The sequence below is a fragment of the Macadamia integrifolia genome, chromosome 8 (genome assembly GCF_013358625.1).
Source record: "Macadamia integrifolia cultivar HAES 741 chromosome 8, SCU_Mint_v3, whole genome shotgun sequence".
In the NCBI taxonomy this organism is placed as follows: Eukaryota; Viridiplantae; Streptophyta; class Magnoliopsida; order Proteales; family Proteaceae; genus Macadamia; species Macadamia integrifolia.
In genome coordinates this window covers 14,254,842-14,326,082 of record NC_056564.1, presented here as the reverse complement: position 1 = coordinate 14,326,082, position 71,241 = coordinate 14,254,842, and the positions used below count along the sequence as shown (strand labels likewise).

General features: G+C 36.8%; 6 protein-coding genes and 1 long non-coding RNA gene across 7 annotated transcripts; 2 read left to right on the top strand and 5 right to left on the bottom strand.

Annotated features, from left to right (window-relative positions):
* Positions 1–8,363: 8,363 nt before the first annotated feature.
* LOC122086736 (F-box protein CPR1-like) lies at positions 8,364–9,652 on the top strand. Its single transcript, XM_042655713.1, has 2 exons — positions 8,364–8,418; positions 8,523–9,652. The coding sequence occupies exons 1-2, from the start codon at positions 8,364–8,366 to the stop codon at positions 9,566–9,568; spliced, it is 1,101 nt and encodes a 366-aa protein (XP_042511647.1). The 3' UTR covers positions 9,569–9,652.
* Positions 9,653–11,039: 1,387 nt separating this feature from the next.
* LOC122085809 lies at positions 11,040–13,314 on the bottom strand. The gene is made up of 2 exons (XM_042654395.1): positions 13,102–13,314; positions 11,040–11,885 (listed from the first exon to the last, which is right to left on the bottom strand). The coding sequence occupies exons 1-2, from the start codon at positions 13,267–13,269 to the stop codon at positions 11,322–11,324; spliced, it is 732 nt and encodes a 243-aa protein (XP_042510329.1). The 5' UTR covers positions 13,270–13,314; the 3' UTR covers positions 11,040–11,321.
* A 3,865-nt stretch (positions 13,315–17,179) lies between these two features.
* LOC122085924 lies at positions 17,180–19,141 on the bottom strand. Its single transcript, XM_042654541.1, has 2 exons — positions 18,933–19,141; positions 17,180–18,183 (listed from the first exon to the last, which is right to left on the bottom strand). Exons 1-2 carry the CDS (start codon positions 19,101–19,103, stop codon positions 17,644–17,646), a joined length of 711 nt encoding a protein of 236 aa, XP_042510475.1. The 5' UTR covers positions 19,104–19,141; the 3' UTR covers positions 17,180–17,643.
* A 5,817-nt stretch (positions 19,142–24,958) lies between these two features.
* On the bottom strand, positions 24,959–26,414 carry LOC122085983. Its single transcript, XM_042654624.1, has 2 exons — positions 26,204–26,414; positions 24,959–25,768 (listed from the first exon to the last, which is right to left on the bottom strand). The coding sequence occupies exons 1-2, from the start codon at positions 26,366–26,368 to the stop codon at positions 25,220–25,222; spliced, it is 714 nt and encodes a 237-aa protein (XP_042510558.1). The 5' UTR covers positions 26,369–26,414; the 3' UTR covers positions 24,959–25,219.
* A 6,318-nt stretch (positions 26,415–32,732) lies between these two features.
* LOC122086921 lies at positions 32,733–39,393 on the top strand. Its single transcript, XR_006142557.1, has 3 exons — positions 32,733–32,905; positions 36,865–36,962; positions 39,007–39,393. It is a non-coding gene; the product is annotated as an uncharacterized LOC122086921 (long non-coding RNA).
* Positions 37,752–38,649, bottom strand: LOC122086920 (dehydration-responsive element-binding protein 2F-like). The gene has a single exon (XM_042655830.1). The coding sequence runs from the start codon at positions 38,614–38,616 to the stop codon at positions 37,756–37,758; it is 861 nt and encodes a 286-aa protein (XP_042511764.1). The 5' UTR covers positions 38,617–38,649; the 3' UTR covers positions 37,752–37,755.
* A 24,396-nt stretch (positions 39,394–63,789) lies between the features above and the next one.
* On the bottom strand, positions 63,790–66,062 carry LOC122087744 (pentatricopeptide repeat-containing protein At1g08070, chloroplastic-like). The gene has a single exon (XM_042656984.1). It carries the CDS (start codon positions 65,605–65,607, stop codon positions 64,051–64,053), a length of 1,557 nt encoding a protein of 518 aa, XP_042512918.1. The 5' UTR covers positions 65,608–66,062; the 3' UTR covers positions 63,790–64,050.
* Positions 66,063–71,241: the final 5,179 nt, after the last annotated feature.

The following is a 71,241-nucleotide window of genomic DNA, read 5'->3' as shown; positions in this document are numbered from 1 at the left end:
GAGTCAGCACTTTTATTTTCAGTCATTTACATTTCTGTTGAGAGCCGGTGGACGGCATTGTCTTTACTTTTCCGAGTACTCACGGTGGGCCTTCTCCAACAGCCCTATGGGCGTATCGCGGGAGGGAGTTCGCGGCTCGTACCCGGAGTATACGCGCACTGTGGTTGTAGTAGCACTTAAACCAAAGACTTAGTAATGTTGCTTAGGTGGATGTGAATTAAAATGTATAGCATGGCATGTAGTGCATATGATGTGTTGTGATGTGTGGCACTGCTGTGTGGTCCATCTTTCTACTTACTGAGCTAGTGAGCTCATTCCACTTGTACACCCCCTTTTTAGATGATTTTGTAGGTCATACATCTGAGGAGCATGGGGTGGGTCCCACAGTCGAGTTTCCTGAAGAGGACCGGTGGACCCCTGAGGAGTTTGAGCACGGCGTAGACTGCGCGTGTGAGAGCTGTGCTGCGGGACCGCAGTTCTGAGGCCGAGCTGAGCTCCACCCTGGAGGCCGTGCTGATCTCCACTTCTGAGGCCGAGCTGAGCTCTTCTTATGATGCCGAGCTGGGCACAACCCTTGATGCCGAGCTGAGCTCCAGCCTTGATACCGAGCCGAGCTGTGTACTCTGATGATTTTGATGATTTCCTGTATATACTTGATATTTGAATTTTATTCTTTTTGTGTATATATATCGTGCCTTCGGGCCCAAATGTATATAATTATTGTATCACCATTTGGGTATCAAGTATATGAGAGTTATTCACAGGTGAAACTTAGTCTTCCGCTGATCTGATGAACTTATGTTAGTGTGTGTATGCTGTGGTGGAATACAGTATCTGATGATCCTGGCAGGTTTGGGTTAACCGGTGTTAACTCGGTCACCGCTCCGGTTCAGGGTGAACGGGGTGTGACAATTCATGTGTAGATCTAGGTATGCCAAAAATAACCTAATAGCTTACGTTTTTGGGGTTGGACCCCCAAGTGGTTTTGTGGGACGGTTATCCCACTATATATAACAATAAAAAAATATTCTTCAATATTTAATAGAAGAGGATTATTGAGCTGATTCTTATAAATCATATCATACTATTGTATAAAAGCACGAAGTGGTAAATCTTTCACTTGATAATTTTGTCCATTCTTATTCATCCATCTTTTTTATTTTCTTAAATTGTTGGTACATTTTATATTATTTTATTTTTATAATACCTAAATACTATTTATCTCTCTTTCTCTCTCTCTCTCTCTCTCTCTCTCTCTCTCTCTCTTACTTTCACACGATTTTGCTCATTATCAACTTCCTTTTTTTTACTAAAACTCTTTCTTTCCCTCCCACTCAAACACGATTTTGCACATTATCCACTTTTTTTTTTGATATTAAAACTCTTTCTCTCCCCCCCCCCTCTCTCACAAGATTTTATTTATCCACTTTTCTTTTTTAATTAAAACTCTTTTTTTCATTTTCTTACGGAACTGAGGAGGTAAGATCTCTCTCTCTTACGCACACACACACACAAACACACATACACACATACACACATACACACACACACACACACACACCCACACCCACACACATATAAACACCGCTCTCAGTATATTGAACTTATGGATGGACTCAACCCACTTTTGGAATTGAAAAACTCATGTTTTTTTCATAGAATTGTGTTTCTTTCACAAGCACATTTCATTATATTATTTATTCAATTATCAATGATCCTGTAATAACCCTGCAATTATGAGGAACATTGATTCTAATTCTTTGGAAAAAACCCACAAATATGTTTGACACAAACTCATAACTAGAACAATTTCAACTTCAAAGAGTTTTCCACTTTCTGTTTATTTTTAGTGTTTAAAAAAAAGAGGATTCTAATCCTTCACTGGATTAAAATGAAATCAGTCTCTCAACAAGTAAAAGGATTTGATTTTTCTCAAAAAATATGAAAAAGAAAAAGAGATGGGTAATTTTGACTTGGCCAATCCAATCCCAAATTTTAAAACCAGGGTATAGCATCATGATTCATGTAGTAAAATACTAACAATCTTCAAATCTTCTATGTGCATGCTCTCTACACTAACAACTCAACTTAGATAAAGTTGAACAACATGGAGCTAAAATATACCTCTGGGTGCTTTCAAAAAAATTCCCCACTCAATAATTAGACTTACTAAGTCCATATAGCAACACAAGCTCACAAAGGAAAACAATAACAGTCTTCTCGATTAAAAGTAAAGACTGTTACTCAATCATTCCAATCCAAGTAGGGTTTACTATATGATAAATCATATATTTGGTATTGGTGATGTGGATTTTGGTATTTTGAAATTGTTTGTATGGTTAATAATTAAGATTTTCTTTTAAGTATTAAAAATAAAAACAATTCCCCACTCATATTAGAATTACTAAGGCTTTGGTATGATTTCTATTTGTATTTATTAACTATTTTTTAAAAATTATTTGTGACAATCAATTATGGACCACAAATAGTATTCGTTTGGTTACTATTTATAAAATAGACTATACAATGAGAAAATAGGTTTCAGTTTTTTCCTTCAACTTCGAGCTTCAAGCTAGAGAGATGATAGGATTTGGGGTTTTTTTATTAAAAAAGTATAAAACATACTGAAGTTACATATTTACTATTGATTTTGAGTAGTTTAGCACAAGTGCTCATTTAGGTAGTAAAAATCAACATAAATGATTTGTTGCCATAAATCACAAATAGCTTGAGAGCAATTTGTGATTTGTGATTTATTTTAATTTATTATAAATAGAAACAAGTGCTATAAATTATACCAAACACTTGTAAAAATAGAAATAAGTCAAATAAATACAAATAGAAATCAAACCAAAGAGAGGCTAGATAGTTCATATAACAACACAATCTCACAAAGGAAAATAGTAATAGTCTTTTTGATTAAAAGAAAAGACTGTTACTCAATCATTCCAATCCAAGTAAGACATAATTTCTCGATTTTGGGGAGGTGGGAAGTGTTAGGAGGTGATAGATATCATTCCATTTAGACTTATTTGAGCATTTACGATGCTTAGTTGTGGCCCAATGGATGCTTAACTGGCACAGGCCATTTATAGCTTGTTTAAAGTGTTCATGCATGCCCTTTCATTGGTCAATTGGTCTGGTGCTTCCAACGCCAAATCTACAGGTTTCTCTCGCCCAACTTGGGAAAAGAAACCTTGTTAGTCTGGCTCAAGAAACGCCCAGATTGTGCAAGGTGACAAAGAACGTGCTGCCCTCCCTTAACATGCACTGAATATGTTCCTGCATGCCTTCCTATTGGCCTATTGGTTTGGTGTTTCTTGCACCAGATCTGCTGGGTTCCCTCGCCCAATTTGGGAGAAATCAACCTTGCTATTCTGGTTCTAAAAATGCCCAGATTGTGCAGGATGCAAAAAAACCACGTCGTCCCCTCTTGACGTGCGTTGAATGTTCTCGCATGCCCTCCCATTAGCCCACTGATCTGATGTTTCCTTAAATAAAATCTTAACGCATTAATTTAGAATCACACATTAATCACATAACTTATACCTATAGTATAGGTATCAAGGGCAAAATGGCTTTTCTTTTATTCAAAATCAATTACAAAACCATCCAATCAGACCCGATGTACAATCTGTATTTGATTTAAAACCTTGACCCCCAAATATGTTTCAATAAATCAGTTCTCTTCCGTAACCGTTCACGTGTAGATTTAGGTATGCCAAAGATAATCTAATAGCTTAAATTTGTTGGGGTTGGACACCAAAGTGGTATTTTCGGGCTGGTTATCCCACTATATTTAACAATAGAAAAATATTTTTCAATATTTAATGTAAGAGGATTATTGAGCCGACTCTTACAAAAAAAAGAAAAAATGTTGAGCCATATGGTGAAGGACATAATTTCTCGATTTTTCGTTTGGGGTGGGGGGGTGTGGGGAGTGTTAGGATGTGATAGATATCATTCCATTTAGATTTATTCGATCGTTTATGACACTTAGTTGTAGCCCAGTGGATGCTCGACTATCACCGACCATTTATAGCTTGTTTAAAGTGTTTCTATATGCCCTCCTATTGGTCAGTTGGTAGAGTATTTCCAACTCAGATCTACAATTTTCTCTCGTCGAACTTGGGACAAAGAACCTTACTAGTCTGGCTTAGGAAACTCCCAGACTATGCAAGGTGCCAAAAGATTGTTCTGCTCTCTTTAACGTTCGCTGAATATGTTCCTGCATGCCCTCCTATTAGCCCATTGGTCTAGTGTTTCTTGCATTAGATCAGTAGGGTTCTCTCGTGCAACTTGGGAAAAATAACCTTGCCAGTCTAGCTTTGAAAATGCCTAGACTTTACAGGATGCGAGAAAACCAATTTGCCCCCCTTGCCTTGTGTTGAAATATTCTTGCATTTCTTCCCATTAGCTCACTGTTATGATGTTTCCTTAAAATCAAATCTTAACGCATAGAACTTAGAATCACACATTAATCACATAATCTTATACCTATTGTATAGATATCAAGGCAAAATGGTTTAAAAATATTTTTTTCTACTCAAAATCAATTACAAAACCATCCAATCAGACTCGACATATAATTTGTATCTTGATTTAAAACCCCAACTATATTCCAATAAATCAGCACTCTTTCGTAACTGTTCATGTGTAGAGCTAGGTATGCAAAGATAACCTAATAGCTTAAATTTTTGGGGTTGGAACCCCAAGTGGTATTTCCAGGATGGTTATCCCACTTATCCCACTATATTTAACAATAGAAAAATCTTCTTCAATATTTAATGGAAGAGGATTATTGAGTTGATTCTTACAAAAAAAAAAGAAGAAGATTATTTAGCCGATATAGTGATGGACATAATTTCTTTATTGTTTTTGGGAGGGAGGGAAGGGGGGTGGGGGGCGGGGGAGGTGGTGAGTGTTAGGAGTTGATAGATATCATTTTATTTAGACTTATTTGAGCATTTACGAGGCTTAGTTGTAGCCAAAGTGGATGCTTGACTGGCACCGACCATTTATAGCTTGTTTAAGATTAATTCGAAGATTAATTATAGCCTTATTATGAATCGATAATTGATCAATCGAAAATAAATGTTGTCATGACTACCTTATGAGACCCAATTGACTAAATGATGTAGAAACTGTGTGGGGCCATAAATCGGTTTAGGCCTTTCTGAAACCGGCTAAGACCTATCAATTGATACTAGGGTTTAAACCAGGAATCTGGATCCAGTTCTGCTTACAAATCCTAGAATTGGCCTATAGATCCCTAACCCTACTAATTAAGTTGGGATCCAAATCTATTAGAAATTGGATCGGCCTTGGTAGTTTCGGATTCAAATCCCTTGTTGACACCCATCCTCAACTATTTCTAACTTGGGAAAAAGAACTGCCAGTCTGGCTCAAAAAATGCTCAGACTATGCAGGGTGCAAAAAATCGTGTTGCCCCTCCTCCCCTTTAACGTGCTTTGAATATGTTCCTGCATCCCTCTCATTGGCTCATTGTTTGGTGTTTTTTGTGTCAGATCTGCAAGGTTCTCTCCCCCAACTTGGAAAAAAGAACATTGCTAGTTTGGCTCAGGAACACCTAGATTGTACAAGGTGCAAAAAATCGTGATGCCCCCTTAACGTACATTGAATATGTCCTTGCATGCCCTCCCATTGGCTCGTCCTCTGGTGTTTCTTGTGCTATACCTATAGGGTTCTCTCGCCCAACATGGAAAAAGGAATCTTGCCAGTCTGACTCAAGAAACGCCAGACTATGCAAAGTGCAAAACGAACGTGCTGCCCCCTTAACGTGCACTGGATATGTTCCCCATACCCTGCCATTGGCCAGTTAATTGGTTTGGTGTTTCTTGTGTCAAAGCTACATGGTTCTCTCGCCCAACTTGGGAAACGGATCTTGCCATTCTGGCTCAGGAAACGCCCAAACTGTACAAGGTGCAAAAAATCGTGATGCCCCCTTAACATGCACTAAATATGTTCCTGCATGCCCTCCCATTGGCTCGTTGTCTGATGTTTCTTGTTCTAGACCTATGGAGTTCTCTCGCCCAACTTGGAAAAAGGAACCTTGCCAGTCTGGCTCAGGAAACGCCAGACTGTGCATGGTGTAAAAAGACCTTGTTGCTCTTTTAACGTGAACTAGATATGTTCTCTATGCTCTCTCATTGGCCCGTTGGTCTGGTGTTTCTTGTGTCAGATCTACACGGTTCTCTCGCCCAACTTGGGCAATGGAACCTTACCAGTCTGGCGCAAGAAACGTCTAGATTGTGCGAGGTGCAAAAAGATCGTGCTACCCCACTTAATGTGCATTGAATATGTTTTCACATGCCCTCCCATTGGTCCACCGGTCTGATGTTTCTTTATAATCAAATCTTAACGCATAAAACATAGGATCACACATTAATCACATGATCCTATACCTTTAGTACAAGTATCAGGGGCAGATTGGTCTAAGCAAGTATTTTTTTTATTCAAAATCAATTACAAAACCAGCCAATCAGACCCGAGACCTGACCTATAATCTGTATATTAATTTAAATCCTTGACCCCCAAAATATATTCCAATAAATCAGCTTTCTTCAGTAACCGTCCCCTCTGCAATCTCTATATATTAGACGACCTGTTTTAATAAGATTCATTCTCTCTTTCTTTCCCATTCGCTTCTAAAACACCAAAAGTTTCTAATTTCCTTCCTTACTCCATTATCATTATACTCTTCACCTCCACTCTCCTTCAACCTCTCAGAAACGGTTGCCTTTCACCCCTGTTTTACTCTCCTTCAAGCAGCTTTGGCCAGGTTCCCTCTCTCTCTCTCTCTCTCTCTCTCTCTCTCTCTCTAAAGTATTGGTAGATGGTAGGAAAAGTGAATGATCATGTGTGTTTGAATGCTCTTTTTTTTTTCTTTTTTTGCTGGTGATTGTGGTCCTCCTCCTGCAATATAGTTTGTGATTTTGTGGAAGGTTGCTTAATTTAATTAACCCTCATATATGTTTGCTTTTTTTTTTAATTTTATTTTACTGTTCACAGGTGGGTATTTACTATTATGGGTCCCTGTTTCAAAAATTAAGGTTTCTTGATTATCAAATCTTCCTCCATTACTCTCTATCAGTAGTAGTTGAATTTGACTATTTTGTATAGTTAAATTTTAGTTTCAAGATAGTATTAGGATTAGGATTATGATTTGATCTCCCTTTAAATACTTGGCTGTACCCAAAGATTAATGATTGGATTTGGAAATTGGATATTCTTCTTTCATTCTCCTGTTCTGATCTTCTCTGTTTTTTGTGTTCTTAATGTTCTGTAAAAGCCATCTCTACCGACTGTGGAGATCTTGATCTATCTCCATATTGGTTCATCCTTATGGCCTGAGATACTGGTCGAAGGAAGTCCTACTATGGGCGATCCTAACCGTAGAAGATCATCATCTCCAGAGTCGTCTTCTGTAGTGAGATTCAAATAAGCAATTAGCAATTCCGTACTCCCTCTCTGGTTTTGACGAGAGGTAGAAGAAGGTGATATTTTATTGTTTTTACAATTAAGCCCTTTTCCCTAAATGCCCTAATTTTGGATTTTTTTGCTTCAGTTTAACCCATCTCTATTTTACTTTCCGGAATTGATTTTTTCTTTTGTCTTTTAGTTTAATTCGTGTTTTGTCTCCATTCAGATATTTGAGTCTACAAGGATTCTAAGTTGGCCCCGAAATTACAAGATTGCCACTGATTTTTTACGAAATTGAATTATTTGATCTTTGGTGACCCATAGTGATAAAATCTGGATTCGGCTTCTCTCCTTAGTGCCCATGGCCCAAATCTTGTCCATAGTTATTTGGGCGAGCGTCACGTGGTGAGGCCATGATCCAGCCGTTCTTGGTGCCTCGTTCTCTGAATCTCTGTCAGTGTCTCGTTCTCCGAACCTCTATAGTAACTTGTTTTTCGTGATTTTCTCAAATCGTTGGATCATCTCCTTACTCAAATAGGGGCGATGGGCGCTAAAGAAGAGGAGCCGGATCCTCCTCAAATCACTCTAAATTGTTTTTCCCATTTAGTGCTTAATGTTTAAGTTTATGTATTACTTTTTTCCAATATGTTTATGATTACATGTATTTCAATCTTTAGTTATGCTTAAATTTCTCATCTGAGTAAAACTTTTTCATAATACTTCCATAAAATTACTCCCACCCTGGATTGATAGCCTGTGTTTTCTTTTGAGTTTTTGGTTGTTTCTGCTTCTTTTTTTTTTGTTTTTGTTTCAGCTGTGTGCTGTTTTTGTTTTCACTCCTTTTTTGAGTAATTTGCAATAGAATTAATGTTCATAAAAATGTATATTCTTCAGAAATGCTGAGTTTGGATACTAAGTAAATGATTTTGCAGCAGGAAAACTCAAGACTTGACCATGAGGAAAAAAAGAGGGAAGGTGGAAACAAGAGCATCAGGCTCAACAGCATCCAAAGCTCTTATTTTGAAGAAGAATGAGATGCCCTATCTTCCTCCAGACGTGATATTCATTATCCTTGTTAGAATTCAGAAGGGTTTGCAAGTCATGGTACAAACTAATCCATGACCCTGTTTTCATCCAATCCCACCTTCAACATTCCATTCCTGGATTGATAGTAAATCGAACCCTTATTGATAGAAGGTGTATCTATGAAACATACTTCAAAGATATGAAAAACAAAGAGAGTACAAAAGAAGATTTGAAGTTTGGTACCAAAGGAGAGATCATTGGTAGCTGCAATGGTTTGGTATTCCTAAAAACTAAGAGAACCCACTTTTCTGTGGCAAATTTGATGACTAAAAAAGGGGTGAACCTTCCTTCAACTACTAGGAGTGGGTTAGATTTTTTGCAACTTTATTATGGGTTCACTTATGTTCCTGAAATTGGCATTTATAAGTTGGTGCACCTTCTGATGTATAAGAATACTTTGAAATGTGAGGTGCTGTCTTTGGGGGGTTCTGGTAGCAATGCATGGAGATGTATCAATGGATCTACAATTTCATTGACTGGTGAAGATGAAAAATGGCAATTTCATTCTTCGAAAGTGGTAGCGATAAATGGGTTCGTGCATTTTGTTGGTCTCAGACTTGTTCAATCTTCATCCGTATACATAGTTTCATTTGATGCAGGTGCAGAGGTCCTTAATCTGATCCGATCTCCAATTCATTATTTTTCAATGTGTGATCCTTTCCTAGAACTTGGAGGTGTGTTATCACTTGTTGAAGCTACTGATCATTCTGAAAACAATACATACAATGTATGGATTTTGAAGGATTGGTTGAAGGGGACATGGGTGAAGCAACATACATTCTCAGTAAGGAAACCATCTGTGGAGGGTACCCTACAATGGGTTAACAGATCTGATAGTGCTCAAGTCCTATGTAGCTTATCACATGGAGGAAGAAAAACCATAATCTTTCAAATCAAGTCATCTTCCGAAAGAGTTTCTCACATTGAATATGATCTTGAATTAAATCAAGAGAGTGAAATAAAATTTGATATTAGTAGCGGATGTCCCTCCGGGTTTTTTACTTATGTCAATAGCTTGATCTCTCCCAAGTTGCTATAAATGGGTGCTCTTAAGCCTTTGAAAACTGTATCCTTCTCTTCTTTTTATCCAATGATGGAATAGTTGATCCAGATTTGATAAAAATATTTTGTCTCTACTTTTTTTTTTTTTTTTTAATCTGATTTGGCATACACAACTGGTCAGTGTATACTTATCTTTCCAGAAATATTAATAGCATGGCCTACATATTACATATATGCATTGCAGTTATATCATATTCTTTTAATGTTTTATTCCTTATTTTTTATTTGCTCCATATCATGTCTAACTGTAGAAGTAGTTTTATTTTTTGGTTCCAAAACTGAATGGTATTCAGATGTTAGAAATAAGATGATTATGAGTCTTGACATGAGCACAAGGGAGCCACCTCCTCATCCCCTTCTTTTTTCCCTTCTTGTTTTTTCGTTTGCTGACTTGCTGTTAAGTATAAGGGGCTAAGGTTTGTTGAATAGTTCATTCAGATACACTTATCCTAAATACCCGAATATCTGCCACGTGGAATTTTTGTGGACTAGTTGATTGATATGTCAAGTTTCAGTCTAATTGGAGTCCGTCAATTGAGGAATAGTTTGCACTGGCATGCAAAGTTCGTTGAAAAAAAAATAAAAAATAGAAGGATGCATGCCAATATAGAGTATTTAATTGAATCAGGTCTTGAAATTTGACATATAACTTGATATTGACAATGATAAAAATTGGGTATTGGCTCAGCTTGTATGGACTATGGTATATTTAGTTGTACTTAATGGTTTGTATTGGGTGGACCAAATCAAAATGATTAAGGGCATTCGAATATAGGCATTAGTTATTTACCAAAAAAAAAAAAATATATATATAGGCAATAGTTTGGGATTGTAAGGGATATCTACTAAAACAAAACGGTATAAAAAGTGCGAATAAGAGCTCTCCAGGTGATGAAGCTATGCCTAAAAATATTCCTTTAAATCGGATCACTTTTGCCCAAGGAACCAAGGGCATCTATGATGTCATCATGTTCCAAGCTATAAGAGTAGAGAACCTACATGAGGGGCAAGCATTCCATTGGACAATATCCACACTACCCTTGGGCCTTCTGGGAATAAATTATAAGTCAACCCTAACTTCCACAAGGAGAAGGGAGGTGGAAGGGCTAGGATCCCAGATGTCATCTCTCAAAATGGAAGAAACCTTAGATGATCCTACCCAATGTTGTATTGTATCTTAACCCCATAACGGGCATAGAGAACACCCTTGAGATGCCAAGAGTCTAAATCCAAAGAAAATTGTCCTCCCCATCCTCAAACATATTAAGATAGAAGCCGAAAACATGTGTCTAGTTTGAAGGATTTTCCTCCAAAATAAGCAAGAATCATGAGAGTTTACCCGTCCATGACTCCATATAGAGTCATTTTTAAGAAGACAAGAACAAAATCAATCCACCCAGATACAGTTTTCCTTTGAGGTAATTTTCAAATTAGTTTCACACGAAGGCGAGTGGATTTCTAAGCAATGTAGCTTACTTTGGCCACAACATTTGCAAAGGTCATTGAAAAAAAAAAAATGACATGACAACCATAAGCAATGTCATGTGTCTCATATATGCAGCAATTAAGAGTACATGAATAAGTATTTAAGGTAGCAAAAAGGACACATGTGACCACCTGACCGTACGTGAAGCAGACCAATAAGAGTAAGTGATTCCAACACCAAACCCTAGATGGTGTTCGGTTGCCCTAACAGTAAAAGCCACCTTCTCAACCATGGTGCTCCTCCACTATGCCCTAACAGCCACCACCTCCTCCACTTTCTTCTTCACCGAAAACTTAGGCCCCCGCAGATACAAATGCACCGGTTCCTTATTGGTATCCAAGTGATTCAGAATTAAGACCATAACCACACATGATACAAACATAGGCATTGGCCCAAAACTCCAAAACAATAAAGCCATAGCTAAGTAGAGAAGCCTTAGTCCAATATGCCAGAAATTATTGCCCCTTAACACCAATCTCTGCACATACTTCACCGGCACATCCTTATTTGGCATGCTTATTAAGGAGTTTGCCTGCACGTAGTGCCTCAATGACTGAACAAATACACCAAAGGCCAGCAAGAAAGCAAAGATCATGCTTGTGTCTTTAATGGTAATGGTTGCCAGACTTGTGTTTCCCAGTATAAATGTGACATCGACGGCAACTTTGCCAGAGGAGCTGCTGGAGGGGCTTCCCACCCATACTCCTATGAAAGCACACAGTGAAAGGCACATGGTAGCTAAGTAGATTGAACTCACTGTGTTGTTCGATATCACTGATACTGCTATGCTTGCATTATTGGCGTTACCCTGCAAATTAGATATGATATATATACCTAGTTAAAGAAATGGGATCTTAAAAGATATTTTTGAAAATACAAGATCCTAGGAGGGTATTTGTGAACCCAAGAGGAATGTAAATTATTCTATTTCTTTGGCTGCCAGCAAGGGATGCAGCGACACTAAAACCTAAGAAGGTACGTATTTATAAACCTAAGAGGAGGGTGAATTATTCAATTTATTTGGCTGCCAGCAAGGGTTGCAACCTTCTACCAAAAAAAGCAAGGGTTGCAACCGCACTAAAAGGCAAGGAAGCTATTTGTGAACTCAAGGGGAAGGTGAATTATTCTATTTCATTGGCTGCCAGCAAGGGTTGCAACCCGATATTAGCCAAATTTTTTCCATTTTCTGCTACTAGAGCTTGTAGCCAAAGATCAGTATTTTTCAAACTACCCTTCAGGATTCTATTTCTTTGCCTGCAAGCCTAGGTAGCTGGAAAGTTCATGCAACCTGGGTAGCAGCAAAATTTCATTCAAAACAAAACAACTACATGTAGTGAATGGAAACTGATGGAATTAGTTTCCAATCTGCTAAAAAATACTTAATTTGGCTGCTGCCCGGGTTGTGGCCAAGTAACTACAAGCTGGCAACCAAAGAAATGGAATCTTGGAAGGGTATTTTTTAAAATACTAAAACCTAGTAGGGTATTTGTGAACTTGAGGGGAAGGTGAATAATTCCATTTTTTTTTTTTGGCTGCTAGCAAGAGTTGTACCCAAAATTTTTCCCTTTACTGCTACCTGGGCTCGCTGCCATAGATCAGTATTTTTCAAACTACCCTTCAAGATTATATTTCTTTGGCTGCGAGCCTAGGTAGCTGAAAAGCTGGGTAGCAACAAAGTTTCATTCAAAAGAAAACAACTATATGTAGTAAATGGATGAAATTTTGCTACTACCCGGGTTGCAAGAACTTTCCTGCTAATTGAACTCGCAGCCAAAGAATTTGAAAAATACTAATCTTTGGCTGCAAGCCTAGGTATCTGAAAAGTTCTTGCATAGCAGAAAAAATTCATTCAAAACCAAAAAACTACATGTGATGAAATTTTGCTGCTGTTTGGGTTGCAAGAACTTTCCTACTACCTGGGCTCGCTGCGAAAGAAATTGAGAAATTCATTTCCAGATGTTGGAGAATTTTTTTTATTTTTTTTCTTCAATAGACAATCAGAGAAGAGAGTAGTAGTAATTAACCTGCATCATTCTCTCAACCCAAGTCATCCAGTTGCGGTTATCATAGCCGATGGCTGTTGTTGAAGGATATTTTAGGACTCGGTAGAGAAGGTAGATATGGTAGGTGAACATGATAAAGAGCCCTGGAGGGACCAAGATCAGGTCTAGGTCTTGCATCTGAAACCCCATTATCTAGCTTCTCAATCCTCTTTGATCTCTTTGTTTGTCTTTGCTGCATTCAGAATTCAGGAGAGATGAGATTGATGATGGTTCAGTTGTTCATATATATCCAAGTTGAAAGGAGAATTCATTGGTTGTAGCTTACCTTCTTTGAGCTATTTTAATGAAGTATTGACTTCACAACTCTTTTAAGTCTTAGTCATTACCTAACTTGCTATAGAGTAGAGATGACCTAGATTTAATGGGTTGGTCATAGGTGTAATGGGTATAAAATAAAGGAAGTACTGTTGAGAAATTAATTGTAAAATAAATCCATGTAACCTCACGTCCCTTGGCAATCACACTCTTAACATGGTTTCAAAATATTATATATATATATATATATATATATATATTTCTGAGTGAGAAGGTTTTCCAAGCCTCCAGCTTTGCCTGTCACTAATAAGAGTTTTATTCCTCCAAGCTTCCTCCTCTATTGGAAGAATCATTGTCTTACCTCCTATTGATTCTTTTTGGAAGGAATCTCCAAGCTGTCAACTTCAAGATCCTCATAATCTATAAATTAGGTAAAGGTTCCTTGTGATACCCACTTAAAAAAAAGGACCTAATTAAGGATGGACCACATGGAGTGAGGAAAAAAATATAAACTCCTAAGATATAGTCAGCAGAAAGGCCATATATTCAATAAGTTGAGGGTGGGATCCATCTTGCTATTACCAAGTTTATAGTAGCAATTTTGGAAGAAGGATGTCTTGTGACCCCATAGGAAATACTCCTAATTATGGAGTATTTGGCACCTTAAACTAGTGAATAATGAAAAATTTTCATCCTTTCAGGTATCTCATTCAAGAAGATATGTAGATACAAATAGAATATTGCAATGCCACATTTCATATTCTGCTCTCCTAAATTGTAAGACCTTGAAATTGTGGTAAGTTAATTCTATCACCATTATTATTTGTTTAGTCTTCTTATGGCTCTTTGTTCTCATTAACCAGTTAGTACTTTTTACTAAGAAAAAAAAAAATTTGTTAGTACTCCACCTTTAGCGTAATAGGAATCTGCAAGAAGCAAAGGATGAATTAGAGTACACATTCAACAAACTTAGAGTTGTTAATATGTCTAAAATCTTTGGCGCCGAAATTGAATTTGTACTCATTAAATATATCCCAGCCAATTCACCAATGCTCAAGGGTCTAAACTCATAGAACTTATACATTGTCATTTCTTTCTGACATAAAGGGCGTTAAAATACCTACCCAAGCAGTTCAGAAGACCTTTTCCCTTGAAGTATTATCTTAACTCTCAAGACTAGGGACCCTAAACGACCATTTGAACTGAGTCTAATCATCTCGTAGATACAATCGTTTGATAGCCACAGAAAACTATCTTAACAAAGTGGTTGCCTTGGAAGTAAACATAAGGGAACTTATCTTGTAGTGCCAGAAGTACTCATTCTCTCAAAGTGTTTTCATCATTTCATCACCAACAACTATTATAGAGGACTTTAGAAACCACAACCCAAGATACCCTTAAATATAAGAAAACTACAAAAACCGTATCTAATGCAAGAGGCTTTCGTCACTGCGGGATCTTGGGAGGATCATAACGTACGTAATCTTACCCCTGCTTGGCAGAGAGACTGTTTTTGAAACATTAAAAACCTAATTTATATATTTTTTTAATGCGAAAGAGAGAAAAGGTAAAGGATAAGTTGTATTGAAAGATGGATTAAACTAGTTCAGATATTTTCTATTTTTGACATTTCAGTTTGGTTGTTGTTGGAGATTCAAAAATGAAAAGGAAATCCTTACTTCCATTCGTAACATGAATCAATTGAGAGGCTGGATTAAACTGTGCGCACAGTTCCTACTAGGAAGCAAAATAGACAGGTGGTAATAGCTAGATAGAGATGTTATTACTAGAGGTAGACCAAGATGCAAGTATGAAGTGTAAAACAAATCAATAAACTGAAAAACATTAAAAATAAAAATGAGTCTGGTGAATCTTCATATACGTGAACTTCCATGGTCCATGGATATGGCATCTATACGGATCAAGGACGTTCACATACATTCACTTAGATGAAGATTCACCGCTCAAGAAATTTAAAACATCTTGCCGCTCACTTAAGGCTTTTGACCCCAAGTTTTTTCTTTACATTTTTTTTGGGGTTTGGGGAGAAGGTAAGAAGTCTTTCATCTTTGTTTCTGCTGGTTGATTCTAACCAGAAGCGCCCTTTTTTTTTTTTTTTTTTGAAAGCTCCCTAAATATGATTTTTTTAATGTTATCTTTCTTTGTTAACCTATCAATCTCCAAACCTTTGATACCACCAATCAGATCCAATTCACAAACCCCCATCCTTTTAGAACACCTTTAAGTTAAAATTTAGTACAATCCTTTTTTTTTTTTTTTTTTAGGGGGAGTGGGAGGAGGTTTTATTTTATTTTTTTTTATGGATAATATCACTTTATTGTGAGGAACATGTCAGAAATAGAACGGTCCCATACGACTCTATCTGGAATCTCTTCATTTTGATAAACAATGGAAGGACGAATAGACCAAACCTGCATCAATCTGTAACTCCAGTATGCCATAATTTCATTTCTCTAACCCTATCCATATTGGACTTTGGCTTATCATCCCCACTGCGACTCCTTAATTTGATCTCTTCAACATTTTAGTGACATATTCACGTTGGAGCTTCATGTCAAGTAACTAGTTCATGATTAGGGCTTTATCTTTCGATGTTTTAGGGCTAGATTTTATAGTTTAGGGTTCCATGTTCATGATTTGAAGGTTTCACGACCATTTTCTGTAAAGTTCTTGCAAGAGAAAGAAGATTAATGTTTCACAATTTTAAGTTTAAGTTTTCATGATGGTGGCATGTGAACAACAAAGCATTTCTTTGATAAACTTGAACTATTAGATTCATCGTTAGTCAATATGCATTTAATACACATATTTTTGCAGTATCTAGATGTTTAATTGTCAAATTTATTTTTTAATTATAAACATCATTTAGGGAAAAACATGCATTTATTAAGGGATGCTGAATTAAATATGTATTTTTTTTTCATATTATTCATTTTGACAGTATTTTTTATTTAAAAAATAAATAAATATAAAATAAAACCTAAAATCCATTCCCGATTGAAAATTCGTACCTGGAGAAGGATGAAGGAATACTCCTTATATGCTTCTTTACCCTAATATTTATTTCAACTAATCATAAAGAGGGTCTTTTAAGTTCGTTTTGGCTAAGTACATATATGTTTCATGGTATATATATATATATATCCGTATTTTTACTGAGAGAGCAGTCGTATTAAACATGTACTATATCATTGCTATACACATTTTATTACGCCGAATTTCTGAAAAATATTATTTCCATCTTGTCTATTCAATTTCCATACGTATTCATTCCTGGATCATTGCCATTCCCAAACTTACTAACTATGGTTAGATCACTATAATTATACTTCATTTAGAGAAATATCAAAAAATAACTTAACACAAAATAAAATTAGAAACAAATAGGCAAATCACAAAATAAATATTGAAAAATTTGTAAAATTAGAAGCATGAGATAAAAATTTAAATCACTGAAATATTAATGCCTTCTGGTACATTCCAAAATTTTGTATGTGTATGATTATATATCAATAATTTTTTTTTACTAAAAACCAGATTTCCATTAAAAAGGAAAGAATACAGAAAATATTCCACGGACATTCCCATGCAATACAGTCAAAGCAAGTAAAGGACCCCACCTTAGACATTGGGGTTGAAATCATCTGCAATTCCAATCTCGTACAATTCCATGAAATACCACCTTCAGAGGGTGACACGTGTATTGATACCAATGCAATGGTCCAGATCTGGTACAACTAATAAAACCTTAAATCAGTGAAGAGTCATTTAAATCAGATCTAGACCATTGCATTGGTATCAATACACGTGTCAACCCCTGAAAGTGGTATTTTACGAAATTGTACGATATCAGAATTGTAGACGATTTCTTTCCTAGACATTGCCATCAGTGGGGTCCTCCACAACTATCTATGAAATCTTACCTAGGTCTAGACATTGTGTCTAAAGCGAGTTCCTTGACTATGTAACAAACAACACTCATGGGAAGGTAGTTGGGATCTAACGTAAGATCACACATGTGACATGGGTCCCATATATGTTACCATTAATGCATGGATAGGTATTTAAAGTAGCAAAAAGGACATATCACCACCCAACCCGCACGTGAAGCATACCAATATAATTAACAAGAGTAGGTGATCCCAACTCCAAATGCTACATAGTATTCTGTTGCCCCAACACTAGAGGCTGGCCACCTCCTCCCCACCGGCCACGGTGCTCCCCTAGCTATGCCCTAACAACCACCTCCTCCACCACCTTCTTCACCGGAAGCTTAACCACCGGCCCAAACTGATGCAGTGGTTCTCCATTGGAGTCCAAGAAAAACAGAAATATGACCATGACCACACATGATACAAACATAGGTATTGGCCCAAAACTCCAAAACAACAAAACCATAGCAAAGTAGAGTAGCCTCAGTCCAATATGCCAGAAATTATTTCCCATTAACATCAACCTCTGCACATAGTTCACTGGCACATCCGTATTTGGCATGCTTATTATGGAGTTTGCCTGCACATAGTACCTCACAGACTGAATGAATCCTCCAAAGGACAGCAAGAAAGCAAAGAACATGGTCATGTCTTTAAGGGAAATGGTGGCTGCGCTTGTGTTTCCCAGTATAAACACAATATTGTAAGCGCTGCTAGAGGAGCTTCCCACCCACAATCCTATGAAACCACACATTGAAAAGCAATTGAAAGCCACATAGGTTGAACCAGATTTGTTGTTTGATATCACTGATATTGCTGCGCCTGCATTACCTGTCTGCAAATTAGATAAAATACATACACCTATTAAGATCATAAGCCTTCGATATTGGAAAAAAAAATACTTTACTGCTACCTAGACTCGCAATCAAAGAAATGGAATAATTCACTTTCTATTTAAATTTTGTATTTTCCAAAATACCTTTCAAGATTCTGTTATTTTGGCCGCCAGCCCAGGTAACAGGAAATTTCCTGCAACCCGTAGTAGCATAATTTCATTCAAATGAAACTACTATATGCTGTAAGCCAACTGATGAAAATTTGCTACTACGTACCCTGGTTGCAAGCAGTCAAAGAAATAGAATCTTGAGAGTATTCTAGAAAAAATAAAAATTGGCTATTACTTGGGCTGCTCAACGGCTCAACCTGTTGGTAGTCAAAGAAATGGAATAATTCACTTCCACCTAGGGTTCATAAATACCCTCCTAGGTTTTAGTATTTTTCCAATATGCCTTTAAGATTCCATTTCTTCGGTTGGCACAGGTATTGTAGCTACTTGGTTGCAACCCGGGCAGCAACTAAATTTCATTCATGCTACATGGATTGCAAGAACTTCTCTGCTGCCTGGGCTTGAGACAAAGAAATAGAATACTGAAGGCTATTTTAGAAATTACAAAAACTTGAGGGTATTTGTGAATCCAAAGGAAAAATGAATTAATCAATTTCTTTGGCTACGAGGCCCATAGCCGCAAAAACTTTTCTTGAGTGGACAATCAGAGAAGTGAGAAGAGGGTAGTAGTAATTAACCTGCATCATTGTCTGTACCCAAGCCATCCAGTTGTGGTTCTCATAGCCGATGGCTGTTGTTGAAGGATGTCTTAGGACGCGGTAGAGGAGGTAGAGATGGTAGGTGAACAGGAAAAAGAGCCCTGCAGGGACCAAGATCAGGTCTAGGTCTTGCTTCAGCTGAAACTCCATTATTTACCTTCGATCTCAATACTCTTCCCTTTGGTTTGTCTCTGCTACATTCAGAATTCAGGAGAGATGGTTCAGTTGTTCAAATATATCCAAATTGAAAGGAGAATTCATTGGTCGTAGCTTATCTTCTTTGAGCTATATTAATGAAGTATTGACTTCAGAACTCTTTTTAAGTCTTAATCATTACCCAACTTGCTATAGAGTAGAGAAGACCTAGATTTACGTAATGGGTTGGTCATGGATGTAATGGGTATAAAATAAAGGAAGTGACGTTGAGAATTAGTAGTAAAATAAATCCATGTCACCTCACGTCCCTTGGTAGTCACTTTCCTTTAACATGGTTTCAAAATTATATTATTTTTAATTAAGTGAGAAGGTTTTCCAAGCCTCCATATGGCTTTGCCTCACTAAGAGTTTTATTTTTCTAAAACTTTGTCCTCCAAACTCCCTTCCCCTGTTGGAAGAATCATTGTCTCCCCTCCTATTGATTCTTCTTGGAAGGAATCCCCAATCTGTCAACTTCAAGATCCTCATCATCTCCAAATTAGGTAAAGGTTCCTTGTGATACCCACTTAAAAAAGGATCTAAGGATCGACCAGTCACATGGAGTTGGAAAAAATATATATACAACCATCATCCAACTTCTTAAGATAAATAGTCACCAGAAATACCATTGAGTGAGTCAAGGGTGGTGGCCCATCTTGCCAGTACCAAGTTTATAGCAGCAATGTAAGGAGTCTTCTAATAAATACGAACAAATATGAAAATAAATCAAGACAGATCCGCATAACACACAGAGATTTAACGAGGTTCACACACTGATGTGGTGTGCTACATCCTCGAGCGAAAAAGAAGAAGTTTCACTATGTAGAAGAGAAATTACACCCAAACAATGACGAGAAAACTCGCCTTAAAACTCTAGCTTGAAAAACCCCAAATTACAATTGCTTGCTCAACAATATGATAGTATATTATATACTTCTCCAAGTCGTAGGTCGAACCACCAGGTCGTGGTCAATCGGGTCGAACCATACCATTCTTGACTCTATTGACATATACAAAATTACAAAAGGATAAGGAGGATTTCTGCATTAATCTTTGGAGGGATAACTGGGTTGGAGAAAATTCCATTATGGATTTATGTGGTAAGGTGTTGAATCCTTTAATTAGCTCTTCTTTGAAAGTGCCTTCTTTTATTCATGACTTTAGGCTGGCTATTCCTGTTGTTAGCTCTGATATGCTTAAAGATGTTTTTTCTATTGCCCGTCTGATAAGGCTGCCTCAATTTGATTTGGAGGATAGGTGTATGTGGAGTGGATCTTCAACTGAGAATTTTTCTTCCTTTTCTGTATGGAATGAGATAAGGAGAAGGAACCCCAAAGTCCCATGGTTTTCTATGGTTTGGAATAGATATTTGCAGCCGAGACAATCCACTTTTGGATGGCGGCTTTTGCGTAGGAAGCTTCCAAGAGATGATATTGTATGTCAAAAGGGTGTGTCTCTTGTTTCAAAGTGCTTTTTATGTGGTTCTGAAGTTGAGACTTTAAATCATATTTTTACAAATTATAGCTTCTCTATGATTTTATGGAAACCTTTTATGGACTGTTTTGGCGTATCTTGGCCAAATATTGATGATATTATTCAGTTATCTCAGTGGTGGATTAAGAAGTGCAGAGTGATTCCAGTGCGTGAACCATGGTCAGTGGGCTTCATTATTATGGCTGATAACATCTGGAGGGAGAGGAATGAAAGGCATTATGAAGAAGTGTCAAAATCCTATCCAAAAATCTATGAGAAGATTAGAAGAGAGGTGCATGAGGCTTGTTATTCCTTAATCAGTGTGATCAAGAACACTGTGGATTTGATTTGTTGTCGCCGGTTGGGGTTAACAACTCTTCCAGGGAAGCCTTTGTCGATTTTAGAAGTTTATCGGTGTAAATGTGGCTTGGGATGGACAAAACTAAATGTGGATGGTTGTTCTTTGGGAAACCCAGGAAGATCAAGAATAGGAGGAGTTTTTCGAAATCATAGGGGCTCGGTGGTGGGTTCCTTTAAGAAGTTTTTAGGAGTTCACTTAAATTACTATGCTGAGTTCATTGCTCTTATCGAGGGAGTTTTTAAATCCAAAGAGTTACATATTGATGCTCTTTGGATTGCATCTGATTCAGCAACAGTGGTGGTAGCTATTCAATCCTAATCTATTCCTTGGTTCGTTTTTTAGGATTGGATGTCTGTGAAGGATTATCTACACTCTATAAGTTGGAAGATAACGCACTATTTTCGAGAACCTAATTGCGTAGCGGATTTTCTTGCAAAGGAGGCAGCAAAAACAAAATCTTCGGATGTTAATATCTCTTTCCCTTCGCATATTCAGTCAGAGATTGTTCATGATGTAGAATCGAGACCTAGGTTTCGGTTTATTTAATGTTTAATTTTTTTTCAATTTGTTCTCCCTTGTTGATGGCCATGCCGAAGGTGGGGGATTATAAATTTTATTTTTGAGATGTATTCTTTTCTCTTTCTTCAATAAAATTTCTAATCTTTAGCGAAAAAAATGAGGATTTCAGCATTAGAATATCCTGGACAATGCACAAAATAGAAAAGGGGGTGGGGAAGGATAGGGAGAAAAGCATATAATAAAAGTAAGACAGTCGGAGAAGTCATCGACATCGGATATGCCATGTTGCCGAGCTAAAGATAGGCCCAAACGAACTGCTAAGGCCTCACCCACCATCACTGGAGAAGGGCATTGTGATTGCCAAAGCAATCATTTTAAGGATCAAGAATAGGACAACCGATTCCAAGGGTCCTTGGCCAAGTACATGTTGCAACGTCCAAGAAGATGAGAAGGTGCCCCCAGAGGCAGGAGAGGGAGTTTCACCCGAATGGTTCAAATTCTCCATAGATCCGGAAGAGGCAAGAATAAGGGAAGAAACCTCAAAAGCTGATCTGATAACCGAGGCCATCAAAGATTGGAAGGGTGGGATAGTGTTCCAGAAGCATCATGCATTTTTCATCTTCCAAATTTCCCACAATATCATAGCATGGAATACAAAGAATCTTTGTTGCTCCATTTTGGAAGCCCCTGGAGGCTACCCCCACTTCAAGATCCAATCCGATAGGGATAAGTTGGGAAACACATCAATCGTTAAAGAGACCAGGGAGGAAACTGGCGAGGGGCACTCCAATGAGGCATGCTTAATAGATTCGACTTCAAGCCCACAACCACCAGAGATCTTAGAATCCACAATGCACCTTTGATTGCTTCAACTATTAAGGACTCTAGCAGCCCCAAGACAAGCCTTTCAAACTAAGGATATCACTCTTGTGGGGATTTTAGAATTCCAAATGATTTTCCATACCTCTTTAGGAGTAGCCAGGGCTATCGTTGTTGATTTGGGAAAACAAGGAGAAAGTTGAGCTCCCAATCTATGAGAATATTTGACTGAGAAAATTCCATTTGGAGTGGACCCCGAACACATTTTGTCTTGATCTCCATCAGAGCTAATAGGGATTTTCACAATACACTCAATCTCAAAGGGGAGAAAATAAGTCCTCAACATCGCCATATCTCACTTCTCCCGCGTATCAAGAAGCTCAGAGAATCTAAGGCACCGAAAATCTGACGACTGAGGGTGGTTGAGCCTAAACCCCTCCAGGGATGGAATCCAGGGGTCCTCCCAAATAGATTTGAGAATAAATGTAGATACAAATAGAATATTGCAGTGCCACATTTCATCTCCAGTGATGAATATATATCAAATTTTGTTCCCTTAATTTGCAAAACTTTGAAATTGTATCACCATTATTATTTTGTTTCGTCTCCCTATGGTTCTTTGTTCTCATTAACCTGTTCAGTACACCACCACCAAGGTAATAAGGAATTTATGGTATGTCCTATCATGGATTTGCAAGAAGCAAAAGATCAAAGAGTACCATTCAACAAAGTAAGAGTTGCTAACATGTCTAAATTCTTTGGCATGGAAATTGAATTGGTACTCAATAAATTTATCCTTGCCAACTAAACAACACTTGAGATTCAGAAACTTATAGATTGTCATTACTTTGTGACATATAGGGTGTTAGCGTACCCATCACTCTTCGAAATTAAGTGAGAGACTGGATTGAACTATGTGCATGTTTAATCCCCAAGTCTTCTCAGTCTTTGGATTTGCTAGCTTCATGCCCATCACTCTTCGCAATTTAGTCTACTAATTCATATAAAAAATTATTGCAAATCGTTTACGGAAGGTTGTTGATAGCCTTGTCTCTCCTCATGTGCCTTGATATCGTTTGGGGAATCCACCATAAGAATTGCTTGCCTTCCGCGGTTTTGAATGTTGATCTTCACAAAGCATATGATTCTTAGTAGACCTTTCCTCTATGATGTTATGAACCGGATGGGATTTCCAAATTTATTTTATGGTTGGGTGCAAGCTTGTTTGGATTATTCTATGTTCTCATTCTCATCAGCATCAGTCTGGCTGATTATTTCGCTGGTAAGAGAGGCATTAGACAAGGGGATCCCATGTCCCCTTTGCTCTTCACAATTGCTTTATGGCTTGGGGGCTTTTTTGGGTTTCTGGCTTACACTGGAATGTTTCTAAGTCTTCTATAGTTGCTTTCACATGTGATAGGCTTCCAGGAATCTTCTCCTCCTATTAGGTAACTTGGAGTCCCTTTGCTCTAGGGTAAATTGACTATAGCCGACTACTCTCCTCTTTTGAGTTATGCTCGGACTGTTCTGAGCCTGATAGGGCTTGCCTAGGTGAGATATGCCAACCCAACCTCCGTCCAGGCCGAGCTTGGGTTGAGCCTGGGTTTTCAAAAACCTGGCCCAACTTGGTGCTTTATTCGATAAACTACTCCACTCTATAACGCTGGTATGCCCTTTCACTTCTTTGATCCCTATCCATCTTGGACTTGGTGTATCATGCCCATTAGGACTCCTTAAATTGATATCTCTTCAACATTTTAGTGACAAGTCACTTCAGAGTTTCATATCAAGTATGTAATTTACTGTTGGGGTTCAATATTTCTATGTTCTAGGTTTGGTTTTATGGTTTAGGGTTTTAGGTTTGCGATTTGAGGTTTCACAACCATTTTCTATAAAATTCTTGGAGGAGAGGAAGATTAATGTTTCACAACTTTAGGTTATGTTTTTAGGTGGTTTGCTAACAAGAGAGTCTGCATGTGTGGTCTGTGTGCATGTGCACGTTGTTGAGGATGAATGTGCAATCACGAGGAAGAAACCAAACAAACAATCATGCAAAACACAAAGATTTAATGTGGTTCTGCGAGATTGTCTATATCCACCTGAGATGACATGAGATTTTCACTACACTTGAAAAACTCGCTACAGCACTTCCACCTCACAAAGTGATTCTACTCGCCCTTTTTTTTCTTTTTTTTTTTTTTTTTTTTTTTTTAACAAGAGTTTTTCCGTAGAAACTATAAAGGAAACTCAAAAATTATAATCTCCACACAATTACAATTTTACCCCATACATGTACGTAATGGACCCCAAATCCAACCCAATTACAGATACAAGCCTAATAATAATATGTGAACCATTATAGAATAAAAGACATACCCAACCCCACAACATGTGAATAACAAAGCATTTGTTTGATAAACTTGGACTGTTATATCACCATAATCCTGTCTCATTTTAGAGAAATATTAAAAACAACTATAAGCAAAAGGAAAAAAAAAATGCAAATCAAAAAATAAATATTTAGAAAAAAGTAAAAATAAAAGTGGACGCATAAGATAAAAAAGAAATTTTCAAATTATTGGAATATTAATGCCTTCTGGTACACATTTTTCCAAAATTCTGCACATACATGATTTAATATCAACTTGACTATGTAACAAAAAGCTAGGTCTCTTTGGCGGGCAGCTAGGCAATTGAGTTCTAGCATAAACCATACCAATAAGATCACATACATGATTTAACATCCACTCAGTACCATGTCGTGCATGGAAGGACATTGCCACAAGGAAGTCTTGGGTTTAAGCCTCCTAGTTCACATCTCCCTTTCCTGATCATAGAATAGGACTGATTAAAAAAAAAAATACCTCCAAACGCCACTTTCTCCAGCACCGGTTCACCCCTATACCCTAACAGCCACCTCCTCCACCTTCTTCTTCTTCACCGGATAATTAGTCCCCTGCAGAAACAAATGCAATGGTTCCGCATTCGAGTCCAAGAAATACAGAAATATGACCATAACCAAGCACGATACAAACATTGGTATGGGCCCGAAACTCCAAAACAACAAAGCCATAGCTAAGTAGAGCAACCTCAATCCAACCTGCCAGAAATTATTGCCCCTTAACACCAACCTCTGCACATAGAGCACTGGTAAATCCTTACTTGACATGCTTACTAAGGAGTTTGCCTGCACATAGTACCTCACAGACTGCATAAATGCCCCAAAGCCCATCAAGAAAGCAAAGAGCATGCTTATGTCTTTAAGGGAAATGGTGGCTGAACTTGTGTTTCCCAGTATATACACAGGATTGACGACACTGCTTGTTGAGGTTCCCACCCATATTCCTATGAAACCGCATAGTGAAAGGCACATAGAACCCAAGTAGATTGAACTTGATGTGTTGTTTGATATCACTGATATTGCTATGCTTATATAACTCGAGTCACCCTGCAAATTAGATATGGTACATATATTCAAAACTGAAAATAGTACTTTTTTGCTATCCGGGCTCGTAGCTTAAGAAATTGAATGATTCATTTCCCTTCCGAGTTCACAAATACCCTTTTAGGTTTTAGTATTTTTCAAAATAAGGTTTAAGATTCTATTTCTTTGGCGGCAAACCCACGTAACAGGAAAGTTCCTGCAACATGGGTAGTGGCAAAAAATCATTCAAAACAATGGATTGGCAAAATTTTGCAGTTACCCAGGCTCGCAGCCAAAAAAATAGAATCTTGTTAAATCTAAGAGGGTATTTGTGAATCCAAAGGGGAAATGAATATTTCAATTTCTTTAGCTACGAGCTTGGGTAGTAGCAAATTTTTTTCCTGAATTCACAATAAGAGAAGGGAAGAGTGAAGATAGAAGAGAGTACTAGTAACTAACCATCACTCTCTCGACCCAAGACATCCAGATGTGGTTCTCATAGCCGATGGATGTTGTTGAAGGATGTTTTAGGACTCGGTAGAGGAGGTAGAGATGGTAGGTGAACATGAGAAAGAGCCCTGCAGGGACCAAGATCAGGTCCAAGTTTTGCTTCAGAAACTCCATTAATTACCTTCTCAATACTCCTCTATCCTTGGTTGTCTCAGCTGCATTCAAAATTCCACAGAGATGAGATTGATGATGGTTTAGTTGTTCATATATATCAAGTTCAAAGGAGGATCCATTATTGGTTGGAGCTTATCTTCTTTGGGCTATTTTAAGGAAGTATTGACTTCAGAACTCTTAAGTTTTTTATCATAAGCCAACTTGCTATGGAGTAATGGGTTGGTCATGGGTGTTGTGGGTATTAAAATAAAGGAAGTGATGTTGAGAATTAGTGGTAAAATAAATTCATGTAACCTCACGTCCCTTGGCAATCACTCTCTCTTAACATGGTTCCAAAATTATATTATTTTTTTCTAAGTGAGAAGGTTCTTCAAGCCTCTAGCTTTGCGTATGAGATGACCATGAAATTAGGTTCTTGACAAGATAAATTGCAAAACTATCACTAGAATTTCCTGTCATCAATACAACCCACACAATTGGCATCGGTGAACACCTATAGAGTAAGAGATAGAGACCACTCAATTAGAAGACCATAAGTCTTTGTGTGCCATAAGTAGTGTAAAATGTGTTTGACAAGAGCTCAATGATTGTCATACTGAAGGGCTCCAAAATGGAATAATACTTGGTAGAATCAGATTACAGTGGACCCCTCGTAATGAACAATTTTGTAGTGGTAGCAATGGTAGTGAGAATGGGTTTTCTATCTATCATCCTTGTCTTATGTAGTAGATCAGTAATATTGCGATGTTAAGAGAGGATGAGGCCATCTTTGTGGGGTACAATCTGAATGCCCAAGAAGAAGCTCAAAAAGGACCCAAATCTTTGATGGAGAATTCAGTCCCTAACCATGTGATGAGTGAAGAGACATGTCCAAGGAAATTGCCTATAACAAGGATATCATCCACATAAGCAAGGATATATGGTTTAACTTCACCTTAGGTATAGATATAAAGATAAAAAAGAATCTATTTTGGAGGCACAATAATCACTCTGAATGAGAGATCAAGACAACCAATGGAACCATGCATGGTACCAAAGTTATGAATTAATTAGAATCATAAAAACCCAATCCAAAAACCAATCCAGCCAATTTAATAGGCATGTGCAATTAATAAGTTAAGAGCAAAATTGGGTTGAAATAAGATGAGAGAAAAAGTGAAGAAGTTGAATAGAAGAAAGTACAGATATAGTTTTATATATAAGTGTCCAAGGAATATATATATATATATATATATATATTTATTTATTTATAGAAGTCAAGATTGGCACATTCTAAACATATAGATAGCTATGGGTATTGGGTAGGTCTCCTTTCTTATTGAATATCAACACTAATAAAAAATTTTAAAATCAACAAATAAGTTCTTGAGCCATATGGCAGAGGTTTGATCAGAATTGCAAGGAGGGGGATAAGATGTTAAGGGAAGAAGAGCCTTTATATATCTAAGGGTTCAGTTGTTCTTAATTGGTGGGGTAGTTCAAATTCGTTATTTAAATTCCAATTCTGGTAAGGAAGTTTATATTGGTTTTGAGAGGAAAAAGCCAAAGAGTAAGGTTGCATTCTAGTTGGGAGCAGTTAGGAAAGATGGTGATAGCTTTGATACGATTAGAGGATTCTGAGGGAGATGCATGTTGTTTCTAATTCTTGGGAACTTGAGGAATGAGATAGGACAACTGGTGAAGGTGTTATTTTCGGTGGGTCTTACTTTGGAGTGGAATGAGGGTGCACTGACTTGTTGTAGTTAGGGAACCACCACTACGGTTGTAAGTTTTGCCTTGATGGTCCAAATCAGCCATGGCCCTCCTTGAGCTTGAAGGGCCCAGGCTAAGAAATCTTAGCCTGGGGATGGGGTTAGGGTTGAGTTGGGTATGGATTTAGGCCTACGTCTAATCCGACATTGATTTTAACCTTAATTTATATAACATAATTTAGGGTTGTCATCCTATCATTTTATTGAGAATAATAAAATTTAGATCATTGATTCACATGGCATAATGGCTAAGTGTCCTAAACATTTATTATTATGTTGTATTTTATAATTTTGGTTGTATATTGATTTTTTTTTTTAGTGCATAGGACACAAATGGAAAAAAATGTCAATAAAGATCAGTCAGGATCAGCCAGACCCAAAAAACATTAGGGTCAACTAGGGATGTCAAAAAAGCCTGGCCAATCCGAACCCGTTTTGAGCCCGAACAGGGCCTAGGTTGAGATTTCAGCCCATAGAGTGGGCTAGGGTTGAGAATCTTAGGCCCAAGCCGGGTTGGGCTGGCCTTGGGTCTCAACCCAGCCCAACCCGACCTAACCCAACCTTGTATATTAAGTACATAAAAATATAAATATGTTAATAATTATAACTATAATTATAGAAAAATATTTGCAAAAAGTCTTTCGTTTTCCACAATCTATATATATACGAAAACATTGGTCTTTAGCCTTTGCAATGCATAAGATCAAGCAACCGAGTAACCAATAGTACTAGGCTAGGTTGGATTGGACTAAACAAACACGGTTGGACCTGAGTTGAGCTAAGCTGGGTTTGAGTTAAGAGGCCTTAGCGTTGGGCTGAGGTTTTAAGAAACTCAGCCCAACCTGGCCCATTGACACCCCTAGGGCCAACTCAGCTCAATGGAGGTCAATAAGGGAGGGATTAGATTAGCATGCTACCAACATGATTGGATTGGATCTCATTTGAGTTTTAGCCTTTTACGGACCTAAGGTGGCTGAGATTTTAAGAAATACAGCTTAACCCAACCCAACCCAACCCAACCCAACTCTGTTTCAACCTTAGAACCAAGTGTCCCCAATCAAAAACATCATCTGACCCAAGGGAGAAGTCCATTAGGGGTAACCATTGCAGATTCTTTTTTGTGGGGAGTCCAAGAATGTGGAGATCTCTACTGAGAATGAGAATGGTTCTAAAACTTGGATCGGATCAGTTAGTATCAGCTGAATCATATTGGTATCAGCTTTGATCTACCCTCGATCTCTTATCACTCAATCTCAATACACATGTATAGTCCAAGGGTAAAGACTAATAAAAAAATTGATCGAAGCCAATTCGGTTCGATTTTGGATTGAAATGAGCCGTGACCTAACCAAGGCGGATCTTGTTTTAAAGACTTTCCACATTGGCACGGTTTTGATATTTAGTTGTGAAATAGGTTCAACTTTCTATCACAAAGGTAAGGAAACAGTAGGTCCTCTTCTATTTTTATATTGGGAAAAGGTTGGGTATGTCGCCGATATCAAGTATGCTAGCACCCATTGTGTCTATTTCTCTCTTCCATTTTTCTGAAATGACCCCCATCTCCTTCCTAAATGATACTTCTTCATATGTTCCTATTGGTGCTATCCGCTAGCATACTTGATATCGGCGGCATACCTATCCCTCTCCCTTTTATATTTTATCATTTTTGGGTTAAAAAAAAGGTGGGTGGTGACCTCTTTGGTATCATTTTTATTTTTTATTTTTATCTATTTAATAAAAATCATTAATAAAATTATTTTTTATCAAAACACAAAAATGGTTTGGTAACTACTTAACAAAAATAGTTCTTTTATGAGAAATAGTTTGGTATCTCTAAGTGTAAAATGATTTTTGAAGAAATGGGTGAAGAGATGTTCCTTTCTCCCATCTTCCTCTACTTTGGACTGAAGAAGAGGGGGTAAGAAACTTGGATTTCTAATTATAAAATAAATGATTATTTTACCCCTCTATATTGGGGCTTCAAGTACATACTCATTAAAGTTCAGCGTAAAAATAACTAAAAATCAATTTTGGCTAAGACACATAAATGACTCTTAATTTTTTTTTGATTTTTTTGTTTTACCAAATTTTTTTTTTAAATAGACACAACTTCCACAAATGATACGAAATGCAACAAAAATTGTTTAAAAAAAAAAAAATGATGCCAAAGAGGGTCGCGTACCTTCGTTTATGCGTTTCTAAACTTTTGTCTTTTTCTGGTGGAGCTTTGTTGTACAACTGCCAGCTCATGGCACGTTATCCACTTTCGCGCATTTTTTTGGTTTTTAAATTCATCGAACAACAGATTTTCTACTTGACCTTTTTTAACTTTTCAAATTGTCTATAATATTAATTATTGAAAATTCAATTTTGCTCTTATATATTAAAAATTATAACTACAAAATTAAGGAAAAAGAACGTTGCATGCTTGCATGTTTCTACGACTTGAGGTAGATGGGTGCGATAAAATCATGCTTCCCCCGCCTAGATGTTTTTGCACACCCTCTCGTTGGCTTACACTAGTATGTTTTTCTCCCACAAAATTATTATAAATTTGAAGGTAAAGTCTAAGCAAAGTGGAGCCTGGATCAGGTCCTCGTACGAGAACCTGATCTTGGGGTTCTCGTATGTCATTTCTGTTGACACATGTAATCCACTAAAGATTACTACCGAGATTACCTACAAAGCTGTTACCACTCTCTATCTCTCTCTTCCTACTTAAATGCCTCCTACCTCTTTACTCGACTTAAATGTTATACATTATTTCTCTTTATATATATAAAAATAAACTATTTTCTATTTTTTATTTCTTATTTTAATTAATTGATTCCATCAATATTTATAAAAACGCTCTCTCTCTCTCTCTCTCTCTCTCTTGATGTGATACAAATCAATATTGATTCAATAAGATATTGATTCGATCCAATTTGATATCGATCAATTGGATCGGTACTAAAACCCTATAGGGATTTGTGAACCCTAGGATGGTGGGTGAACCGTCCTCTATGGATGAGTAAAAATTTCTTCTTTTTTGATTTTTTTTTTATTTGATTGTTTTGTATTGGTATGGTGGAGACTAGTTTTGAGTGAGTTTTAAAATAAAATATTAATGAAAATTAAGAGAGAGAGAGAGAGAGAGAGAGAGAGAGAGAGAGAGAGAATAAACTTAAAAAAAAAAAAGAAATAGAGATAAGACGGTGGAAAAAAGTCTCTTAATTTTTATTGGTTTGGATTAATATTAGCTATTTTGTAGGATTAAATAAAGCTATTTTTTTGGATTAATAATAACCGAATGTTAAATTATAATTAAAACAAGAAATGAAAAAAAAAATTATTTGATAAACAATGAGGAGAGAGAGGGAGTGTGGAAAAAGAGAATAAGAGAGAAAATAGGAAGATATAGATAGTCAGTCAATAAATTAGGAGAGATAATAAATGAATTACACATGTCTAACTCTTAGTTGTACGAGAATCGAAACCCAAGTTCTCGTACAAGGACTTGATCTGGACTCGGCAAACTATTGGGCTGCTAAACTTGTGTCACTCACTCTCCCCCACCTCATGGAAAAGATACCCATGCACATAAGTGTCTTGTATTGGTTGGAGCCACTAGCTCCAAAAAAGATAGTGAGGTGTCCAACCTCTACCCAAGTATGGATTAGGGGGAGGGCTTCCACAAGCTACGTCAATGAGGGGTTGAAAAATAGTATCATCCATATGGGAGTTTACATGGGGCCTCATGGTCGAAAAATGAGAGAAATTGTCAATTGGGTTCTGCATTTTGAAAAATATAGGACATTAATAGGAAAAAAGATCCTAGCGATGGTAGAGTAGGGATTCTTTCTATGCTATCTCACATAATGAGTAGTAGACAATCTCTCCTTAATCATGGGGATACATTAGCAACTCTTTGTCTCTCTCTCCTCATGCATGAAATGACCTCATTGCTCTTCTATGTACGAAACTATTTTGTCACAATTCATTGGTATGCTCCATATACTTCTTGTTTGGAGAACCCTCTCCCTTCCAAATAAGAAAGGAATTAAGAAAAAAAGAGAGTAGGGATCACTACAAGCTCTGTGGCCCTTATACTAATGTTGGGGCCAATAACAACGTGCATAGGGGCATCAATAGGGATGAAATTTTCACATTTTATAGTGGATACCTAATAAGTGTAGGGGTAGCTAGGTCTTTTCACACTCAACTATATTTGAGCGTAGAGAACACCAAATAGGCCTGGTTCTTTCTAACAAAAAATTAAAGGACAATGTTATATATATATATATATATATATATTTATATATATGAATGTAGAAGTTGTGTTCAAACACAAGGGCAGGTGAAATGATTGCTCTTTTGCAATAAAAGATGGAAATGCTCACCCTGTTAATTCTTCTAGGTGCATTCCCATTAGCCCCCTCGCGGGTGCAACCCTTACACTCCTCGATGGAAAATTTTCTCCCAAAAATTAATAAGAAAACGTGTTCACAAAAAATAAATTGAATGTGGGAGGACAATTTTGGCAATTCGAGGGAGTGGATAACCCCACGTGAGCTGGCAAGGATTTTATCAAACTTGAATTGCGCGTCAGAATTAAAAAGAGAATAAAAAGTAGGAACCGCTTCTCTCTCTCTTTCTCTCTCTCTCTCTCTCTCTCTCTAGACTGAACGACAGCCGCGGAGGTAGGGAAGCCAGGCCTCGACTCTACAAACGAACGGACGAATCTTCCGCCATTTTAATGGAGGAGTTCGACTTGATCATGGATCCCTTAATCGACATATAAGAGGTCATTTCTATCTCTCAGCTCCTTCCATATTCAAGTGTGTTTTTTCTTCTTGGCAATGTCATCGGTTTATTACGACTTCGAAGATTGGGCTTTTCTTTTCTTTGGCACGAAATTTTCAGAATCATTTTGGGAGAATTGTTTCTCCATCTGAGAATTAATTGATTTGGGTCTTCTTGTGGTTGTAATGTTATGCTTTGCATCTGTACTTTGATGGTAGAGAAACTTCTCTTAACTAGGTAATAGAGAAAACCTTACTGAGTTTATGTGGTTTTTCTTTTTAATCATACCATGGGTTCTTGAATTCCGAGTGCAGCTTCTAAGAATTTCGGTCTTTAGTAATTGAACTTCAAAAACTAAGAAATTTGCATGCTTGAATGGTTGAATTGAAATGGTTTGTGATTTTCTTCATGCATATTATATTTAATTGATTTTATTAGATGAGGAAATGCTACAGGGTAGGCATTCCAAAATTGGAAAAATAAACAATCTAACATGCACGTCCTCATAATGTGAGAAGATATATTGTCTTTGGTATTAAAATGTTGTGAGCAAAGGATAAATCCTGTTACTTTGCTTTAATTTCTAATCATGGATCTTGCTAACAATTAACGACCAAAAAGAAAAAAGGAGTGATGCAGAGATTGTCACTGATGTTTGTTTACTTAAATCAACATTTCTTTTGTATTGTTTCCTTATAGCCTTCTGATTTTATTCTCCAAAGTTTGAACTCCTTATATGGTTGTTTATAAAACTGAACAAGGTTGATTTAGGAGCTCCATCCCGTGGATATGTGGTCTAATCTAAAATTACTTAGTTCCAAATTGATTGACTGGCATTATAGTGCTACTTTCTCCTATTCCTTATGAAGAAACCTACTTATTTGCTCCCCCCTCAGTCAAGGTATAATTTGGTGTCCACTGGGAACAGGATTCTTGAATCTCTATCAATGTTCAGGGTATCCCAAAGATTTTCTACTTAAATATTTCCCTAAATCTTAAGAAAGTTTCGAATTAGTTATGTTCTTTTCTATCATTTTTTTATTTATACTAATGAAATTTGTGTTAGTTAATTATGATTACTCTATTTAAGCAAGAGTGGAACTTGGATTCTGAGGGATATACGTCATACTATGGGGGATAATGGGGGTTGATGGTTGTCAATTTTCAGGTTAATGGTTGGATTGGACACTGAGAAAAACATGGAATGATCTCTGGTGTGGAGACTAGCCTCACTTAAGTTTTCTGAATTTTAGAGACTCACTCACTCTTAAGGATATTTTAATTTCTCTTATGATTTTCACTATTATTTAAGGAATTTGTACCTCCAACTATCCTTGAATCCAGACATTTGAGGTGGAAGAAACAGTCTTTTCGAGTTTGTTTTCCAAGTTTGGTTCTTGAACCATATGACTCTTTCTTCCATACATCCTTTTAAACTTGTTCTTATTTCTTTCGTTTCCTCATGTTTTTTCTCATAAAACCACACAGGGAATTTTTTTTTCCTTGTATAGAATAATAAGGCTCATATCTTCTTTTTCCACGACGCTCCCTCTTACCCTTTTTTTTTTCTAAGAGCAATCCAATGAGAGGCTTCTGCTACTGTAGGGTCTAGGAGGGGCAAATGTACTCAGCCTTACCCCTTGCTTCACAGGAGAGGGTGTTTCCAAGTTTCAAACCTGTGATTCTGTACCTCATTTATGTTTGCTTGTACTCTGGCCTTGTTCTAGGCCTCTACTCTATTTTATTATTATTTATTTTTATTTTATTATTTATTTATTTATTTATTTATTTATTTTATAGAGTTGGTGAACAAGGTTGGTGTTACATTGCTTTGTTTCTTTTCTTTATCTTTTCCCCTTTTCTCTCTTCTTCCTTCTATTTCATTCTTTGGCGGATCCATGTAGCCGACCCCATTGAGTTGGGAAAAGGCTGAGTTGTTGTTGTTCTGTTGTTGAAAACAATGTTGTAATACAAAAAATGACAGCGGATAATACTCATGCAGAGGGGCTGATCACAATGATTTGATGAAGAACCCAATACATAAAACCCACTGACTTCATAGAGGGCATCAGCCCCATAGTATAATCTTGGCTAAACCACCCCTGTTTTACCAAATTGTCAGCCACCGCATTTGCACTTGCTGGCTTCCATTGAAACTGAATATGCATTTGAGACATAAGATGCCCATGTGAGTATAATGCCAGGTCATAGATTCTATGTCAAGTCCTCCATCCTGCATAACATTTCCTGATTTTTTCCTATATAATAGCATCTGTGAAGCCCTTCCTAAGTAGCATGTCCAGCCCTGTTTTCAGATCCAACAACTCTGCTCTACTAGAGCCCCCTTCACCGATTGGTCCGGAAAAGCCCCAACCACTAAACCGTGCATTCATGTTCAGTCTGGCCGTACATTCTGGTGGGTCTGCCAGACATTCTGGTGGGTCTGCCAGAAATTACTGGCCTTTTTCCGCATCCATTGAGAAAATTAAGGACCTAATCTCTAAATATTTCCCTGCAGGTGTGTTTAGGCTCTTTATCCTTGGATTTTTGTATATTCCTTTCTTTAAAAATAGGCCCACAAAATGAGGAAAAGGAGGAAAGTTGAATCATTGATCTTGGAAACAAATAGCAAACTGTTGCTAATGATTTATTTGTACATAGTTATAACTCTCTCTTTCTCTCTCGCACACATGCAATCATGCATGCTCGTGCTCAATAGAAAAATATGAGATGAACAAGGCCTATCTCACTGGGTAATACATATCGAGTCATGATGTTATATGATTTCATTACATCAGGGTTAAAATAGGTGTACACAACACAAGGGCTAGCTAGTACATGAACATGAAGGGGAAAATCTAAACCACAAGAGAAAAACTTCCAATAAGTACTCTTTTGAAGCAAGGGAATCTGTTACCATTTTGGCTTTTGCATAGGCATGAGAAATTTGGAAGTCAGTGAAGCACGTGTACCAGAATAGTGAATTTCATGAAGAGCCAACCATATATTCGCTAAAGCTTGAAAGTAATTCTATCATGGTCTTTGAATCTCCTTCGAGTCCATGGCCTTTGTCTAGAAAACTTTCCATCTTAGGCTGCTGTGGTGTATGCTACTTTGATGGAGCATCTCTCCAATGGATTGGCTTTGTCTGCATGATTTTCTTGTTTGACTTTGGGCTAATGTTACCTTTGGTGGCCTTTCTAGATCTTGAATTGATGCATTGCATTGACCTTGAAGTAAGTTGAGTGATGTGGTTTATATATTATTATTCCCTCTGTTCTGCAAAGACCATTCTGCTTCCCATTTTTGGCTGTCCCAAATTCCTTCTTGTCCATCTCACAAATTAAGTAATGAGTTTTAAAATTTTTTTTTTTCTATTTTTCCCCCTTGCGTTGGTTACCACATTCATTTATTACCAAACTTCAGGATTGAGATGAGGGGTTTTTAATACTTTAACCACTTCTTGAACTTTGGGATCTTTCAAACGGGATGATCAGTGTGCGTTGTGGAAATGTGGGACTATCGTTTAATTGTACTTTTGCTGTTCTGAAAGGGGAATGGATAGAAGCATCTTCCTTCACATTTTTCTAAAGCATAAATGAAGTCTGTAAATGACACTTGGAAGCTGTGACATAAAAAAGGGTTAGGCATCACCTCACTTTCAAAAGGTGAGTTTCTACGTGCCAAAAGCTGCCAATGTTGTCAATTTTCTTGAAGAAAAATATAAAGTTTATGGGCTCCCATTGTTGTTGAGATCCAACTGAAAAACACGTGGTAGTTAAACATAGGGAGCCAGGAAGGAGAGTATACCTTATCTGGTACATCGCTTGGAGTAGTTTAATGGTGTGGTTCTAGATATTTGTTTGGACTCCTTGATTCAGTATTTTGGCTGTTCTTACATTTATACCAACAATCTGCAGGCATAAAATTATTCTATCATATAATATTTATATTTTTCAGATGTGGCATGGTTAAAAAGAAAAGGATGAAGAAGACAGCTCTATGAATGAGAGAAGGCTGAAGTTGCTCCTCTTACTTCCTTGGGGCCACTCACACGGGTATGTTTAGTGTCCTTCATTGCTTTTAGTGAAACCTGGTATGACCTGGTCTATGCAGTTGTGGGGTCGGTATGGGCCCGCGGGACTAGTCAGGCCGAAGGCCTGGATACTTGTCGTTAGCAAAAAAAAAAGAGTTCAACTATAGTAGAATGAATCTATACAGGCTAAGAAGAGAAGTGATTACTTAAAGGTGTTGTGTCCCCTTGGCCCCCCAGTTGTGTGTTGTTTGTCAGGGCCCTTCACTATTTCTAACTATCCATTAGTTTGTTGCCTTATACTTTTGATCAGATGGTTAGGATTGCTCAACCAAGAAATAGCTCCAATATGAGAGGTGGCTTAACATGATTAAACCTGTATAAAATAGTTGAGACTTAGAGAGATGGCATATAGGAGCATGGAATCCTAAAAGCCAACAAATATATTATCTCTAAGACTAGTACAAATAAACTCTTGGTTTTCTTAAGATGAGATTATGTCTTCTACAGATCACTACACATTTGCCAGACTAAATAAGACTGATTTGAGAGCTGCTAAATTTAGCTTACTTACTTTCATTTCTACTGGAATTATACTTCAGTAGATCTAGATCCTACTATTAAAAAAAAAAAATCCCTACTCTGCCAAAATTGGCTGACCCTTTTCAGTAGTCCCATATTGTCAGCTCTTCATGCTCATCATCACCCTGAAGGCCACTGGATACTACTCCCTGATAATATTCTAGTTGATGCATATCAACCAGAATGTACCAGTCAAAAGTCTGGTTGCCTGTATTCATCTGGAGGTAGAGATTCTACTAGTCCCAAATAGTAGGGAATGTCAGCTCTTCATTCACAGCATCATCCTGAAGGCCATTGGATTCTACTCCCTGATGATACTCTAGTCCATGCATATCAACTAGACTGTCCCAGTTGAAAGTCTGGTCGCCAAGAGCTGCGAGCCCATAATCATCTGGAGGGGAAGATTCCATCACTGGAAAGCTTCTGGTGGCTTCGCTGTCATCTGATGTGCTCTGTACTTTCAGTACACCTAACTGCTGAAGAAATTCATTGAGATCTATCTGAGGTTTTTCTTCACGTTCCTCTTGGACTTTCGCTACTGAAAACGTCTCTTCTTTGTTGATTACTGAATCTTCCATGTGGATATTATCATCTGTGATCTGAAATGCAGATTTCAAATCAAAGGAGGACGAGCAAGATGAAGATGACCATGATGGTGAAGATTGATTGTGAGCCGTATTTTTCTTGAACTCCTGGATCCTTTGATGAATGTCATGAACACTGGGCTGGGCATTCAAATTTAGCATTCGGTATGAAGGAAACATGGAAATGAAGTTCTTGGAAGGAAACCATTTGAACTTCTGGGATTTGCTCGGAGGAGTGGAATTTGGTTGAAGATGTGGTAGATTGACGTAAGCATCAGGCCCATACAACTTCCTTGCAGCTTCATCATAGGCCATGGCAGCTTCTTCTGCAGTAGCAAAAGAACCCAACCAGAGTCTGGTTCTCTTCTTGGGTTCTCTGATCTCTGCAACCCATTTGCCCCAAGTTCTTTGCCGAACTCCACGATACTCGCAGGTCGCATTCTGAGGGCCTCCCTTGCCTCTTGTAGGTCCTTTCTTCCATGGTTTTGATGGAGTTTTCCTGTAAGAATCCATGTTGGTTTGGCTGAGAAAGCTTAGATGGGAGAGTGTTGGTAGGGAGAGAGAACTGAGAGTGCAAGGGATGAGACTGAGGGTGTGTGGGATTTGTAGCGAGTGAGACTGTGAAGAGTGCAGTTTGGCTTAAATGTTGTCACGTTTGGAGAAAATTTTCAAGCCCATGAGACCGTTGGTGATCCTTTACTACTTAGTAAACTTATATTTTAAGATTAAACTAAAAACCAAAATTCTCTGCAAGATAGTTCTAAGCATGTCTACTATAATTTAGCCATTGATTATAATTCTAAGTAAACGCTTTTGGCCATGCTTTAGCTTCTATTATTATATTTGTATATATTTATGTATTGATAGATTTGTTAACAGGAAAAGAATATTTTTCATGTGCAGAGTCATGGATGCTGTCTCAATCATGTCCAACATTAGCATGGCCAATCTGGTATGACCAATGGGTCAACCCAGACAACTGAATTGATGGAATAGAGGATAACTCAGGTCATTGGTTCAACTGGCTCCATCAGAAGACATCTATTTTGGCTGGTTCAGCCTGGTTTGATGTAGTTGGTTCCCCCAACAGGTTTGAACTATGTTTATGTATCCAAGCATGTGTGAATTGGGATTGGCCTTGGCCTCAGATGATTCTGGTCCAAACCTGCCGAACCAGCCAATTCGGTCCCAATTTTTTATATCCTAATTGAAGTGAGCCTATAGGAAGGAATGTAAGCAGAATATCAGATTAGAAATATTGTTGGATTAATGGCTGGGCCATTTGGCTAACCACTGGGCATGAACCATCCTGATTCCTAATCTGTTTATAAGAATATGATATTACCAAGTCAATTAGTATTAAAAAGAAAGTGAGACCAGCAGAATTCATTTGTGATAAATATTCCTAGGATTCCTTGCATTCTAGAGAGAGAGAGAGAGAATTTAAATCCGTGAAGCCATCAATGTTGAAAGAGGGACTGTGGTGAGTTGAATATATACAAAGGTGGTGTTGGAGCCTCTAATGAGACCACCTCACAAATATTTTTCATTTTCACGAGTCTAAATTCACATGTTTTCCTGCCAATCACGACCTGATTCTTGAGAGAGCTCTCACCTTTATCCCATGCTCTCTCTCTCTCTCTCTCTCTCTCTCTCTCTCTCTCAGGCACGTCTACCAAGTTAACACAGAGGCACGTTGCAGATGGAGTGGTAGAGACATATATGCAAACATGTCTTACCATATCTATTAATTGCTCTCCCAGATTCACTTCTATTTTCTTAATCAAAGAAAAAAAAAAGGTTTTGAACTCTAATATGTCTAATCATTAATTATTTTATAATTATTATAAGAAAGCAGATCTCTACTCTCTTAAAATAAGGGAGTCTAAAGGACTAAAAGCCCAAGCTAGCCCTCTAATCATGTCCTATAATAACAGTTTATCATCCTCAATTTTCCAAACCAAAAAAAACGAAAAATCATCCTCAAAATTTAATATATTTTGGTTTTCCCTGCTCACACAAATCCTTCTTTACCAGAGTTCATTACAGTCCAGTCTCTCTATTAAGTAAGATCTTGACTTCCCTATGATACCCTCATTTGAATCTTGTATCTTGCTCTGAAACTGCAAATCTAACATTATATAGCGGTTGAATTTGATGAGAGAGAGAGAGAGAGAGAGAGAGAGAGAAATCTACCTTGGATATCCACAGCCAAACAGCAAAACTATTCATATTTTAGTAAACAACCTCATAAATATTGTGCCTTCTTTGTAATAATTTCTTGGGAGAGGATTTCCTAAAAGGCTAATGGGATTGCATGGAAGCACTAACAGGGGTGAAATTTTAGTCTTTCTTGATGACAAGGCGGTCATTTCCCCTCCTCTATGACTAGGTGCAGGGCTACATTGCCTTTCTGGTTTTTTTTCCCCTAATTTCTTATATGGATTTACTAGCTACGGTTTTAGGTATTAGTATTGAATTGACCATCTATTGGTATCGACCATAATTGATATCTAACTGGTATGAATTGGATGATACGACATATACATCAATTAAAAAAAAAAAAAAACTGATATTTTGATCTCATATTGTTTCAATATGTATCAGTATCGGTATCTATATAGCTAACGACGATACCAATGCCGATATATGAACTAAATCCTTGTTATCATCAATGTGATCATGTTGAATTTTGTTATTATTCTTAGATTTTCATACTTGAAAACCTTATACTGCATTTAGTTGAAAGTAAAGTGAAGGAAAATGAATAAAACGGCAAACTTCTGTAATAATCACCAACAGTAATTTTGCGGCTTAGTGGAAACACCTAACTAAATGTAGTATTGAATTTATGAAAAATGTTTTGCTATGACTATAACATTTCTTTCGCATATATTGAAGATTTAGCAAGTTTTTTTTTTTTTGGCTAACGACGGTTATCCAGGCCTTTGGCTTGACTAGTCCCGCGGGTCTATATTGACCCCACAATAGCATGGACCGGGTCATACCGGGGTTGAATGAGAACTATTCAACTTTCACTGAAAGCAGTGAAGAGCACTAAACACCCCATGTGAGTGGCCCAAGGTGTGCCCAGTGGGAGTCAAACTTAGGACGTCTTAATTTACGGCTCATACCAAGTTTGTTGCTCACCAACCACGCTACCCCTTGGGTTAAGATTTAGCAAGTTATTTGGTAAATAGATGTTAGATTTATTTTGATGATATATCATTAGTCAAAATATGGTGGTCAATCTCAAGTGTCATGATCCTCATGTAATATCCTTCCCCCATTTGATGTTCAATGATTTATGTTGAGTGAACTTCTCAGTTTTTGTAAACTTTTTTAAACCATTATTATGATAAATGAATATGATAGATTGATGTCTATATCATACCCATAGTTAGCAAATTCGGATTCGGTCAAAAAAGCGGTCAAAAAATCTTATTGGGGTTTTTTTTTTTTTTTAATTGTTGTTACTTTTTTATTTTTTTGTTTTTTTTTTTAAATAATATTTAAATGGACCGAATAATTCGGTTTAATTCGGATTCGATCCGAATTATTCGCGATTTATATTCATTTTGGAAAAATTCGTGAATTTTAAAGAATTTTATTTTTAATTCGGATTCGGTCCAAATTTTTGATAAAATTCGGAAAAAATCGGTTCGGCCGAATAATTCGCGAATTATTCGGCCGAATTGATAACTATGATCATACCTATAGATATATGGCAATGTGAACAACTTATCCATCAAGTTTGGGTCTAATCAAAGTGTTGTGTGAGAATAGATTCTTGCTGTGGGCCTGCAGAAATTTTATTTCCTTAAATTTTCTTTACTTTCTCACCAAATGTTTGGATTTGAATATGAAATATAATAGGACCTAGGAATATATTTAATGACTACAATTAGATTTTTAGTTAGTTACATAATAATTAATTGGCAAATTACCATTGTCACAAAGGTTGGTTATTTTTTCAAATGACATACAACATCTCTTTGCTACACAAATAGATGATATGTCTATTCTAGCAGTAGATAGGACATGGTCTAGATTAGCCATGCGTCAAATTTCAAAGTCTAACTCAATCAAATATCTCTTTTTATGTTGACACACTTTCCTTGTATATCCATGTATCTGTGCTAGTACTCTATACATTACTGTACACTCTCCTAACTCGTAGTGAGAATAAACGGTTTAGATTAGAAGAGCATAAAAAAGGGCAGCTCAAATTTTTTAAGGGTGCATCTTATTACCACCAAAATAGTGAAATAAAAAGTTGTAACTTCTTCAATTGCCCCTTATCTTATTTTCAAGGATTTTTAATTTAAGGGTAAAAAAGATTCAAAATAATTTGAAACTCACTTATTATTAAAAGTTGCACATTTATTAAGTAGACATATGTATTGATAGGCTTTAAGCTTCTTGGAAAAAAAAATGTATCCACATAAAGGGTAAAAAAATAAGATCACGAATTTTTTTACCAACCTTGATTAAAGCAATTTTTTTTAAATTAAGTTCACTGGCCTTCAGACCCTAAGGGAGTCATGATAATAATCCTAACTTGAAAAAATATGATAATAATGAACATAGCAAATATTTCTACAATCCTCACCTCTTGTGATTTTCAATTAAACTAATATTGTATTAATATTATATTTTTTATATTTTATTTTATTTTTTATCCTAATTCTAAATTTGGACAAGTCAAGGAAAGAGGACGACCTTCTTTCACTTCTCTTCTATTTCTGTATAAGTCAAAGATGTTCTAGATGCAATATAATTATACTGAGATCTTCCACTATCTTAACATTGTTATTTTTTGAAAAAAAATTCTCTAATTATGGTTCTAGAATTCTAGAGGATGCTTGTATCTACATCATTTATTCTATTTACTTTCTTAATATATTTTTCCTACTCAGCTTTAACTAATTAAATTGACATTTTGTAGTTAACACGTCAAAATAGTTATATTAGCATATAATCCCAATAAGTTCATGAACCTATTATTGACTTTATATTTTTGGATAAATTAGTATTTTAGTAATGATTTCCATTATATCAAACAAGATTAACATTTCCTTAAGAGTAGTTTAAATAATCATTATTAAAAGCCTCATATCCACTTATGATTTTAACTAGAAATTTATCTCCTAATCTTACATAGAAAAATTAAAATATCATATCAAGTTAGGGCTGAAATTTGGTTGACAAGTAGAGATGCTTACATGGAAAATTTTAACCCGAATGGAGTTTTCTAGGTGACAAATGGATGTATAAACCACAAAGGATGCATGAATATACATGAGATGAGAATATGCAATTATGCGGGAGGATATATGATTGAATTTGAGACTGAAGTTTGATGTCTAGCAGATAAAAACTTGAACCTTGTCTACTTGTCAGACACTTCTATTTTTCTCTCCTAGATGAATTAGATTATCTTTTCAATTAACTAGTCAAAATGTTTATATTAACATGTTGAGTTCATGAACCTGTTATTGACCTTTTGTATTTTGATAAATTAGTGCCTTAATAATAATTTCCATTATGTCAAACTGGCTCTTTTCAAGTAACAAGTCAAAATGTTTATATTAAAATGTTGAGTTCATGAACCTGTTATTGACCTTTTGTATTTTGATAAATTAGTATTGTAATAATAATTTCCATTATGTCAAACTGGATTAGCATTTATTGAGTGGTTTTAAATAATCATTGTGAAAAGATTCACATTCATTTATGGTTCTAACAAAAAATATATTTTCTAATCTTATATTGAAAAGTTAAAATTCCATGTCAAGGGTTGAAATTTGGTTACATGTACACGTGCTTACATGGCAAGTTCTAATCCAAATGGGGTATGCCATGTGACAAAAGGGTGTATAGACTACAAATGGGTGCATGAAAATACATGAGGAGGATTGGGATTAAGTGGGTGGACATATGGTTAAATTTGGATGAAGTTTGACATGTAGTCAGAACTTTCCTGACAATTTTATTTTTTCTCTCACGGATGAATTGAATTCTCTTCCTAGTACATCACATGGTTCTATGTATCGGTATTAGATCGGTCGTATCGACCATTTTGCATCGATAATCGCTGATATTGATATCGATATCTAACTGATTGATCTGCATCAAGTATCAATATTGGACAAAAGGTAAATCATAAAAAACGTCTATATTTTGTGAAAAGTATGTGTAAAATTGATCGATATGGATTGGTATAAGACTGGACAGATATCAAGACTAATACCAATAACTAAATCCTTTGTACCCAATCAATGCTCACTTTGAATTATTCTATCTTAATTTGTGCAGAAGTTTCTAACCAATTTTTCACCAATTCATGATGGACTTATGACATTTTGTTTCAAGGCCATTTTATTTTGATAGAATTAATTTATGTTATGATAAGATAGAAAATGAAGGCTGAACCCAGAAGTATTTTCAGGGATTAACAAAAGCTGCTCAACTAGGGTGGAAGTTGACAAAAGTTTGAATAGGTACTTAGGAGTTGATGAGCTTGCTTCATGAGAGATTTGAAGGCGTATGGCCATGGAATTCTCTACCGATATTTTTGACTATCTCTTATGTCAAGTCTGATTAAGAATGCAGTTTGGTATGTTAAAATATTTGTCCTCTAACCATTTATTCAAGTTCATGAACCTATTATTAACTTTTTGCTTTTTGGATAAATTAGTATTTTATTTATGATTTTCATTATCTTAAACAATATTAGTGTTTCCTAAATAGTTTTAACATATCATAGTTAGAATCTTCACGTTTACTTTATACATAAGAAGAGGATCCGGCATGATAAAACGGGTGCATGAATAGATATAAGAGGAGGATATTGTAAAAACGCAACCTTAAAATAATGCAGAAGATAATGGAAAAACAAGAACAACCAATGCACACAAGTTTATGAGGTTTGATAAGATTACCTACGTCCTCGGTGATATAAGATACTACTTCACTATTAACGGAGAATAGGGTTATAACGTCCATCCTCGCACCTCTCAATATTACCTACATTACATAGAAAAAAACCCTCGCTACAAATACATAGCGAAAAACCCTAATCCGGAAAATACAAAACTATCCTCAAATAAAAAATTTGAGCGGGGGATTGCACCCCCGTACATCCTCGCTATGCAGGCAATCCCCACGACCTACTAATCGGCTAGTGAGACCACCATCCTTCCTGTCAAGATGCCTGAATCAGTACTCCCTAAATAAAACTATGACGAAATATAAGACATCGTACATCAACAAATATATGGTCGAATTTGAGGATGAAGTTTAGTCGATCGGACCTTACACATTGTCCATTTCTTTGATAATTCTATTTGTTATCTCTAGGATGAATTGAATTCTCCTTTCAAAAGTACACCATCACTGCCTACGTTGAATTATCCTATCTTGATTCAAGGAGTTTTTCAGGAAACTTATCACCAATTCATGAATTTATGACATTTTATGTCAAAATAATTTATTTTGATGGAAATGGGTTACATGATGACATGATAGAAAATGGAGGCTGAAGTTTAGAGAATCTTCCAGGAGTTGACAAAAGCTGCTTAGCGAAGACGGAAAATTAAAGAAGTTTAGATAGACACGCAAGAGACGATGAGCTTGCTTCCTGAGCCAGTTGAAGGCATATGGCTATGGAATTTTCTACCTATTTTTTTGAAGATCTCTAGTTTTAGTGATGTAAGTTTTCTTGTTAAGTCTGATCAGAATGCAGTTCAGTAGGTTAAAGGTTTGGCTCTAAAGCCATACTAAAGAAGTCCAATTTTTTGGTTTATTGAGACATTGTAATCATAATTTTCTCTTCTAAGGCTTTGTTTTTCTATTCTTTCATAATAAAAATAAAAAATTCAACATATAGCCCAATCCATGCCATTACTAAAATATCTAATAGTGGGAATTACCCTAACTGAAAGACAAGGATAAATGTATTATATTGTGTGATATGTCTCTATTGATATTCAATAATTGTATTTCGTAATGTAAATCTAGTTTAATGTAGATTCAGGTTACCGGCTACTCATACATGATAGCAAAGATAGAAAAGAATATTTTGTCCATAGGTAAGAGATAGGTAAGAGGTCTCTGGGAACAATCATCCTTACTTAAGAAGCAACAGACATTGCCCCTCCTCGAGTAAGGCTTCAGTAAAGAATAGAAACAAGGAAAGGGAAAGAGAAAATGGAACATCGACTAAAGGTGGGTTCGCTTTCAACACCTTTGAGGTCTTTGGTCTAGGCTTGATTGCAAGAGTTTAGGTGAAAAACGAAGGAAAGAATACAAAGACTAGAGCCACATCTAGAAAGCACAAAATTGAAAGAAAATATTAATCTACTGAGTAAAGCTAAAAAGGAAAAGGAAAAAAAAAAATGAAAGATAAGCTTGATACTTTGTGTGATTATGTCTTGATTATGCCCTCTTTTTTCCACAAAAGTTCTTTTCATAATTTTTTTGTGAGATCTTACTCTTTTAATTGTTCTCAACTGCAAGGATCCAGTGGGACAATTATTGGATTTCCACCTCTTTCATTAGTTGTAACTGTCTTAACCACTTAACCCACGTGTTTGTAATTTCCCTTGGAACTAAACCAGGTTAATATGAATTATGTTGACCGACAATCAAGTCAAAATCAATCAAGCTGACCAAAAAGTCAGAATTGATCAAGCTAACAGAAAATTTGAAATTGGTTAAATTGACCAAATATTAGTCAATTCTTAATACAAGCTCATCATTGTTGATCAAGCTGATCAAAAAGTTGGAATTGATCAAGCTGACCGAAAATTCGAAATTGGTTAAATTGACCAAATATTAGTCCATTCTTAATATAAGCTCTTCATTATCAATCAAGCTGACCAAAAAGTTGGAATCGATCAAGCTAACCAAATATCAATCAATTCTTAATACAAGATCATCATTATTAGTCAAACTGACCGAAATCTTCCCTAGAATCGACTCACATTTGTATATATTGATCTATCTTATTGACCAATCTCATTGACCAACTCAGCTCTCATACTTGAATCGTTTGCTTTAATATAGGTTCCTTATCATCGGTCATATAAACCGAAATAAAGTGTAAAAAGCTATTCAGTTAGCACAGCTACAACCCACACCCACTTCTGCATCTCTCTCTCTCTCTCTACACTAATTCCTCCACCAGCACCCCCAAATGCTCCCCCTTCTCTCTCTACTTCTGTCTCATTTTCCCTCTTTCCCCATTTGATCCGATTGCAATTATCATATGTACAAGCAGAAAACCTACTGTTGCTTTGGCTGCCTGTGTGCAACACAAGACTGAGGCAGAGGCTGAAACAGGGACAAAGACAAAGATAGAGACACAAACAAAGTCATGCTTGTACCACTAAAATCATCAAGCCACAAGAAGTCTCTACTCAATCCTGTGACAAGCCTTTTTGTTCTGCTCTATTTTCTCTGTCTCTTTAGCTTTCCCATGCCCAACCATGCCTGCAAGCACAGCGATCAGCTTGCTCTGCTATCTTTCTCCCAGAACCTTTCAATTAGTCTTAATTGGTCTCCTGCTCCTCCTCCTCCTCCTCCTCGAATTGCTGTCTTTCGAATGGTGTTTATTGCGATGGCAATGGTTCGGTCACCAATTTATACGATTGGGTCTCTATGCTGTCCTCCTCCCACAATCTATCAGCTCCTCTGAATTGGTCTTCTTTTTCTTCCTCGGATTGCTGTCCTTGGGATGGTGATTATTGCATTGACAATGGTTGGGTCACCAAACTATGCGATCAGCTCTCTCTCCTGTCCTCCTCCCACAACCTGTCAACTCCTCTGAATGGGACTTCTTCCTCCTCCTCCTTGGATTGCTGTCTTGGGGATGGGGTTTATTGCGATGGCAACGGTTGGGTCACCAATCTATCGCTTCCTTCCAGAGGACTCGAGGTACCCTTTCTCCCTCCCTTGCTAACCTCATCCAACCGTTATACCTTAATCTCTCTCATAATTTCTGAAAGATCGAACACCAAGAAACACGAATAATAAAGAGACAATAGATCTGTACGACACAGAGATTTAATGAGGTTCACACACCAGGGTGGTGTACTACGTCGTCGGGCGAAAAAGAAGATGATTTACCATGTAGAAGAGAAATTACACTCCAGCAGCGGGGAAGAAAAACTCGTCCTGAAACGAGTCATTGTATTTTGGGGGTATTTTGAGCTAGGGTTTCAAGGCGAGTTTTCTCGCCGCTGCTTGGGTGTAATTTCTCTTCTGCATAGTAAAATATCTTCTTCTTCGCCCGAAGACGTAGCACACCACCCTAATGTGTGAACCTCGTTATATCTTTGTGTCGTGTGGATCTATTGTCTCTTTATTTTTCGTATTTCTTGGTGTTTGATCTAACATCAACCAATCTTTTCTATGGAGAATTTTAGTTATCATTTCTAGGACTTGTTCCAAATCTATCAAAATTGAGCATTAGCAACAACAGCTTCACTGGCCTAATTCCTTCAATATGCCTGAATTACCCTATGATCAGACTCTTGGACTTCTACAATGAATTCAGCGACCAAATTCCTTCTGGGGCTTGGTGGGTATTCGAATCTTGAGGTGTTCAATGCAGGTTGGAACCAACTCTCAGGACATTTACCCAGTGACATCTATGATATAGTTTCCCTGCAGCAACTCTCTTTGCCCATTAACAAAATCTCAGGAAACGTCGATGGTGTTGATCAGATTGTTCGCCTCATCAACCTCACCATTCTTGACCTCTCCTTCAATGGATTAAAAGGGCAGATACCTAAGGACATTGGGAATCTAAAGAACTTGGAACAGCTGATCCTCTACAAGAAGAACCTTAAAGGTATTTACCTTCTTCCTTGACAAATTGCATCAATCCCCAGGTACTATTTCCTTGGAGAAGCAATTCCGGATACCATAGATTCCGACGGATTCCAAAATATCCAGAGTCTGGCTATTGGTTTTTGTAACCTCCATGGCCAAGTACCCACCTGGTTATCTAATCTCAGGAATCTGATGGCCTTGGATTTTTCTGGAAATCATCTCACAGGTTCAGTCCCTGGATGGTTGGGTACACTGCTAAAACTTTTCTACATAGACATAACTTTTTAACAGGAGAATTGCCTCTGGAGTTCACAATGTTGCCTGCGTTGGCTTCATCTGGTCCTATGCATCAGGTTTTTCCAGAGCTACCCATTTTGGTCCTACTCCCAAATTCTTTTGGGCAATTTTACAATCATATTAAACTTGTAATGGAGTTTTAAATCTGGAAAATTGTAGTACAATGGAGAAAATGGCTGGTGGCGTCGCCAGAGGCAGTCCCTAAGGGTCACCACCAGCGTGGCGGGGCATGATGAATGCAAAACAACCTATAAAGGGTTTTTTTTTTTAGATACTGACCCCACAATCGCATGGATCAATGAAAAGCACACTAAACACCCAACTTAAGTGTAGGTGGCCCCAAGAAAATAATAGAAGTCGAAAACAAATGTAAGAATGAAGTATATTTTACTTGTACACAGGCCTGAATTAGCAGGTTCTAAAGTTAAAAACCAATTGATCAGGGTAATTTGTTTTAGCTTCAGAACATTATGAGGAATGAAGATCTAAGACTCTTTATCATAACGTAGCAATGTCACAAATAGGAGAGTACAATCTTCACTTGATTTGAATTCTCCAATAACGCAACTCAATGTGGATGTTGCAACACTTAAAATGGGTTGAGTCGTGCCAAAATGACACTCTCTTAAAGATTGTAGAGAATCATTATTAGTGCAACCGGGTTTACTTGCCAATCAACCTCTAAAATAAAATAAATCTAATATGAGGCTACGTTCTCACATACAAGGTCTATCCAAGGATACCAAGGGTTGTATTCAATCTGACATAAAGATTAAAATGTTAGAGAGAGAGAGAGATAAAAATGAAATTGTCTATCAAATTGTTTTTGAGGAAATGAGCTAAACATCCTCTCTATAAGAGGAAGAAGAGATAATACATACCAAGGATTGTCTCAAAGAGATACGCTCAAATAAAGTTCTTTCCCACAAGACATATTTGTTGACACATTCAAAGATATATCTTTGGATAAACATATCTATTGGTTATTTAGGTACCTATTAGGAAAAGATATAACCTTCTAACACACTTTCTATAAAATAAACTAATATTTTGAATCTTGAAATTATTTAAAATTTTTGACACTATATTCTATCATGGCAATGGTTTGCACGATAAGATCCAAAAGCCATCAAAGGTTTTTGTTATGTGAAACCCAACAACTTCCAATCGATGGAACCCATGGGTCTTCCCTTATGTTGGTTGAAGAACCATATCCAATTGACTTGAGAATGTAGGACCTCGTATATATGTCCATGTAATACTTTTTTTTTTGTTTTTTGTAACTATGTCCATGTAATACTTGCATCATTGGGACATGTACAATTAAACAAAGCCAAGGATGGGTAGTATCTAGCTTGGATTCTCTTGGATTGCATTTTTATTTCAATTTTTACAAGATATTTCAAAATTTTAAGATTTTTTTAAAGGGTAATAAATTTACAGGCCACTAACTGAAACTCGAAATTGCATGTAGGACCCTTTTAAAATAATTTACTTTGGCAATGCTTGTAAAACGACTTATATACATTCTTATTTCAATGTTTTCCCATAGGCTCCATTTGGTTGGATGGAGAAAGAAGAAAAGGTACCCCAAAAAAATTTCAAAGGGATGTCTTGTTGGATAGAAAATCATGGGAAATGATTGAATCATCTAATTACATTTTTTTTTTCTTTGGTGGGAGAGTGCACACAAAATGAAGGCATACACTTTCCTCAACCAAACACAGGAAAAGTGCATGAGAGGAAAATTTTTGAACTTCTCTTCATCCAACCAAACATCATAAGAGAAAATATATGAAGTTCAACTTCAGTAAGAAAATGCATTAAAAAAAAAAATTGGTATTAAAGAAATATTTTGAGTGATTGAATTTGACTCTGAAATTTGATTAATGACAATCCATGGAATTCGAACGAAGTAGAACAAGATGAGACATGCTTCCAAAGATACTTCTAAATGAAATTCACCTCATGAAACAGAATGCTAAGTAATTAATAAGAAGAATTTTTACAGGTTGAGTAGCCAATATGAGAATGTGGATATAGATGAATAGAAAATATAGTGGCCCAATTAAAATAGCTTGAGTAGCCAATATAATGTTGATATACTCTTCATTTTTATTTTTTTTCTATAAATATAGTAGATCACTTTCAAACTTATGCTTTCAGTGAAGGAGACAAGCATTATTGAGCCAATAATTGATCTGGACATCAGCTAAGTTGATGTGCAATTCTACCACAATGCACCTTTGCAAGATTTGGTAGTACAAAATAAATTCTATGCTGGCCCTACCTTCATGAAAATTCTACTGCATTTCCCAATTTAGTGAGGTGTCATGCATGTGGATGTCCAAGGATGATGCTATAGGTTTGATAATGAGAGCATAAAGGTCATATTTCATAACCTTAGAGCTAAATGGTTTAGATATTATAGGTACAAATGGGCCTTACCTTTTTTTTTTTTCCTTCTTCTTTTGGGTGTAAGATCCATATTGGGGTAGATAAAGACCCGTAAGGGGCCATACTAGAGACCCACAATGGGTCATTGGATCACACTTATTACTAATTACTAACTTGATATTATATCAAGAAAAGTGGGGGTAAGAGGAACCTTCGGCCTTCCCGAGACTTATGCTAGAATCCAACTTCCTACTTGCCAATCACTGAGCTAGAAGTTCATCCCCAGAAGACCCCTACTTACCCTACTTTACATATTGGAAACTTTTAATTGATTAAATCTGAATATTCCCCAACAAAGACCATGATGGTTCAAAAACAAGCTATTTTTTGGCTATGAATGTCTTTCTTTATCTTTGTGTAATTCTTATGCTTTGATTTCTGCAAAACTGTGACAGAAAACTTAGTAATGGAGTTTTGTGGAAGGGGGCAAGGGAAGTCAGCCATATTAATAGGGTTTGAGGAATCAGGATCAGATGATCGAGACCAATCCTCATTACAGCCAATTCAGATCAAAGGTTTTCAGGACTGTTTGATCGGGGCAAGTGCGTCTTTCCATAGCCTGTCCCATGTGTTTGAACGTGGAGAATATAAATGAACAGAGTTCTCTTTCCCATGCATGTTTATTCACTAGAGCACTGATATACCCTTTGTATGTCATGTGTGAGCTTGTTTAACAATACTTTCGAACCACCTGTGATATACATTCCTTACTGACGAATTCGAAATACGATTCCACTTGTTCATTTGCCAATATCAAAGGCAATGGGCAATGGATTAGTTGTTCACCAAGGGTGAATAAAAACTCAATGCAAAAAAATTAACTCTACTTTAATTCTACTAGTTTAGAGGACCAACACAGGGGTGTCAAATCCAACCCAAGCTGGTTGGACCAACCAAAACCAGTCAAACAATACAAACCAATTTGAAACTGAGCCCGTATTGAGCGGTTTTCGGATCTAGATTTTTTGGAGACCAGTGAAAAAAAACCAAACCAATAGGAAACCCGTAAGAAACCAAAAAAAAATTGTACTAATTTTAAAAAACTTGTATGTGACCTAACCAAACCGAAACCAGTATTAAACCGATAATAGCCTAATATAGGGGTGTCAAAACCTAGCCCGAACCAATAAAAACGATCGAAACCGATAGATAAAATCCAAACCAAATCAAACCGATGTTTATTGGATTGGTTATGGACTGAGGTATGTTGGGACCGGTTAAAAATCGGTCCAAATCAAACCGACCAATAACCAACCGAATGAAACCGATAAAAAAATAAATGATTATGAAATTATAAATTGATGAATTGACCATCCATTTTTTACAATATGAGTGAGAAAATTTTTTATTGTAAGGGGAATTGTTACAAATCATTGAATATTAAGTTTGAATAGAGAAATTGATTTGTAAATTATAATAATGTTTCCATTGATTTCTTTGTTTACAATAGAAAACTAGTTGGATAGTTAAATGAATGATTGGATAATACAGTTCATTTTGTGATTTTAAAATTAGTTATCTTCTCCGTAATTTGTTATTCATTGGTTTCAATATTAGTTATCTTTCCTTTACAATGACAAACCATGAATTAATCATAAATTTAAAGTGTTTTTTTTATTTTTTTTGTTCAAATCTTGTCACTATAAGTTATGAATGTAAGATTCATTATGGTTCAAGTCCAATAATAAACCGATCTAACTCGGTATTAACCCGATATTGAAAACTGAAATAAGCTGAAACCAAACCGGAACCAAAATGGAAACTGACCGAAAACCGAAGTTCCTTAACGGATTGGTTTTGGTCTCCCTCATTCCTAGACCATAACCGATTCAACCTGACCAAAACCAAACCAAACCATCCAATTGGCACCCCTAGCCTAATAAGAAGAATCCAATAAAAACTCGAATTGGACCAAAACCAAACTTTATCTTAACAGTAGATTTCACCCAATACTAAACCAAAACTGATTCAACCCAACCAAAATCAAATCAAACCGACCCATTGGCACCGTTAGAGCTACCCATTCTTAAGGAAAGGGTATTTAGTGCTGCACTTGAGCTCCTTTCTTTTCAGACATATATGTCCCAATAAATTTCAAAGTGTTTTGAATTTTGTGTTGTCCTTGTGGGTATCATTTAGACATACATGTCCCATTATCTTTTGTAAATGTTTTGATGTTTCCATTGGTTGTGGTATAACTTGTCTTTTCCTTTGAATTAACAAACTTTGTTCCATGTTTCTGTTGTCTTAGTTTTTTCCATTAGCAGATCCAGGGCTTGCCTTGGTTGTTGGAGATTCTCCTTTGGAGACTGCTTCAGGGAATTGGATTCGTAGGTCACTAAACAATTTTTTGAAAAATTGTAGTCCTCTTGGGTCTTCCATATATTTGGCTTCTCTGTGGTCTCTAGTAGGGGTGTCAATCGATCAAGTCGGGTCAGTCTTGGTCTTGTTTAATCAGGTTCGGTCAATTTCTAGGGCTGCACTGTGAACGCCTATTTAGTTAAATAGGCTTAGCTAACGTAGGCACGGTACGGTTGATAATGGGCTGATCGGTCTCGGGCTTTAATTGAGCTGCCATAAACAGGCCTTAATCAGGCTATAGACCTATTTAACTTTAAACGGGTTTTGAACGGGTCCTCTTTAAAATTGGTCTTTTAAATGTGCTCGAAAGGAATACTAATAAAATGAGACAAAGATGGGCATAGCAAAGAAATATCTCATATTTAAAATGGATTAAGCCAAAGATGGGCAAAACAGCTAAGTTATTAAAGTACTCAATCTTTAACCCAGTAGAATTCAAATCAATTAAATTATGCCTACACAACCCAAGTTGGTCAAGTTTATATCAATTAAACTATGTTTCAAAAAGATGAATGTTCAGATAACAATCACCACCATCACATAGCCTTAGCACTAAAGATAAATAGTATTAAAACAAAATTAAAAAAGTTCATATATTATTAAAGGGGTCAGGCTAGGTCGGGCTTAAATGAATCGGTTCAAGTCGGGCCTATAAATATATCAGGCCGGTTGGGCCCCATCAGACTAGGTGGTTGCGCCATGTACTACTTATTTATAAATGTGTCGAGCTCAAGCCCAACACATTTATTAATCGGGCTGGTCTAGGTCGGATAATAAACATATTGGGCTCGATCGGGCCTACCGGTTTGGGATTGGAATTGACACCCCTAGTCTCTTGTATGGCTCTTAGTGGGTCCCTTGCATATACACAAAAAGCTTTTATATACACAAAAAGCTTTTACTATTAATGGAAGCAAGAAGACTCTTGTATGACTCTTAGTGGGTCCCTTGCATATACACAAAAAACTTTTACTATTAATGGAAGCAAGAAGACGAACTTGAGGTATGGAATCTTACATTATATAATCCTTCTAGAGTGTCACTATGTCTAATAAATCGTAATCTTTGAGTATTTGCCACTTGATAGTATATGAACTGATCTATCAAACCTTACACCCATTTTAGTGATTGTTTTACAATAAAAAAAATTAAATTTTTAATAAAATAAAATAAAAATAACATTAAATTAGCTGAAAATGGTTATAAATATAAAATATTATCTTTTGCAATTTCAATCAGTTTCTCTATTCATTTTAAGCTAAAATTATACCAATGAGATACTAGTACGGTCCTTTGGCAAAAAGACATACCCATGTATTACCATGTGACAAATAGTAAAACGTAATACATCACTAGATATAATGACATCTAGACGTCAACGAAGCAACATAATTGATAATACCTATTTAAGTTCCAAGCTATTTTCTAGAAGACACAAATGAGCAATTAGGTTTGTTTTAACATGCTCCAAATGAACCTAGATTGCTTTCATATGTTCCCATTCCTACTGAAAGTATATAGGGTAAAAGAAAGATCCGCACAACGCCGGTAGACACATAAATATGGGCCCCACATGTTTTCTCTCCCTTCAAACCTCTCCCTATTTGCGGGATTCGTCTCTCCCCTCCCCTTGCCGAGTACGGTGAATCTTCATGTCCGTGAATGTATGTGAACAACTCTGATCTATGGATATGACATCTATTTTCTCTCTCCTCATTTAATAGATGTCATATCCATGAATCAAGGACATTCACATACATTCACTTGCGTGACGATTCACCACTCTTTTGCCATATAAATCACAAATCCAAGTATCCAAACATTCCAAGGAGTGGTAAATCATCAGTTTTTTCAAAAAACAGAGAGGTAAAAAAGTAAAACTTTTCCACAACGTTACTAACCACCATTCACCCCTCCATCCTAAAGTGCCCACCTCTTCAACTTTCCCATTCACCCTTCCCCTCCCAGCCTCCCATTCCCACTAACCAAACAGCCCCAATTACCATTCCCAAAAAACAAAACCACCAGCTTATGTTTCACATTGTAAAAGAAAATAAAAGTTATGAAATAAAAAAGAATGAGGTCATAGTAACCAGCATCTCCATTCCAATTCGTACATCTTCAAAGCACAGACCCAGATTCAAGAAAACAGAGAAGGTCAAATTATCCCAATCTGAAACAGATCAGAGATGAATAAAAATAAACACAACCATTAATAGATTTTCACAAACCCATCATTGAAATCACCCAATATACCCATCTCACACATAAATCCAACTGAACTAATAGGGAAGAAGAAGGGATTAAAGGAAGTAATGAAAATGAAATTACAGTATTATTTTAATTGGGCAGAACAACCTCCATATACAAAAGGTACAGCTTAAATCTCTCAAGAACAAGAAGAAGAAAGCAATAACATTAAAACAGGGGCAAAATATTTTCCCCAAAACTCTACAAAATACGCAAAAAAGGGTTAAGGGTGGAAGAACAAAACCAGTAACGATTAATAAATAATCTATTAATCTACCTCCTCATACGAAAAACAGCAGCGATCCTGGAAAACGCGTGTTGGATACGCGGATAGACTCGAACTGTGTAATCTGAGCTCTGCCGGAGAAAAGTCTCTATTGTTTCAACGAATAGATTCAAGCTTCTTACCGGCGGAACGTAGAGCGTCAAAGGCACCGCCGAGAAGGCAACGGCGAAGAATAGCTGTAGCATCTGAACCGACTATGGAATCAAACCAACGAAGAAGGAAGTTCAGGGAAGAGAGAAGTTTTAAAGAGCGATAGAGGGAAGCGGAGACGACTCACGGACAGGTACCAGGCAGAGAAATGTGACTTTCCCCGATATCTACCATTCCTCAGTTCCTCTTATATATGTTAATTTAATATTGTTGATAATTTTCCCATCCTTTAATTAATAGTATTAATACTGTGTTTTTGGTATTTGCAGTTGCGCCCATATGTTTGTGCATATTGTATATTAGGGTGTCAATCGGTTGGTTTGGTTTTGGTCCGTTTCGAAAAGAGATGTAAATGGATGGTCGAAATTTTGAATTCGAATTCGCAATCTTATTCGTTTAGAGGTATTCGGAATAAAATTTGAATTATCTAAAAAATAATTATCCGATTTGATTAATCAATTAATGATTTTGAGAGTTCTTGAAGTTTAAACATGTTCTAGAGAATGAGAAAAAGAATTAAAACAACTTAGAAATATGGATTAAGAGCAAATTATATTCATTGAGGGAAGGAATGTTCGGATTACACAAGTCAAAGAGTAAACAGATAGTTGAAAATCCGAATTCGATCCGCATCCGTATTCATTTTGGGGTATTCGAATCCAGTAAGAAAATATCCAGATCCGAACACATCCGATTTGAATTTGATCCTTTTCCAATTTGTTTATATCTCTAGTTTCGAGTCTGTTCAGGTTGGAGAATGGTGAAACCAATAATGAAATTTCGATTTGATTTGGTTCAATTTCTGTCCATCTTGAGTTAGGTTTACCATTCAAGTTTATACAAAATTTGACTATTGGGCTGATTTGGTTTTTATCAGCTTGATTATGTTTCGGTCTGGATTTGAAAGCAGTTTCAATTTAGTTTCGGGTTCAATTTTGGGTAGGAATACCCCAAATTGAAACCAACCTAAATAAGCCTTCGGTTTGGCTTGGTTTATTTTGGTTTGTTTCGATCGATTTAACCAATTCGGTCTGACTTTTGAGACCCCTATTCTATATTTATCTAATTGCACATTTTCGTGATTTTGGTTTAACCCCTCCCATAGCAGCAAATGAGGGATGCGTTGTTGGTAGGGTTTGAGGAATGGATATTGGATTGATGAAATCGGCTGAATTGGATCAGAAGTGATTGAGATGATCCAATTTTGAATGATTCAAATAACGATTTTTAGGATGTGTTTGGTTTGGTTTGGTTTGATTTGGTTTCCAATTTAATCAGGTCCAAGTTGTGTACTGATAAAAGAAAGGAAAGAAGAAAAAATTGAAAGAAACAAAAATAAAGTAGTGAAATATTTATTTTAAGAAATTTGGTAGAAGATATTGAACGAAAGCAATGAGAAAATTTGGGTAGAGAGAGAAAAAGAATTCACTAAGAAGAATGGTCTTAAGAATAGTAATAAGAGTGATGGTTATAATACTTCTCTTTCTTTCACTCTCCAGAAGTTTGGATTTTTGTATGTACGTGAAGACTATTAACACTCCATGTACAAAGGAAGATTCATACTAAATTAACATAAGGTTTTGTCATTGATTAGTTAACAAGACACATTCATGAACTTCCACTTATATAATAAATTAAATACCTTCATGAACTTGTAGGTCTTCTTCACCATTTACATGGAAAATTGTTTATAGATTTGATTATTTTATTAAGTATTAAATTTTCTTTCACTCGGGATTCACCAATGGTGATGTGATGCTATGATTTTAATTGTGTTTATTAATAACTGGCACATGCACTTTCATATATTTTTTAAAACTATTTTTCCTTCTTTGGTTTTTGATCATCAATTCGATATCTGTCAATACCTAAAATCCTAATGATTACTCGTTCAAAATACTATATTATTCAATCCAATTAGAAGATTAGATAGCATGGATGAAGATATTCTCTCTTCACCATTGGTAAAGAGAAACTGAGTCCTCTCAATAACCTCAAGTCAATCTTTGGTTGAAGTAGTTTAAACTTATAATAATAAACTCTAGGCTTCCAAGGCAAGAGATATCGTTGCCTAATCGTGTGCCCCTTGTAGCAATACAGGTCAATGAGAATGCAAACACGGAAATCAATATGGATGGATTTTTTTTATTTCAAGGATTGAAAAACCTAGAGAAGGGTATGAATGCAAATATAAAGAATTAGGTTTATAGATTGATATATAAATAATAAAATGTGTTAAAGTAACCTAATAGATTGATATATAAATAATAAAATGTGTTAAAGTCTCAAATGGCGTTTTTTGACTGGTGGATTTAAGTCCCATTTTGAAAGTTTGAAAAGAATGTTAGGTAAGTCAGTTAGGGCCTTGGGAACATTCTACGGGTTTGAATTATGAGCTTTCTCAATATTAGGGTTACAAGTGTCAAGCACCAGAGAGGAGGCAGTGGGGGAAAGATAAAGATGCATTTCCCATTGAAGATAAGGGTGGTTTCCTTTGTCTCTTTGTAGTATTCTCTTTCATATTTATCATTCTTTCTATTTCTTTTTCCTTTTTTATTTTAACCCAATAGGGAATGGAATATGAGAAACCCATGGAATTAGGGGTCAAAACTGGGGTTTTGTTATGGCACAATAGAGCCACCAATCCGGACCAGTCCCACCAGATTCACAACCTTGTGACCAATACCATCACACCCCCTGAATTTAGCTCACAGAATTCACGTTTACTCAGGTTGCGTAGAGATAGTAGTGGAGAAGGGGGACACAGGTAATTAACTTATAAGAAAAGAAACCGCCTTTTTGTCCACGTTTCTCTCTCTCCTTAGAGTGGGGCCCACGTGACTTTAGACACCCGGTCAGCTTCTAGGTAGGATGTGGACCCCATTAATACATTCTTAGGTCCCACCTAGCTACCGCTCCCACATAATTAATTAATCAGATCTTTCCCCACCCCTCGATCTTAATAACCAGGAAGAAACTCGAAGTTACTAAAGTATTTTATTTATGGAAGGGGAGTCGGTGCTTCGGTGGGTGGTTTTTTCATCAGCGCTGGTCAATGAAAGTGCATATAAGGGCATCTAATAGGGATAGAATTTTTTATTTCAGGGTGAGATGGTGATTTTACTTTTCCTGTATTTGGATTTTAGAGGCAAGCTGAGAGAGAGAGGTTTGGAACCACTCCCCACATAGGGACCGCTGGGGACAAATATGGACCTTCCATTGGGTGTGGGACCCATCTTTGGCATGCTGGACCCACACCCCATGGAGGGTTTAGATCTGTCCCCTTCAACATTGGGAGTTGATCCAAACTGGGGGAGGAGGGTTGCATAAAGTAATTATAATTGAATTTGGATAGGAGATGGTAATGGTTTTGATCCGATTCCTCTCTATTGAGCACAGGGATCAAAGAGTGATCTTAGGGTTGGGAGAACCCAGTCATGATTCATGCATCCCTAGGTCACCCCAACCCTAGCATCACTCTCTAGTCCTTAGGCTTTATGGAGAGGAATCAGAACTTGACTGTTGCCTCGGTTGCAACCAAGTACCTACAACCCGTGGCATTAGTCATGGGAATAGAATCTCTGGGGTACAGCGAAATTTTTCTCTTAATAATGAATTTAAGCTCTTAATTAAATAGACAAGACAAATGGCACGATCAAGACCAGAAGCTTTCGTAATCGAGTCCGTGATTATTGAGTATCAAGAGTTTCGTGGTTGCATTGATTTGTTTAACCTTTTTAAATAATTAGATTAGAGTGTGTGGCGGGTGGTTTGAATTTTGAAATTTTGGTTAAGTTGGTTGTTGAATGGTGTGGGACTTGGAAGCTGGTGGTAGTCATCTCTGACTCTACTCGTTTTAGACTTTAGTTGGTTGATAACAAAATTTGTACGGAATATAGTATTGCTACCTGTGTGGTGGGCTGTATTATGTAGGTCATCTACTTGTTTGAATTTTTGGGGCTCCCATCAGTCAACTAACCAATGGTTTTCTATTTTCATAAGGCTTTTTTTTTTTTTTTTTCAATTCCAAAAATGTCAAAACATGATCCCGGATGAAATTTTCGTCCTTATCAAAATTACAAAAGAGAAAGAAATCAATCTCCTTTCGTTTTTATTAGAATAAATTTTTTTAATATAAAATTTTAATAATTTTTATATTAAAATTAAGTATCCACCTTACGTAAATGAAGATTCACGAGATTGTACTTAGCAGAGCATAGACTTTTTCTTTACATGGGTGAAGGAAGAATATCTTCACTCATGGATTCTAGGGTTTAGATTAGACTTTTAGACTATATAACATTTTGATCTTAGTCAAGAGGGTTTAGGACTTGGGAGTACAACGTTGAAATCACAATAGTGCGAAAAGAGATTTCCTTAATGAAGAAAACTTATTTTTACAAAGTTTTCCTTTATTCATGGGATACCAAAGGCAGTTTTGGACTTCATATGAGAGGATGAGGTTTGTACTCTAATGAATGAAAATATATCATATTGGGAATTAGATACTTGTTTTACCCCATCCTTCAAAAACAAGAGCAAAACAGTAGATCATTTAGTCCTAGTAGTCAGGGTTATGAAAGATCTTATTACCCTAATGTCTAACCATTTGGAATATTCCCTAAGAAATGTGGTTGATTTACATTTTTTTTTTTGGTTATGTTGATTTGAAGATTTTGATCAAGTATTCACAAAATGAGAATAGTTGAGAGTATCAATCTAGACAGTTATAGCTAATTGGGATGATTCCTAATCGATTTCGATTCAAGGGGCCAATCACAGAACCATCATATTTATAAATAGTTCCAAAACTAAGGTTTAATCTCGTTTAAAAATGTGATAGTCTGGTTTTAGATCCTTAAATGGATCCTTAACGGCGCTAGGTACTCAAATAAATCAAATAAATCCAAAATTCCTAAGCATTGCAAATAATCTCCCAAATATATATATATATATATATAATTGGATGTATATATTCTTTAAGCATACAAATAATTTAACATCAACCATTGTTTTAAATCAGACCTGAAGTTGCCTTATTGCCATCACTAAATGAAATTTATCTATACCTAATATGTATACACAAAACAGCATGAACATTGAGAAAAGATTAAAATCTGCAATAGATAAGCATTATTATCTATATATTTTTTGGCAGCAGGTACCAAGTGTGTAGCATGTTGATTGTGGAAGCCTCTCTTAATCATTCACCCAGTTTTGCCATGTAGACCATGATTTTAAGTATTGGGATGAGATCAGCCATATCAATGTTGGCTATGATGCAAATCGAAGGGGAAAAAAAAAGTACTGATATTTTTGAGGGGCAAAACGGTTCAATCTGAGCCTATATAACCAATCTATATCAATCTATATGACGATCGATCCCTTTTTCTTGAGAAAAATTAAATAATTATCTGTTTTTGGGTTTTCCTTTACAAGATTACCCAATTAAAGTTTCAATTAACAAAAATACTAAAAATCAGGTTTGAGTTTACAAAATTATCCAAAATAATGATTTTCCTTCATCATCCACATACAATTAGGTATTTTTGCTAACTGAAACTTTGGTGGGTAATTTGTAAATCTAAACCTGATTTTAGGCATTTTGTTAATTGAAAAATTGAGCGGGTAGTTTTGTAAACCTAAATTTAATTTTGGGCATTTTTGTTAACTAAAATTTTGGATAGATAATTTTGTAAAAGGAAATCCAAAAACGGGTAATCATGTAATTTTTCCTTTTTTTTCTTCTAATAGATAATTAAAACCCTTATCTTATCTTCTCACCTCTTACCTTCCATTAGATTTGAACCTTGATATCTATGCAAAGGCGTTGGACCTAACATCCACAAATCTACCATGTGGTAACTAATAGGATCATATAAGAAACTCTTTCACACAAAATTTTATGAGAAAAAGATTACACCAGAGTCCTTATGTAGATTCCTTTATACTCTTCTCACATAATAAACAATGGAGCCCACATTGACTCCCTCTCTCTTGTATTTGACAATATGTGTCTCCATATGGGCGATATCGTTTTCAACCCATTATTGTTGTGTGCAGATTTCTTCTTACATTGTCCTGGTAGGAAACCCTTACCCAAATTTTATTTTAAAATCCAAAATCCAAAATATTTGTTTCCAAAATTACGGATGACTTGTATGCTTGCTTAAGTTTTGGATTATGTTATTCTATATCATAAGAGTTATTTTTCATTAACTTACCCATCTCTGAAGTGTTAATAATATTTTTTTGGTATCGTAGTTTTGCCTCTTTAGTTTAACACTTTTTTTTTTTTTTTTTGTAAAAATAAAATACTTTTTCAAATCGCATGTGTGTTTAGAAAAACGTGTGGAACACTAGCAAATCTTGACAAATAACCTAATGATAAATCAATTTTAAATAATTTTGAAACACTCCGTCACTTCCTTTGAACTATTGAGAATAAGATAAAAGACAAGCAGAAAGAGAAAACATATCCTAATGTGGGTGAGTTCCCTCTTATGCCAAAGTATAAATTATGGGGATTGGAGTGGTTTCCATATGAATCTTACAAATGAATTTTTTTTTTTAGGGGGGTGTTTTAATTTAAGACAAACCCTTGGTCTATACTAGGGGTGTCAATTCCAAGCCTGCACTGATAGGTCTGACCTAACCCAATATGTTTATGGCCTGACCTTGATCGGCCCGATTAATAAACAGGTTGAGCTTATAAATAAGTAATACACGGTGCAAGGAATAAGTCCGATGGGCCTCCCGCCTGACCCGACCAGTTTACAAGCCCAACTCAGACCGACACGTTTAGTCTAACCTTTTATATAGGTTTTTTTTTTTATTATTATTATTTTTGGGATAGAATATATATATATATATATATATTGATATTTTTATCAATTATTAACTGTAATCAATTGTAATACCTTTTCAAAATTGTTGATAATTTAACAAAATAAATTAAAGTATCTTAAAGCTAAGAAAAAGAAAGATTGATTAAGGCCCGTTAAAGGATTTATCGATATATTATCTCATTTAAGGCCCGATTATAGCTCAATTAGGAGAAGCTTGAATAAAGTTTGAAATCCGACCGAGCCCAACACAAAACCAATCAAGATCGACTCATTTCTTAAATAGGTAGGTCATGGTCCAAGGACATAGGCCTGCTAGGCCTGGCTAGGTCCAACCTAGACCGGCCCAACCGATTGACACCCCTAGTTTGTACCGGTCCATCGATAGAGATCAACCACGACATGATATTGGCTTCTGATGATACAGACGCAAATCGGATCCGACCGATTCTTCAAATCATTCTATGAAGGAATCGGTTCATCAATTTCGACCCAACTACATCCAGGCGTCTTCCTCACCCCCATGCGTCTCATCACCTCTCGCACCCTGTGGAACTCCTCCCATCTACTTGCGCTAGCATAAGTATTTGACAGAAGAGCCAAACTCCCTCCACTTGCTCTCCTTTCTCCAACCAAGCATCGAGCGAATCGCTCATCCACCTTGTCATCTCCATGAATCTTGCACGCATTAAGCAATGCCACACAGACCACACCATCAGGTTTCATGGGCATATCTCTAATGAAACTCTCAGCTTCATCCAGCAATCCAGCACGACCATATAGATCTACCATGCACGCATAGTGTTCGATCTCGGGCCTGATCCAGTAAACATCTCTCATTGCGGAGAAGAAGGCTCGTCCTTGATTCACTAGCCTTGAGTGGCTACAAGCAGATAACAAACCCAGGAAGGTTACCCCGTCCGGGGCAACACCGTTGCACAGCATTAGAGAGAACATCTGCAATGCTTCCATGCCGTAGCCATTCATGGCCATTCCACCTATGATGGTGCTCCATGCGACCAAGTCTTTGCATGGCAAGTGATTGAATACTCTAAGGGCCATGCCCAAGTTGCCACACTTGGCATACATGTTCACCAGAGAGTTCCCCACATGATGACCATCAAGAGTGACACCATGGATGGATTGGATTTTATCAATGTAAGTGTGTACCCTTTGACCCAAACTCAAGAACCCAAGTGAAGCACAAGCGGACAAGACGCTTACTATAGTGGCTTCATTGGGCTTTACTTCACCTTCATTTGCCATCTTTCTGAAAACGGTAATGGCCTCCTGGCAAAACCCATTTTGGGCATAGCCACACACTATGGTAGTCCAGGACACCACATCTCTGTTACGCATTGTTTCAAACAGGAGCTGCGCAGAACTCAAAGACCCACATTTAACATATAGCTCCAATATTGCGTTATCCACGATAACATTATCACCATTCAGGTTCCTGAAACAGTAAGCATGGATTTCTTTCCCTTTGTCAAGGGCTCTCAACCTAGCACAAGCTGATAGAAGACAGACAAGGGTCATGGAATTAGGCTTTACATCCATTGAAACGAGGACCAACAGAGCTTCTTCTTCGAATCCATTCTTTGCGAGCCCTGATATCATCGAAGTCCATGACACGACATCTGGTTTAGAGATTGTGTCGAATACCTTGCGAGCACCGATAATGTCGCTGAAATCAACATACAGATTGAGTAATGTGTTTTGGATGAAAATGTCGGAGTGATGACCGGATGTAATGATGCGAGAATGGATCTCATGGCCCTTGGGAATGGCGTGCAATAGTGAACAGGCCTTGAGGGCGTAGGTGTATGTGAAATGGTCGTGTGAGGTTGGTTCATGTAGCATCTGATTGTACAGGAGAAGGGCATCGTGTGGGGAGTTGGCTTGTGCTAGTGATCTCAGCAAGGAATTTAAGAGGTTGGGCTTAGAGGATTTGATGATGTGGGCACGAATTTGGTTTAGCTGTTTCAGAGACAGAAAGGTAAAAGGTTTTTCAAGCATGCTAGTAGTGGTGGGTTGCGGTTTGCCACTGGGAGGTTCTATGTGTTAGCAATTCCATTCGTCCACTGAAAAGGGAAACCGCAATCCCAAGTCCTGGTTTTAGCAGTGGGAACTGGGGAGCTCTGAAACCATTAATCTTTCACTATAATCCGTGACTCAAGGTTACGACTTACAACTGACGATTTGTTAGAGCAGCAAGCCACGGAAGAGGTAAGCACAAGGCAGTGAAGAGAGTGGAGAGTGGACACTGAGAAGAGAGAAATGAGAAATGAGACACACCTGCTCGCTCGTAGTCTGATTGGAGTTGTAAACCAGGGTAGTATATTTGTGACAAGTTGAATACCTTTGTCAGCTCTCTAGCATCAGCTGTAACAAGGACGAAGGTAGTTCTGACTCTATTGGTTTCAAGTTTGAAGACGAATTTTTCGTTTCAATCGGGTTTACCATTAATCAACCCTATGCTTGTCCACACCATCTCTGATTCTGTTCAAGTGGGTTCGTTCATTTTTTTATTGTGTTTGTTCCTTTTTTATTTCTTGCTTGATTGCTCTTTACCTGTTGTTTGGCTATGCTAAGTAATGTTCAGTTCACTTGCTTGCACTCCAGTGGTCTCTCTTTGCCCTATCACACACACACACACACACACACACACACACACACACGCGCACACCCATGCCCACACACCCAGAGAGAGAGAGAGAGAGAGAGAGAACACATACGCTCACACTTTTTAATGTTGGGGATTAACGTTAACTCATTTGGGCAGAATTGCAATTCCGGTATGTGGGTTTAAATGGGGCCTCCCTCTGTTTTGGCTGTTTAAATGTTTGTTTCCTCTTGAGGTGTGTGGAAACCCATTAAGGTGTAAGATACAGATCTGAAGGGGCAACTAAAGAAGCAGATTAACTGGCAGCAAACCTGCAATCATGTTTCCATAGTTCTGTACTGTCCAAACCAAGTCAAGCCGGGAGATGTCATCATGGAAGCTCTGTGACTTACTGGGTACTTGATTAAGCAACATGATTTAACTCATTATGGTGTGCAGAAAATAAAGTGGGTTCTAATAGAGGTCCTTGACTCATACATGATAAGAGTAATATCTGAGTTGTTTGATTTCATTCATATTGAAAGGAAACAATAAAGAGCTTGAACAAAGCTGAAATCAGTAGCTAACTTTGGCAGTTTCACTGTAGCAACAAAGGAGGATTTAAACTTAATAAATTTCAAATAGTCTAAAATCTAGTTCTAGTTTGATTTTGGGCAATATTTTTCTAATTCTATCATGCTGAGGTTTCATCCTGTTGCAGTTAAATTCTACAGAAAGTACAAAACTAACTACAGCCTAACACCCGAGTTAGCCCGATGGTCAGCTAAATGAGTCGCTTCCCTCTTCACATGATGAAGAACTATCAAAATATTGAGATATATTTTATCAGGATAAAGCATAGGCACCAGGGTTCTTGATCATTTCCATTCACCCATTGAATCATGTGTATATATATATATTTATATATTTTCTTTTTTTCTTTTGATAAGATTCAATAGTTTGGGCCACTGACAGCCGCTCTGGCACCTGATATCAGCTAGGGTGTCCCCCAAAACAAACGGCTGCTCATCTTCCTTGAACACGTATTCACACACTGGCACCCATGCTGTGTGGAGCTTGACATCAAATTGTGCCCCCTCAAACTCTGGGAACACTGCCCTCTAGCATTTTGGGATTTATTTTTCATTTTGGTGTTGAAAAATCTGAAAACAATATTTAAAACCTTCCATTTTTGGTAATGACTCTGATTCTTGCTACTTAACCTTCATAAAAGAGATTGAACTTGACGTTTTGTCTTGTGTATTGGACAATTAAGCAAACAAGTACATAAATCAACTTCATGTATTTGCAACTTGAAATGTGGACCTAAAACTCTGATTTCTATAGTCTGAAAATTTGAGGCTTTAATTCTACAACAAAATTAAAATGTTAGGCATTGTGAATTTTATCATCCTTAAACAGAATTGTCCAGCTATTTTAATCAAGTATCACTATGTATAAGATATGTTTCTTTCTCATGAGGTTTGTGTCCATAAATGAGTCCAGGTTCTTATTTCTCTAAAGCCACTAGGATATGAGTTTACCTCTTAGTATGTGCACAGTTTATTTCAAATTTAAATACTTCTTTATGTTTGGCCCAATTGTTCCCCTGCCCTGACCCCCACCCCTAAACCCCTTCCACTTTGGCGTAGAGATGCTTTTGGGTGTTGATGTCATATTCTTTCTAAAAATGACACTTCATGCGATAGTTGGGGACATTTGGTGTGAGAGGAATAGGAGGATTCTTGGATACTCATATTTGGAGATTCTAAACTTGTGATACTTGATCGGGGGCCACTCATGGAATTTGCAGTTATAAGATAGCAGCTTATATGGTGTACTGGTATCCAGCTTTCAAAGATGGGTGAGGTAACCTTATTTGGCATTACTGATTTCACTATTTTTTCCTTTTTGCTTTCACTGATTTATTGTTGTACTTTCTCTTAGTGAAAATATTTCTAATTCCTATTAACCTAGATGAAATAATAGCTCTTGAACGCCTTTGGACTTTAAATATAAAAAGCTTAAAAAAGTGTCTTCTTTTTACCACAAGGTAGAAAGGTTTATAGCTGAAAGCCCGAAACTTGCCATATGGGTGGATAATTTGAGGAACATAGGGATTCTTTTTGGGCTGCTAGCGCAGCTTCATGTGTCAAAATGTTTTCAAAAAGCAACAGAGCGTTGAGATAAATAATGAGGATGCAAAAGACTAATAGTCTGTCGAACATATATTATCATAAGTAGAGCATCATCGTTTTCCCTGGGGGGCACGTGGCTGATTGATACTACTATTAACTGACATATTATTATTTTATCATTATAATTGTAAAGACCATTTATCTTCCGGAGAAATCGCCTATTTTTCACAGTATCACCCAATATTTCACTTCATAAATTTCAGGATGATATAGTTAGAACGAAACTGTTGCCAATCTGGCAGTTCATATTGTTGAGGAGTATTGACAGTCTGGGCTGGCTGTGTGGCACCCTAGTCACAGCCGCCATGGGCATCTTCTGCATGCATGATACCTGATGTAAGTGGCTTTTGTTCATTTAATTGAGCTTTTTAGACTTTGGCCTTAGGCCCTTGACCAGCCATGCTAGTCTTGGCTTAGTTACTTACCTAGTCTCTTGCATTGTTTAGGCTTACACAGCCCAGGCTAAGTGCATTCTTATTTTGTTATAGTTCCAGAAGCTTGTGTTAGTACACATTATCAGCACACTAATAGTTCTCCTTTTATTTATTGATGATGTGCCTAACTGCAGGTACTGAAATTGTTTAGAAATCTTTCTTTGTACATAGTTGAGAGATATTTCTCTGTCAAATTAACTTCAACTATTACCGTCGGCTAGTGAGATAAACCTGGTTTCCATTTAAAGGTAAAGTTGTCTGACTATATGTGACCAAACTGCCACACTGTATTCCCCTTTATATCTTTAAGCCAGACACTGGAAAAAATACTTATATTTCGCAGTCATACTGTTAGTGGTTAAAGCTTGTAATAAATGTTATGTTGTTGGTAAGAAGTTGGACCGATCATGTTCCACATTTGTTTCTTCCCTTCACTTTCCATTTAATAAGGTCCTTTAGTTGCTTAATCTTACGTGGGTGCTTTATTTCCTTTCCCCACCCCGGGTGCCCCATTCCAGGCAAATGGGAGAGTTCACCTTCGATATTTCAGAGGGTAACCAATCAAGGTGTTCTCAGGTGCTGAAAAGAAGATAGAGAGGCACCATCAAGGTGTGGAGTTCAATTGATAGTACTTTGGTGATAACAAAGATGATAAAATGATGACCGAAGCTATTTCTTCCTCCATGCGGCATTGCTCCTCAGGCTTTCACCCATTGCGGAATATTCCCACTGCTGCCTCCTGTAGGAGTATGGGCCGTGTCTCAGTCCCAGTGTGGCCAATCATCCTCTCGGACCAGTTACTGATCATCACTGCCAATCATCCTAGTCTGAAAGAGAAAAAGAGTTGAGTTTCGAGAATAGGAATCATCTATTTTCGTCTTTCTTTCACGTAGTAAGAAGACACTAAGATGCACCCACTATACACAACACACTAAGACGACTAGCGTGGTCCTTCCCCCCTGATAAATCAGCCACGTATAGGTTTAATCTCCTCTTCATTTGTTCTTTTCTTCAATTGGGCATTATATTTATTGCATTACAGCAAATTGCTGCTACTATGCATTTAGGATAAAATCTAGAAGGCTTTTATGAAAACAGAGGTAATGTGTCAGGCTGGCAGCCAGTCAATAGTCATAGTGAATATTGAAATATATATATTTTTTTCTTTTTTTGTTTCACTTAGCTGTTTTGTGTGGTTGGTATCTAAATCCTTATGAATTCCACCAATCTGTTTTTCACTTTGTTGCCTGGGATTTTGTGGCATGCATTATGACAAATGCAGTTTGGTTTCCCTTTAAATACATAATCAGAGGCATGTTTTTTGAACTGCTAAGATGTGGCAAAGGTTTGAGTCTGCTTTGGGATGTACCTGGCTGTGGCTGCCTCCTGTGGACTATTTGATTATGGAAGTTGGCAAATGTATTAGCTCTTCCTTCTCAATTCTTTCTCCTAAAAGAGGGTGCATGTTCTGGCAGTTTTCTTAGACCTAAACTACGTAAACTTGAGATCATTGAAATGTCGTCATGAACCCCCACTCTGATTTGGTTTCTGACAGCATTATTTAGTCAATAAAATCTCTTTTTTCTTCCTTTTCTGCTCTTAAATTGAGTTATTTTCTTCATGTACAAATTACAGTGCTAAATAGTTGAAATTGATACTTTAATCATACATTTTACTATTTACTTGGGACAGACTGAAGATATAATATAAATGGGAAAGGGACTAAAGCTAGATTCGATAGTCTGGCATTTAAAAATATCATTTCCTCTATCTCCTTTCTTGGTGGTTGATAGTGAAAACATATTTGTCGCTATCTCAATATGATAAATTGGAAGTCAGGAGAAAGAAGATAATAAAAAGTCCATGTGATTGCATATGGTACATTGGCTGCATGGGAAAATATTCCCCTTAAAATTGCTATGTATTTTCGGCTTTATTTCTCTTTGAGCTATGCTGATGTTACAGGTTATATTTATACTGTTGTATCTCAAACTATTCTTAACCATGGACTTGAATCTCTGATGCGCAGACACATGGAATCAATTGATATATTAGCTTGTGATCCACCATATCATGCCTTCTAGCTTTTTTGCTCTTTGAGATTGGGACACCAATTTGCCATATATGTGATTTTGCCATAGTCAATTTCTAGTCTTCCCATGAATTTAAGTGCCTGCTCCATGGTTTTCTTTACCATTAGTTCATCATGTGTGTTGTACTTTTCACTATTGTCGTCTTTACCATGATTATGGTTCATAGCTTGGTGCAATGGCAGAAGTTCATAGCTTGTTGAAATGGCAGAAGGTCATAGCTTGGTGCGGTGCAGAAGTTCAAGCTGCCAGCATTAAGACATTTGATCAAGGCTGAGAGTAGTCGCTTTGTGCAAACATTGCCAAAGGATAGGACCATCTCCAAT

Bases quoted from the DNA above. Each gene is read 5' to 3' on its own strand.
- LOC122085983 (XM_042654624.1), bottom strand. From the start codon at position 26,368: ATGGAGTTTCTGAAGCAAAACTTGGACCTGATCTTGGTCCCTGCAGGG. The intron at 25,769-26,203 runs GTTAGTTACTAG...TCTAATTTGCAG, and splicing joins CTTGGGTCGAGAGAGTGATG to GGTGACTCGAGTTATATAAG.
- LOC122087744 (XM_042656984.1), bottom strand. From the start codon at position 65,607: ATGCTTGAAAAACCTTTTACCTTTCTGTCTCTGAAACAGCTAAACCAA.
- LOC122086736 (XM_042655713.1), top strand. From the start codon at position 8,364: ATGATTTTGCAGCAGGAAAACTCAAGACTTGACCATGAGGAAAAAAAG. The intron at 8,419-8,522 runs GTGGAAACAAGA...TATCCTTGTTAG, and splicing joins TGAGGAAAAAAAGAGGGAAG to AATTCAGAAGGGTTTGCAAG.
- LOC122086920 (XM_042655830.1), bottom strand. From the start codon at position 38,616: ATGGATTCTTACAGGAAAACTCCATCAAAACCATGGAAGAAAGGACCT.
- LOC122085809 (XM_042654395.1), bottom strand. From the start codon at position 13,269: ATGGGGTTTCAGATGCAAGACCTAGACCTGATCTTGGTCCCTCCAGGG. The intron at 11,886-13,101 runs GTTAATTACTAC...TCTAATTTGCAG, and splicing joins GGGTTGAGAGAATGATGCAG to GGTAACGCCAATAATGCAAG.
- LOC122085924 (XM_042654541.1), bottom strand. From the start codon at position 19,103: ATGGAGTTTCAGCTGAAGCAAGACCTAGACCTGATCTTGGTCCCTGCA. The intron at 18,184-18,932 runs GTTAATTACTAC...TCTAATTTGCAG, and splicing joins GGGTACAGACAATGATGCAG to ACAGGTAATGCAGGCGCAGC.